The 58,108-nt window shown below is 37.7% G+C and overlaps 3 protein-coding genes, 1 non-coding gene and 1 pseudogene across 4 annotated transcripts; 4 read left to right on the top strand and 1 right to left on the bottom strand.

Annotated features, from left to right (window-relative positions):
- The first annotated feature begins 6,939 nt into the window (after nt 1–6,939).
- Nucleotides 6,940–13,025, top strand: LOC105613586 (olfactory receptor 4A47-like). The gene is made up of 2 exons (XM_042232622.1): nt 6,940–7,860; nt 13,014–13,025. Exons 1-2 carry the CDS (start codon nt 6,940–6,942, stop codon nt 13,023–13,025), a joined length of 933 nt encoding a protein of 310 aa, XP_042088556.1.
- A 9,055-nt stretch (nt 13,026–22,080) lies between these two features.
- Nucleotides 22,081–23,009, top strand: LOC105613587 (olfactory receptor 4A47-like; annotated as a pseudogene).
- A 5,019-nt stretch (nt 23,010–28,028) lies between these two features.
- On the bottom strand, nt 28,029–28,135 carry LOC114118602 (U6 spliceosomal RNA). The gene has a single exon (XR_003591841.1). It is a non-coding gene; the product is annotated as a U6 spliceosomal RNA (small nuclear RNA).
- A 10,371-nt stretch (nt 28,136–38,506) lies between these two features.
- Nucleotides 38,507–39,433, top strand: LOC101103756 (olfactory receptor 4C3D-like). The gene has a single exon (XM_015100821.3). It carries the CDS (start codon nt 38,507–38,509, stop codon nt 39,431–39,433), a length of 927 nt encoding a protein of 308 aa, XP_014956307.3.
- A 13,846-nt stretch (nt 39,434–53,279) lies between these two features.
- On the top strand, nt 53,280–54,197 carry LOC105613588 (olfactory receptor 4A47-like). The gene has a single exon (XM_015100865.3). It carries the CDS (start codon nt 53,280–53,282, stop codon nt 54,195–54,197), a length of 918 nt encoding a protein of 305 aa, XP_014956351.2.
- The last annotated feature ends 3,911 nt before the right edge of the window (nt 54,198–58,108 follow it).

Raw genomic sequence — 58,108 nt, forward strand, 5'->3', positions numbered from 1 at the left:
CACATAGAAATTCAACATCATTTCATAAAAAACTCTCAACAAATTGGAAATAGAAGGAATGCACATTGGCATAAAAAAGTCCATATATAACAGATTTATAGCTAACATCATCCCCAACGTAGAAAAGTTGAAATCTTCCCGATTAAAATCTAATAATAAAAAAATTAAAAGCTAAAAAAAAAACCTACAAAAAAAATCTAGAATAAGACAAGAGGGCACACTCTCACAAGTCTGTTTATAACATAGCACTGCCATAAAAATTCCTGTGAAAAATTTATATTTTTCTAAATATAGGTCTTGTCATCTCTGATGACAGGAGATAATTTTATTAATTTTTATTTAGTATTACTTTCTGGAACAGTGCTTTTAATGGCAGTCACTTCATACCTTTCAATCACAGCTTAAAGATAACCTTTTAAGGGTCTTCTCTGATTATATTATCCACAGTAGAATTCGCCCTCTTCTTTTCTGTCTCATTATTCCATTTCTTGGGCTTCCCTTGTAGCTCAGTTGGTAAAGAATCTGCCTGCAGTGCAGGAGACATGGGTTCGATCCCTGGGTTGGGAAGATCCCTTGGAGAAGGAAATGGCAACCCACTCCAGTATCCTTGCCTGGAAAATCTCACGGACAGAGGGGCCTGGAGGGCTGCAGTCCATGGGGTCTCAAAGAGTCGGGGACGACTGAGCAACTAACACCAACATTCTATTTCTTACCTTATAAGCCATGAATAAGACTATAACTACTTTATTAAATGTCTCCTTCTTTATTGTCTAACCTATTATAATATCCATGCAGGAAAAAAAAATTTATGTGACTTTCCCTCTGGTTTTATTAAGTGCTATGTCCTAGCTCATAGCACAGTTGCTGGCATAAAAGATATGCCCTAACTTTTTAAAACAACTAATAATTGGATAAATCATTAGTTTTTACATCTAAAACTGCCAGAAAGAAAAACACCAATACAGTATACTAATTTTTTTGGGCTCCAAAATCACTGCAGATGGTGATTGCAGCCATGAAATTAAAAGACACTTTCTCCTTGGAAGAAAAGTTATGACCAACCTAGATAGCATATTCAAAAGCAGAAACATTACTTTGCCGACTAAGGTCCATCTAGTTAAGGCTATGGTTTTTCCAGTGGTCATGTATGGATGTAAGAATTGGACTGTGAAGAAGGCTGAGCACTGAAGAATTGATGCTTTTGAAGTGTGGTGTTGAAGAAGACTCTTGAGAGTCCCTTGGACCGCAAGGAGATCCAACCAGTCCATTCTGAAGGAGATCAACCCTGGGATTTCTTTGGAAGGAATGATGCTAAAGCTGAAACTTCGGTACTTTGGCCACCTCATGCAAAGAGCTGACTCATTGGAAAAGACTCTGATGCTGGGAAGGATTGGGGGCAGGAGGAGAAGGGGACGACAGAGGATGAGATGTCTGGATGGCATCACAGACTCTATGGATGTGAGTCTGAGTGAACTCCGGGAGTTGGTGATGGACAGGGAGGCCTGGTGTGCTGCGATTCATGGGGTCGCAAAGAGTCGGACACGACTGAGCGACTGAACTGAACTGAACTGAACTGAATGCATATATATGGAATTTAGAAAGATGGCAATGATAACCCTGTATGCGAGACAGCAAAAGAGACACAGATGCATAGAACAGTCTTTTGGACTCTATGGGAGAGGGAGAGGATGGGATGATTTGGGAGAATGGCATTGAAACATGTATAATATCATATATGAAACAAACCGCCAGTCCAGGTTCGATGCAGGATACAGGATGCTTGGGGCTGGTGCCCTAGGATGACCCAGAGGGATGGTACGGGGAGGGAGGTGGGAGGGGGTTCAGGATGGGGAACATGTGTACACCTGTGGTGGATTCATGTTGAGGTATGGCAAAACCAATACAATGTTGTAAAAAGTAATTAACCTCCAATTAAATAAATAAATTTGTTAAAGAGATTGTCTTTAATTCATTGTATATTCTTGCCTCCTTTGTCAAAGATAAGGTGTCCATAGGTGCATGGATTTATCTCTGGGCTTTCCATTTTGTTCCATTGATCTATATTTCTGTCTTTGTGCCAGTACCATACTGTCTTGATGACTGTGGCTTTGTAGTAGAGCCTGAAGTCAGGCAGATTGATTCCTCCAGTTCCATTCTTCTCAAGATTGCTTTGGCTATTCGAGGTTTTTGTGTTTCCATACAAATTGTGAAATTATTTGTTCTAGCTCTGTGAAAAATACCATGGTAGCTTGATAGGAATTGCATTGAATCTTTAAATTGCTTTGGGTAGTATATTCATTTTCACTATAGTGATGCTTCTGATCCATGAACATGGTATATTTCTCCATCTATTAGTGTCCTCTTTGATTTCTTTCACTAGTGTTTTATAGTTTTCTATATATAGGTCTTTAGTTTCTTTAGGTAGATATATTCCTAAGTATTTTATTCTTTTCATTGCAATGGTGAATGGAATTGTTTCCTTAATTTCTCGTTCTATTTTCTCATTATTAGTGTATAGGAATGCAAAGAGTTTCTGTGTGTTGATTTTATATCCTGCAACTTTACTATATTCATTGATTAGCTCTAGGAATTTTCTGGTGGAGTCTTTAGGGTTTTCTATGTAGAGGATCATGTCATCTGCAAACAGTGAGAGTTTTACTTCTTCTTTTCCAATTTGGATTCCTTTCATTTCTTTTTCTGCTCTTATTGCTGTGGCCAAAACTTCCATATCTATGTTGAATAGTAATGGTGATAGTGGGCACCCTTGTCTTGTTTCTGACTTTAGGGGAAATGCTTTCAATTTTTCACCATCTAGGATAATGTTTGCTGTGCGTTTGTCATATATAGCTTTTAGTATGTTGAGGTACATTCCTTCTATTCCTGCTGGGAAAATTGGTCAACCACTTGTAAAAGAATGAAACTGGAACACTTTCTAACACCATACACAAAAATAAACTCAAAATGGATTAAAGATCTAAATTTAAGACCAGAAACTATAAAACTCCTAGAAGAGAACATAGGCAAAACACTCTCTGACATACATCACAGCAGGATCCTCTATGACCCACCTCTCAGAATATTGGAAATAAAAGCAAAAATAAACAAATGGGACCTAATTAAACTTAAAAACTTCTGCACAACTAAGGAAGCAAGGTGAAAAGACAGCCTTCTGAATGGGAGAAAATAATGGCAGACGAAGCAACTTACAAAGAATTAATCTCAGAAATATACAAGCAACTCCTGCAGCTCAATTCCAGAAAAATAAACTACCCAATCAAAAAATGGGCCAAAGAACTAAATAGACATTTCTCCAAAGGTGACATACAGATGGCTAAGAAACACGTGAAAAGATGCTCAACATCACTCATCATCAGAGAAATGCAAATCAAAACCACAATGAGGTACCATTTCACACCAGTCAAAATGGCTGTGATCCAAAAGTCTACAAGCAATAAATGCTGGAGAGGCTGTGGAGAAAAGGGAACCCTCTTACACTGTTGGTGGGAATGCAAACTAGTACAACCACTATGGAGAACAGTGTGGAGATTCCTTGAAAAACTGGAAATAGAACTGCCTTATGACCTAGTAATCCCACTGCTGGGCATACACACTGAGGAAATCAGAATTGAAAGAGACACATGTACTCCAATGTTCATCTCAGCACAGTTTATAATAGCCAAGACATGGAAACAACCTAGATGTCCATCAGCAGATGAATGGATAAGAAAGCTGTGGTACATATACACAATGGAGTATTACTTAGCCATTAAAAAGAATACATTTGAATCAGTTCTAATGTGGTGGATGAAACTGGAACCTATTATACAGAGTGAAGTAAGCCAGAAAGAAAAACACCAATACAGTATACTAATGCATATATATGGAATTTAGAAAGATGGTAATGATAACCCTGTATGCGAGACAGCAAAAGAGACACAAATGTATAGAGCAGTCTTTTGGACTCTGTGGGAGAGGGAGAGGGTGGGATGATTTGGGAGAATGGCATTGAAACATGTATTATATCATATATGAAACGAGTTGCCAGCCCAGGTTCAATGCATGATACTGGGTGCTTGGGGCTGGTGCACTGGGACGACCCAGAGGGATGGTATGGGGAGGGAGAAGGGAGGGGGGTTCAGGATGGGGAACAAGTGTATACCTGTGACTGATTCATGTCAATGTATGGCAAAACCAAGACAATATTGTAAAGTAATTAACCTCCAATTAAAATAAATAAATTTATTTAAAAAATAAATTTACATTAAAAATAAAATAAGACAAAATATTTGAAAAAAACAAAAAAACAAAACATTTAATTTTATTTTTAGTATAATTTTATTTATTTAAAGGGGATGACAGAGGATGAGATGGCTGGATGGCATCACCGACTTGATGAATGTGAGTCTGAGTGAACTCCGGGAGTTGGTGATGGACAGGGAGTCCTGGCATGCTGCAATTCATGGGGCTGCAAAAAGTTGGACACTACTGAGCGACTGAACTGAACTGCCTGAACTGAACCAAATTTTCAGGTGATTAAATCTAGTATTGAATAAAAGGAAAGATATTCTTTCCGTGACAGGGGAGAATATATTGATAAGTCCAGTAGATCAAAATGAGTGCGTCTGTATTTTATCTCATTGGCAGCAGCCTCATAACGATTCTAAAGCTACTTTTTTGCATGTTATACCTTTCTGATATTAATTATGTGATTTGCTCTAGTAATATCTTCACATATTTTTTGTTGTTGTTTAGTTCTTAGGTTATGTCCAATTCTTTTGCCACCCCGTGGACTGTAGCTTGCCAGGCTCCTTTGTCCATGAGATTTCCCAGGCAAGGATGCTGGAATGGTTTGCTGTTTCCTTCTCCAGGGGATCTTCCCAACCCAGGGCTGAAACCTGCATCCTATGCATTGGCAAGTGAATTCTTCACCACCGAGCCATCAGGAAAGCCCCTATAGATGTTCCTTAAAACCTTTGTAGAAAATCCCAGTGAATTAATTAAACAAGAATCAGCCTTGGCCACATTCCAAATTTCAATGATAATTGCAGCTGGAATGGATGAAATAGCCCACGATCTTCACCCCTAATAGAAAGAAGATGCTATTCGCTTAGTACCTGGCATAACAATTTCAGGAGGTCCATTCTTAGACTTCTGGCGTGATTTAAAAAGTATCACGGGGATGTCTTTCAAAATTTCAGTCAACGAGTCTGGTCATGTTAATGTGACAGAGTGTAAAGAACTAACAGTCAAATGCTATTTTTCTTTTTGAAGTTAGTAGGAAAGAAGTTACTTGTGAAAAATTTCCCTGCCAAATAACTAGTTAATTTCTTCTATGTATATTTAGGATTTGCTTCTCATTTTGATATATTTCCTAATGCAATAAACTTGTTTATCAGTGTGTGCACCATGGTATTCCTTTCAAGTAATCTACACTGCACATAAAAATGATCTGAATAATCAAAAGACTCCATGAAGCAAATGGACAGACAGTCAAATAAACTATATGCTCAAGTAATAAGGCAGCCTTTTGCCCTCTGTTGTCAAACTGGATGAAAAATAATTCCAAGTGTTTATGAGTAACTTCAAGTTATTCTTCAGGTTCTGCATAAGCGTCCAGAAGGTAAGACTGACATCAAATACTGGGAACCAGGCTCATAGTTGTGAGACTTTCTTTGTTATATAAGAGTAAATTACTTAGAGTAAATCAAACTTAGATTCAATTCTAGGTATATGACTTAAAAATGTGTACTTGAGAAAATGAATTAGATATTCTGAGCCTTAATGTCTTCACTTCTGAAACAAGAATTACAGCTCTTGCTACAGTAAATATCAAGTGAGTTGCATTAAACTATGAATATGTGATTGGAATATACTGTAGGAGTTTGGAGAAGTAGAGTGATGTTATCAGAATAAAATTAAAAAGGACAGTTTGGGCTGCTTCAGGAGAACTGGCTTTTGAGGCCAATATAAATGTGGAGAGACTTAGTAGGAGGCTATTATGATGGACCTAGAAAAAATTAAGTAGGGAATGATCAAATCTGTGATATATTTTGAAAGTAGAGTTAGTAGGATTTATTTAAATTTTATGAGAGTAATGAATGAGTAAAGAACACTAAAATTTTGTCTCTGAACAATAACATGGAAAATTATAGTATTTAATGAGATAAATAAGGAATGCCTCTTTAAAATTTTGTTTAGAAAATGCTCATGTTTATTGTGGAAAATTCAGAAGTTAGTTTTACAAATAGTAAACTGCTATTCAATTTGATATCAAAATTAGAGATGTTGCAAATCAACATTTGAAATTTAGGGGTTGGAGATGCAAAATTAGACTGCTGCAGTCTAACTTATTGGTCAGAAAAGGGAAATATGCACCTAAAGACCGAAGAAGTGTCAGTGAGGTTAGAGACAATTCAGGACAAGGATCTTCTACTCACACAGTCATTGATTACATGTATTACCTTAAGTGTGTCTCATATATTATACTTTGTTTCTATAAATGCTATACCTTTTCATGGCTTTCTCTTCCTATTTCTTTATACTTTCAATTATTTTATACACTCAGCTCAAGTACTGCTTCCTCTTGAAAGTCTTCTGTGATACTCATTTGATATATTCCTATATTATGACTCTTCAGCACTGTGTGAATTTAATGGAACTTAATACATGTGTCTGGAATTGCTTACTTTTTCATTCTGTGTCATATCACTGAGGTTAAAACAAACAAACAAACAAAAAACTATGCCTTATTCAATTAATCAAAATGTCTATGACACATTAGATACAAATGGATGTTCTATACATGTTCTTCCAATGAATGAATAAAAAATTATTCTTAAACATTTGAGCACCTTTTCCCCATTAAGTGTCCCCCCCCCCCGCCTTGTTTTTCATAGGTAAACTGCTTTAATATGTGAAGTCAGCTCCTGTACAGTTTAGATGGAATCAGGAAATAATGTAACCTACTTTGTCCTTCTGGGCCTTACACAGAATCCAAAGGCGCGGAATGTCCTTTCTGTTTTGTTCCTGTTCATCTACCTTTTGACTCTGGTGGGCAACCTTCTTATTATAGTGACTATAGCTGTCAGTGAGACCCTGAACTCACCGATGTACTTTTTTCTTGCTAGCTTATCATGTATGGATGTCACTTACTCCACTTCTATTACTCCCAGATTGATTTCAGAGTTGTTATTTGGGGAAAAAACCATATCCTTTGAATCTTGCATGACGCAGCTGTTTGCCGAGCACCTTTTTGCTGGATCAGGGGTCTTCCTTCTGCTGGTGATGGCATATGACCGCTATGTGGCCATCTGTAAGCCCTTGCATTACTTGGTTGTCATGAGGCAGAGGGTGTGTGTTGTACTGCTGGTGGTGTCCTGGGTTGGAGGTTTTCTTCACTCAGTAATTCAACTTAGCACTATTTATGGGCTCCCATTCTGCGGCCCCAATGTCATTGATCACTATACGTGCGACATGTATGCCTTATTGGAACTTGTCTGTACTGACACCTATGTCATTGGCATCTTAGTTGTGGCCAATGGAGGACTGATCTGCACTATAGTGTTTCTGCTCTTGCTCGTCTCCTATGGAATCATCCTGCACTCTCTGAAGAACCTGAATCAGGAAGGGAGGTGGAAAGCCCTCCAGACCTGTGGTTCACACATCACTGTGGTTGTCTGCTTCTTTGTTCCCTGTATTTTCATGTATGTAAGACCTGCTAGGACGTTTCCTGTTGACAAATTATTGAGCGTGTTTTTCACAGTCATAACCCCCATGCTGAACCCACTAATCTATAGTCTAAGAAATTCTGAGTTGACTAGTGCTGTGAAGAAGCTCTGGAGAAGGAACATCATCAGTTCAGTTCAGTCACTCAGTCGTGTCCGACTCTTTGTGACCCCATGAATCAGCACACCAGGCCCCCCTGTCCAACACCAACTCCCGGAGTTCACTCAGACTCACGTCCATCGAGTCAGTGATGCCATTCAGCCATCTCATCCTCTGTCGTCCCCTTCTCCTCCTGCCCCCAATCCCTCCCAGCATCAGAGTCTTTTCCAATGAGTCAACTCTTCGCATGAGGTGGCCAAAGTACTGGAGTTTCAGCTTTAGCATCATTCCTTCCAAAGAAATCCCAGGGCTGATCTCCTTCAGAATGCACTGGTTGGATCTCCTTGCAGTCCAAGGGACTCTCAAGAGTCTTCTCCAACACCACAGTTCAAAAGCGTCAGTTCTTCAGCACTCAGCTTTCTTCACAGTCCAACTCTCACATCCATACATGACCACTGGAAAAACCATAGCCTTGACTAGACGGACCTTAGTCGGCAAAGTAATGTCTCTGCTTTTGAATATGCTATCTAGGTTGGTCATAGCTTTCCTTCCAAGGAGTAAGCGTCTTTTAATTTCATATCTCATATTAAATAAGTGTATCATCTACCATGAAGGGAGTCATTTGACAACAGGTTCCATATCCTTAGAATGCAGAAGTCATTTTAAAATTCGATTCTGATTTAAATTTTTTTCTTTAAAAAGAAAAGATTCTCTGTCTTCAAAGAGTTTATGATCATTGCAATTAAAGATTACAATTATACAGCTGTGCTATTAATAACAGTTTCCTCCATACTAGAATGTAAGGTCCATAATTACTTCTTTATCATTGTACCTAGAAATGTGTAATGCCTAATAATAAATAATGATTAAGTGGGAAAAGCATTATATAGTAAAACTGATTTTTAGTCAATTTATGCAGTTAGCTTTTTTACTTTTTTTCAGAGACAAGATAATTTTTATTTAGTTTCTTGTAATTTACATAAACTTTAATTTTTACAATGTAAAATATTTAATTGTATATAAGTCCATTTGTTAGTATATTTCAGTTGCATTATACACACATGTTTTACTTTAATACTGTTAGTGTTCATAAGAAAATTGAAGTAAAATAGATAATAATAAACAACATAAATAAAACCAAATAATATGGGGTGAAGTGTCAAACAAATTTCTCCCTCTTCTCTCAATATTTTCCAATCTTCACTCTAAGAGGAAGAATCCAATTTTTATTTCTTAATTTTCATCTAATAAAAAACTTTGCAAATGCCAGTGTATTTGCCATATATATTTGCTTTTTCTATATATATCACATTTGCTCTTACTATGCCACATCTTAAAGATATTTCAATGCCAGCTCAAACATATCCCTTAACTTTTCTCATGTTTCACAATACTTCTTATAAATTTATATTAAAATTCATATGCCCATTCCTTTTCATGTGCTTTTAAACTTCTTTATGATAAGCAGCTTTCAAATAAATATATGTTTTCGAATATGTGCAAATATGATTACCTAGGCATAAAATTGTTGATTTGACATTTGAATCAATGACCAGGTAACATACACATTTAAAATGTTGATATTGATAGTTATTGACAAACTATTTTTCTGGAGGTTGTATAACAACTATGGTGTTGTCCACTGTCAGTGAGAATTCATTTGTCCATACTTTCAAGACCAGTACCTGATAAATATTTATAACAACTGATTAAAGTTATTTTTATACTTTGCTACCCTTTTTATATAATTTAGCTGGTCATCATTCAATACATTTAACTTGAGCTATATTTATATTTTGGAAGACATTTTATATGTATGTCTTTATTGCATTCAATTTTTGATTTTTATGAGATTATATATTTAAGAAATGATCTCTTTTACATTGTATATATATTTTCTGGTTATATGTTCTTAAATTTTTATCCTATGTAGAGTGCTTTTTGCATGTAATATTTTTATACTTTATACTCAGGTTTTCTGTATATTGCTTATGAAGAATTTTCTCATTTTACTTGTGACAATTCTTCAATTCTTTTTTAGTATTTCATTTTTAAAACATTTTTGATATCATATGGAAACGTTTGATTTGTCTTGAATTAATTTTGCTATTGGAGATAAATATGGGTTGAATTTTTCACTGTTTCTCCAAATTTTAGGTTTCTTTAAAATGGTCATGTAAATATACTTTTGCCATTGATTTAAAATCCTGACTATTGTATCCTGAAGTCCAATGTATTTGGATCTAATTCAAGACTCTATTCTTTTTTTTCCCCCAGTCTAGTTTCGATGCAGGATACAGGATGCTTGGGGCTGGTGCACTGGGATGACTATTCTTTTTCAAGGGTCTCTTTAGTCATGTGGAGATTGGCACATAATATAATTGCTATGATATATAACACATTTTGATAAGTAAAGAGACTAGCAGTCCCTCATTACTATTCTTTTTCAGAGGTATGTCTAGGCTTGTATATCTCTGTTCCAATTTATTACAAATAAAATAATAAATTGATATAAATAAGATAAATAATATAGTTTAAAATGCTGCTGCTGCTAAGTCACTTCATTCAGTTCTGTTCAGTTCAGTTCAGTCACTCAATTGTGTCTGACTCTTTGCATGGATTTCCATGGATTGCAGCACACCAGGCCTTCCTGTCCATCACCAATTCCCGGAGTTCACTCAGACTCACGTCCATCGAGTCAGTGATGCCATCCAGACATCTCATCCTCTGTCGTCCCCTTCTCCTCCTGCCCCCAATCCCTCCCAGCATCAGAGTCTTTTCCAATGAGTCAGCTCTTTGCATGAGGTGGCCAAAGTACTGAAGTTTCAGCCTTAGCATCATTCCTTCCAAAGAAATTCCAGGGCTGATCTTATTCAGAATGGACTTGTTGGATCTCCTTGTAGTCCAAAGGACTCTCAAGAGTCTTCTCCAACACCACACTTCAAAAGCATCAATTCTTCAGTGCTCAGCCTTCTTTACAGTCCAATTCTCACATCCATACATGACTACTGGAAAAACCATAGCCTTGACTAGACGGACCTTAGTCGGCAAAGTAGTGTCTCTGCTTTTGAATATGCTATCTAGGTTGGTCATAACTTTTCTTCCAAGGAGTAAGCGTCTTTTAATTTCATGGCTGCAGTCACCATCTGCAGTGATTTTGGAGCCCCCCAAAATAAAGTCTAACACTGTTTCCACTGTTTCCCCATCTATTTCCCATGAAGTGATGGGACTGGATGCCATGATCTTAGTTTTCTGGATGCTTTTTTAAGTCAACTTTTTCACTCTTCTCTTTCACTTTCATCAAGAGGCTTTTTAGTTCCTCTTCACTTTCTTCCATAAGGGTGGTGTCATCTGCTTATCTGAGGTTATTTATATTTCTCCCGCAATCTTGATTCCAGCTTGTGTTTCTTCCAGTCCAGCGTTTCTCATGATGTACTCTGCATATAAGTTAAATAAGCAGGGTGACAATATACAGCCTTGACGTACTCCTTTTCCTATTTGGCACCAGTCTGTTGTTCCATGTCCAGTTCTAACTCTTGCTTCCCGACCTGCATACAGATTTCTCAAGAGGCAAGTCAGGTGGTCTGGTATTCCCATCTCTTTCAGAATTTTCCACAGTTTATTGTGATCCACACAGCCAAAGGCTTTGGCATAGTCAATAAAGCAGAAATAGATGTTTTTCTGGAACTCTCTTGCTTTTTCCATGATCCAGCGGATGTTGGTAATTTGATCCCTGGTTCTTCTGCCTTTTCTAAAACCAGCCTGGACATCAGGAAGTTCACGGTTCATGTATTGCTGAAGCCTGGCTTGGAGAATTTTGAGCATTACTTTACTAGCATGTGAGATGAGTGCAATTGTGCGGTAGTTTGAGCATTCTTTGGCATTGCCTTTCTTTGGGATTGGAATGAAAACTGACCTTTTCCAGTCCTGTGGCCACTGCTGAGTTTTCCAAATTTGCTGGCATATTGAGTGCAGTACTTTCATAGCATCATCTTTCAGGATTTGAAACAGCTCAACTGGAATTCCATCATGTCCACTAGCTTTGTTCGTAGTGATGCTTTCTAAGGCCCACTTGACTTCACATTCCAGGATATCTGGCTCTAGATGAGTGATCACACCATCGTGATTATCCGGGTCATCAAGATCTTTTTTGTACAGTTCTTCTGTGTATTCTTGCCACCTCTTCTTAATATCTTCTGCTTCCGTTAGGTCCATAGCATTTCTATCCTTTATTGAGCCTATTTTGCATGAAATGTTCCCTTGGTATCTCTAATTTTCTTGAAGAGATCTCTAGTCTTTCCCATTTTGTTCTTTTCCTCTATTTCTTTGCATTGATTGCTGAGGAAGGCTTTCTTATCTCTCCTTGCTATTCTTTCGAACTCTGCATTCAGATGTTTATATTTTTCCTTTTCTCCTTTGCTTTTCACTTCTCTTCTTTTCACAGCTATTTGTAAGGCCTCCGCAGACAGCCATTTTGTTTCTTTGCATTTCTTTTCCATGGGGATGGTCTTGATTCCTCTCTCCTTTACAATGTCACGAACCTCATTCCATAGTTCATCAGGCACTCTATCTATCAGATCTAGGCCCTTAAATTTATTTCTCACTTCCACTGTATAATCATAAGGGATTTGATTTAGGTCATACCTGAATGATCTTGTGGTTTTACCTACTTTCTTCAATTTAAGCCTGAATTTGGCAATAAGGAGTTCATGATCTGAGCCACAGTCAGCTCCTGGTCTTGCTTTTGTTGACTGTATAGAGCTTCTCCATCTTTGGCTGCAAAGAATATAATCAATCTGATTTCAGTGTTGACCATCTGGTGATGTCCATGTGTAGAGTCTTCTCTTGTGTTGTTGGAAGAGGGTGTTTGCTATGACCAGTGCATTTTCTTGGCAAAACTCTGTTAGTCTTTGCCCTGCTTCATTCCGCATTCCAAGGCCAAATTTGCCTGTTACTCCAGGTGTTTCTTGACTTCCTACTTTTGCATTCCAGTCCCTTATAATGAAAAGGACATCTTTTCTCGGTGTTAGTTCTAAAAGGTCTTGTAGGTCTTCATAGAACCGTTCAATTTCAGGTTGATTATCTTTTGGTCATTATTTGAAATCATGATTACTATATCCTGAAATCCCCATATATTTGGACATAATTTGACGCTCTTTCGTTTCACTAATCTCTTTATTCATGTGCAGGTTGACACATAATTGCCATAATATGTGACATATTTTGATCTGTGAGGAGACTAGCAGTCTCTCATTTCTATTGTTTCTCACAAATATGCTTAGACTTACATATTTCTATTTCAAAATTATTAAAAATTAATGATAAATTTATGCAAATAAAATAAATGATATAGTTTAAAACTAAAACTAAAATTAAGTGAAAAGAAATTTAAAAGAGGCTAGTCACAAAACAATGTTCAGGCACTACTTTCAATAAGATTCACCTTCAGTTCAGTTCAGTTCAGTTCAGTCGCTCAGTCGTGTCTGACTCTTTGTGACCGCATGAATTGCAGCACTCCAGGCCTCCCTGTCCATCACCAACTCCCGAGTTCACTCAGACTCATGTCCATCGAGCCAGCACCTTAGGAAGGTGAAATTAGGAAGAGTTTGAAACACTGTTATTTAGGTGCCATAATACACATGTTTAGTCAAAAAGTCACCTCTTGTAAACTTGGGTAGAGTTCCTGTTTGTGTTTCTTGTAGATCGCTTTCTTATCCCTTATAGATCACTGTTGTTTTTCAGCTATGACACCTAAAATGCTGGCTGACACTGCTGTAAAAACAAAACAAAACAAAAACAAAAAACAAAAAAAATACCGCTTCTCTTTCAGTCAGTGCAGGACTCAAATCTTTGCTGAACATCTTTTGTCTCTGCTGAGATCGTTCTATCCATCATGATTACAATAAGCACTATGTGGCCATCTTCAAAACCCTGTGCTGTGAAACCATCATGAATGAAAGAGATGCGGCTCCCTCTTTCAAGTAACACGAGCTAGAGGGTTTGTCCTTGGAACCACCCAGATTCTCTTCATAGTGCAGCTGCCTGTCTGTGGTTCCAATGTCATGGACAGGTAATGTGTGACAAATTCTTTATTGAAACTTGTCTGCAGGGATGCTCACACACTTGGTCTCTGTTGCTACCAGCAGTGGGTCCATCTGCCTGTTGAATGTTTTCCCTTGAAGGTCTCCTGTGTGGTCCTCTTGACCTGTTGGAGGGAGAGGCGAAGTCCTCCCCACCTGTGTCTCTTACATCACTCTGGTCATCTTAGCCTTTGTGTTTGCTTATTTGTGTGTCTGTTCCCAAGTCCTGGCTACCTTTCAGATCGTGATAACTTCTTTCCTACATTTCTTAAGCTTGCACACTCAGTAATTTAGAGGTGAAATTGTTCTGAGGAATTTCTGGAATGAAAAAGTGAGTCTATAACAATATACAATGAGTTTTTCTTTAAAATGGAAAAGAGAAAATACAAGTTTATGATTGGGGACAACTGAACACCACTTATCAAAATTATGTTGGTTTTGAAATATAGGCCCTCAGAGGAAAGATCCAGGCTGAGCATTATTTACCATTATAAAGACTATTTAGATTTATGTATTGCTTAACTGTCAGTTGAACTTTAATTTCTATCAGAATTAGTATTCGGGAATTTCCTACAGTCCAGTGGTTGTGACTACCTGGTTTCATTGACAAGGGTCAGGCTTTCAGTCCCTGGTAAATGAACTAGGATCCCATAAGCCACATGGCACAACCAAAAACAACAAACAAACAAACAAAACAATGAATAAAATCTAGTTAACAATCAAAAAAGAGAGAAGCCATTAAGATACAGTTCTAGAGATTTTGTTCTTTTGAAATACAAACATATTTGTTTATCTCAAGTATTACAGTTTCTATTTAAGCCGTCACTCATCCATGTAGCATAAATTATTCTCTGTTCCTTGGAGGGTAAACTCTTTCCAATCAGTGTTTCATCAGTCACTTGGGCATCTCTGTTTGCAGCGTGGAACTGAAATACAATCTGTAGTGTGTATTCCCACTGCTTTGTAGGGAGGAAAGTTTCATGTCATAAAATCCCCTCTTTCCCCTGCAAAAGCAGGCAATTTGCACTAGTTTGGAGGGGCACAAAAATCCTTGAAATATGTTTGCTAACTTGCATCTAAAATCTGATTTTCAAACTCCAAAATAGTTTGGGTTTCGTTTCCTTCTTGCTCCCCGCCTTCTTCTTCTTTTTGTCTTTGTTTTGTGATGCATCCTGACTTAGAACAATGCCTAGCCTATCGTGAAAGTGTTAGCTCATGTGGGTACTTTGTTGAATTGATTACAAAGAGATTTAAAGTTGATAAATATACACTCCTGCTCATGCTCGGTCATGTCTGTCATGTCTGACTCTATGACCCCATTGACTGTAGCCCATCAGGCTCCTCTGTCCATAGGATTTTCCGGGCAAGAATATTGGAGTGAGTTGCCATGCCCTCCTCCAGGGGATCTTCTCAACTCAGTGATGGAACCCACATCTCCTGTGTCTTCTGCAGGTGGTTTCTTTACCACTGAGCCACCAGAGAGAAGCCCACAATACATCTGGTAGCTCAATCTGTAGAGAATCTGCCTACAGTGCAGGAGCCCCAGGTTCCATCCCTGAGTTGGGAAGATCCCCTGGAGAAGGAAATGGCAAACCACTCCAGTATTCTTGCCTGGAGAATCCCATGGACAGAGGAGCCTCTTGGGCTGCAGTCCATGGTATCCCAAGAGTTGGACACAACTTAGCAACTAAGTCACCACATGTTTGACATAGATCATAACAAGTCCTACTGGACAGCACGCGGAACCCTACTCAACTTTGCTGTAGACCTGAGACCAGCACATTGTTAAACACTCTAATATGGGCTTACCCAGTGGCTCTGTGGTAAAGAATCCACCTGCAATGCAACAGCTACAGGAGATGAGGGCTGGATCTCTGGATTGGGAACATCCCACGGAGGAGGGCACGGCATCCTCAATCCAATATCCTTATCAGGAAAATCCCATGGACAGAGGAGTCAGGTGGGCAACAGTCCACAGATTTACAAAGAGTGGGACATGACTGAAACCACGAGCATGCAACCATGCACGCTCCAAACTAAAATAAAAATTTAAAAACAACAATTTTACTTTAGTAGTTTTGTCACTGTATTGACATATTTACCTCTTAAATTACCCAGATGTATCTGAAGCCAGTGATATTTGCCTATACTTTGGGCTATCATGCTATATGCTATGTTCCTATCATAAATCAATTAATGAGGTCACCTTAGTTCATAAATTTACTTCTTAAATTATGGCTGAATATACATAATAAAATTCATATCTTTAATCATTTTAAAGTGGCATTAAGTTAGTTCTCATTGTTATGCAAATATTGCCACTGTCTATATCCAGAACTTTTCCAACTACTCAAACTGAATTCTAAAACCATTAAACAAAATTCTCCATTTTCCATCACTGACCTGTGGGCAACCACAGTTCTACTTTTGATCTATGATTTGATTATTAGGTGGCTCAGAGGTTAAAGTGTCTGCCTGCAATATGGGAGACCTGGATTTGATCCCTGGGTCTGGAATATCCCCTGGAGAAGGGAATGGCAACCGACTCCAGTACTCTTGCCTAGAGAATCCCATGGATGGAGGAGTCTGGTGGGCTATAGTCCATGGGGTCGCAAAGAGTTGGACACGACTGAGTGACTTCACTTTCACTTTCATGTGGAATCATACAAGATTTGTTTTTTGGTGACTGCCTTTTTTTTTCACTTAATGCCATATTATATCTTTTTTCCATAAAATACTCTCAGCAGTTGAAAATTATTTAGGACGTATACAAAAGTTTATTTCTAGACTCTTTTTACTCCATTAGTCTGTTGTCCATCTTGATCCCAATGCTAGTGTGTGATTACTGTAGCTTTATAGTATGTTTTAGAATCAGGAATTATGAGACCTCCAACTTTCTACCTTTTCAAAACTGTTTTGGCAATTTTGAAGTTCTTAATATTCCATATGAATTTTATCATGATTTTTTTACTTCTGCAAAAAACATTTTTGGAGTTTTGATAAGGAATGTCCTGAATCTTTAGATCACTTGAAGTAATGTTACCATCTAAATACTATTAAATATTATAGTTCATAAATGTTTTCCCACATATGTGTGTGTTCTATAAATACTTTGAGTAACATTTTGTGATTTTCAGTTTACAAGACTTTCGTCTCATTGGTTAAGTTTGCTCTTAATATTTTGTTCTTTTTGCTGCTTTGTAAGTGAAATTATTTTCTTAATTTCTCCTCGGTTTGATCACGATCATATAAAAACTAAACATCTTTTCATAAACAACTCTCAGCAAGTTGGAAATAGAAGGAATGTCCGTTTAGTCCAGTTCAGTTGCTCAGTCATGATGCGATGGACTGCAGTACGCCAGATTTCCCTGACCATCACCAATTCCCAGAGCTCACTCAAACTCACGTCCATTGAGTCGGTGATGCCATCCACCCATCTCATCCTCTGCCGTCTCCTTCTCCTCCTGACTTCAATCTTTCCCAGCATCAGGGTCTTCTCCAGTGAGTCAGTTCTTCACATCAGGTGGCCCAAATACTGTAGTTTCAGCTTCAACGTCAATCTTTCCAATGAATATTCAGGACTGATCTCCTTTAGGATGAACTGGTTGCATCTCTTTGCAGTCCAAGGGACTCTAAAGAGTCTTCTCCAACACCACAGTTCAAAAGCATCAATTCTTCAGCACTCATCTTTCTTTATAGTCCAACACTAACATCCATACATGACTACTGGAAAAATCATAGCCTTGACTAGACGGAATTTGTTGGCAAAGTAATGTCTCTGCTTTTTAATATGCTTTCTACGTTGGTCATAACTTTTCTTCCAAGGAGTAAGCATCTTTTAATTTCATGGCTGTGATCACTGTCTGCAATGATTTTGGAGCCCCCCAAAATAAAGTCTTCCACTGTTTCCCCATCTATTTGCCATGAAGTGATGGAATCAGATGCTTAGTTTCCTGAATGTTGAGCTTTAAGCCAACTTTTTCACTCTCCTCTTTCACTTTCATCAAGAGGCTCCTTAGTTCTTCCTCTCTTTCTGCCATAAAAGTGGTATCATCTGTGTATCTGAGGTTATTGATATTTCCCCTGGCAATCTTGATTATAGCTTGTGCTTCATCCAGCCCAACGTTTTTCATGATGTACTTTGCATATAAGTTAACTAAGCACAGTGACAATATACAGCCTTGATGTACTCCTTTCCCTTTTTGGAACTAGTATGTTGTTCCTTGTCCAATTCTAACTGCTGCTTCCTGACCTGCATACAGATTTCTCAAGAGGCAGGTCAGGTGCTCTTGTATTCCCATCTCTTTCAGAATTTTCCACAGTTTATTGTGAACCATGCAGTTAAAGGCTTTCGCATAGTCAGTGAGGCAGAAATAGATCTTTTTCTGGAGCTCTCTTGCTTTTTTGATGATCCAGCAGATGTTGGCAATTTGATCTCTGGTTTGTCTACCCTTTCAAATACCGGCTTGAACATCTGGAAGTTCACGGTTCACGTATTGCTGAAGCCTGGCTTGGAGAATTTGAGCATTACTTTACTAGCATGTGAGATGAGTGCAATTGTGCGGTAGTTTGAGCATTCTTTGGCATTGCCTTTCTTTGGGATTGGAATGAAAACTGACCTTTTCCAGTCCTGTGGCCACTGCTGAGTTTTCTAAATTTGCTGGCATATTGAGTGCAGCACTTTCACAGCACCATCTTTCAGGATTTGAAATAGCTCAACTGGAATTCCATCACCTCCACTAGCTTTGTTCGTAGTGATGCTTTCTAAGGCCCACTTGACTTCACATTCCAAGATATCTGGCTCTAGGTGAGTGATCACACCATCGTGATTATCTGGGTCATGAAGATCTTTTTTGTACAGTTCTTCTGTGTATTCTTGCCACCTCTTCTTAATATCTTCTGCTTCCGTTAGGTCCATACCATTTCTGTCCTTTATTGAGCCCATTTTGCATGAAATGTTCCCTTGGTGTCTCTAATTTTCTTGAAGAGATCTCTAGTCTTTCCCATTCTGTTGTTTTCCTCTATTTCTTTGCACCGATCACTGAGGAAGGCTTTCTTATCTCTGCTTGCTATTCTTTGGAACTCTGCACTCCAATGGGAATATCTTTCCTTTTCTCCTTTGCCTTTTGTTTCTCTTCTTTTCACAGCTATTCGTAAGGCCTCCTCAGAGAGCTATTTCGCTTTTTTGCATTTCTGTTTCTTGTGGATGATCTTGATCACTGTCTCCTGTACGATGCCACGAACAGGAATGTACCTCGGCATACCAAGTCCACATGTGAGAGAGCCATTGTTAACATCTTCCTCAACATTAACGCTTTAAAACTTCCACATTAAAATCTTGAAGAAGACAAATGGTCACGCTCTCACAAGTCCTTTGTAACATAGTACTGACATAAAAATTCCTGTGGAAATCTTAGATTTTCCTAAGTATAGCTTCTGTTTTCTGAAGTGAGATAATTTTGTTATTAATTTTTATTTAGTTTTGCTTTCTGTAACAGTTCTTCTGAAGGTAGCTATTTCCTTTCCTTTTTTAAATTTTTATTTTTTAATATAAATTTATTTATTTTAATGGAAGGTTAATTAAGCATCACTTTTTAAGAAAGACCGTCTCTGATTGCATTACCCACAGTAGAATTCTTCCTCTTATTTTCTATCCAGTACTCTATTTCTTATATTACAAACCATGAGTACAACTACAATTAATGTCTCTTTCTTTATTGTCTTACTTTATGAAAAAATAATAAAGGAATGTAGGAAAAAGACATTTTACATGATTTTAGCCCAGTTTTATTAATTGCTGTGTCCTCTCTTATTGTACAGTTGTTGACACTACAGAGGTGGCCTACTTTTTAAAAAAATTACTGATTGTTGAAATTATTAGCTTTATATCTACAATTTTAATACATTTAATTGTGTTTTTTGATATAATTTTTATATTTTTACCAAATTTTATGGTGATTAAACTGAGTATTAAACAAAAGTAAAGAAAATCTCGCTATTGCAGGTGGGGAAATACACAACAAGTAAGTTCACAGAAGCAGAATGACTGGGTTGATATTTTATTCTTGATTGGCAGTGGTCTGATAGAGATCTAAAATACTATTTTTTTCCCATGTTGCACTTTTCTGACATGAATTATGTGATTTGACCTATTAATATCTTTACATATAGATGTTCTTTAAAAACTTTGTGGAAAATCCCACTGAATTAATTAAGCAAGAATCAGTCTTGGACACATTCCAAATCTAAGATTCAATAATAATTGCAACTGGAAGGGATGGAATGTTTCATGATCATCATTCTTAAGTCGAAGTCAGGAGGTCCTTTCTTAGATTTAAAAAATACAGTCTGGCCATGTCAATGTGTCAGAGTGAGAAGGGCTAAACAATCAAATGCTATTTATCTTTTTAATGTCATTAGGAAAGAGGTTACTTATGGAAAAATTTCGCTGGGAAATGATTAGTTGCTACCTTCTATGTTTATATAGAATTTGTTGGCCATTCTGATAAATTTCCTACTGTGATAAACCTTTGTTTTTCTGTGTACATCATGGAATTCTTTTCAAACAATCTACACTGCATACAAAAATGACCCTCTGAATAATGAGAAGAATCCATTTAGAAAATGAACAGTTAAATGACATAATTTTATCCTCAAGTAATAGGCATCCTTTGCCCTCTACTGTCATACTGGATGAAAGAATTTCAGGGCTTACATTGAGTTAAAACTCATTCTTCAGATTGTGAACAAGCCTCCACAAGGGAAGACTAATGGAAAATACTGGGAGATAGCTTAACAATTGAGTGACTTTATTTATTATGAAAAAAATTAACTTACTTTGAAATAAATGAAACTTAGATTCAATTCTAGGTATAGCACTTAAAAAAGTATGACTTTGGGAAAATGAAATAGATGTTCTGAGCCTTAGCTTTTTCACTTAGGAAACAGGGATTGTAGTCTATGTTACTATAAATATTAAATGTGATACATTAAACTATGACTGCATGATTGGGACATACTGCAATATTTGAGCAGCAGAGTGATATCATCAGAATAAGACTGAAAAGGACAATTTGGACTGCTTCAGGACAACCAATTTTTGGAGGCCAGAATAAACATGGAGAGACTTGGTAGGAGGCTATCACAGTGGACCAGGAGTAATAATAATAATAAAAAAGTATAGCAGAAAAAAAGAGAAGGGATTGCAATTTGTGATATATTTTGAAAGTAGAGTCAATAGGATTTGTTTAATTTTTATGAGAGTGAAAAATAAGTGAAGAGAACTGAAATTTTTTATCTGAGCAATAACATGGAGAATTATACCATTTAGCAAGATAAATAGGTAATAATTCTTTAAGTTTTGTGTAGAAATGCCTACATTTATTGTGGAAAATAAAAAAGCTTGTTTTATAAATATTAGTTCAGTTCAGTTCAGTTGCTCAGTCGTGTCCGACTCTTTGCAGCCCCATGTACCTCAGCATGCTAGGCTTCCCTGTCCATCACCAACTCCCAGAGTTTACAAATATTAAGTTGCATTCAATTAGATGTCCACAATTAAGAGATATATAATTTGAAAATTAGGGGAAACACAGGGTCTGGAGGCACAAAATTAGACTGTTGGAGTATTTATTGGTCATGAAAAGGGAAATATTCACTTAAAGACCTGAGAAGTATCAGTGAGATCTGGGATAATTCAGGACAGAAACCTTTTCATGATTTGATCTACTTACACTGATTATGTAAATTACCTTAAGTGAGTCTCACTCTAATACTTTGTGACTTCACTGAAGTTCATTCCTGTCCTTTCTTTTTAATTAAATTAAAAAATTCAGCTAAAGCATTAATTCTTCTGGAAATTCTTCTCTGATTCTAATTTTGATTGATATATCCTTGTACTGTGACTCTTAACTTCTGTGACTATCCTTATAACTTAATACATGGGTCTGGAATGATCTGATCCCTAGCCATGTATTATATCATGAGGGCAAGCAACTCTACCTTATTCAACTTGGCAATTAAAATATCAATAATACATTGGATATGAAAAGATTCTCCACATACATTCTTTTAATTGAATTTATAACAAAGGATGAAAATTATAATTCATTTAAAAATTTCCCCTTGTTTTGTAGGCATACCGTTTCTAACATGTGAACACAGCACCTATACAGACTAGATGGAACCAAGGAACAATGTAACTTATTTCATCCTCTTGGGCCTCACACAGAATCCAAAGGAGCAGAAAGTCCTTTTTGTTATCTTCTTGTTCTTCTACATTTTGACTGTAGTGGGCAACCTGCTTATTGTTGTGACTGTAGCTGTCAGTAAGACACTGAACTCACCAATGTACTTTTTTCTTGCTAGTTTATCATTTATAGATCTAGTTTATTCCTCTTCTACTTCCCCCAGATTGATTTCAGATTTGTTCTCTGGGGAAAATACCATATCCTTCGAATCCTGTATGACCCAGCTGTTTACAGAGCACTTTTTTGGTGGATCTGAGATATGCCTTCTGCTGGTGATGGCCTATGACCGCTATGCGGCCATCTGCAAGCCCTTGCATTATCTGGCGATCATGAGGAAAAAGGTATGTGTTGTACTGCTGCTGGCGTCCTGGGTTGGAGGTTTTCTGCACTCCATTATTCAAGTTAGCACTGTTTGTGGGCTCCCATTTTGTGGTCCCAATATCATTGATCATTTTATGTGTGACATGTTCCCCTTATTGAAACTCGTCTGTACTGACACCTCTGTCACTGGCATTTTAGAGGTGGCCAGTGGGGGCTGATGTGCACTCTTTTGCTTCTGCTCTTGCTCGTCTCCTATGGAGTCATCCTGCACTCTCTGAAGAACCTGAGTCAGGAAGGGAGGCGGAAAGCCCTCCAGACCTGTGGTTCCCACATCGCTGTGGTTGTCTGCTTCTTTGTTCCCTGCATTTTCATGTATGCAAGACCTGCTAAGACCTTCCCCTTTGACAAATCATTGAGTGTGTTTTATATAGTCATAAGCCCCATGCTGAACCCACTGATTTACAGTCTAAGAAGTTCTGAGATCATGAATGCTATAAAGAAGCTCTGGATCAAAAAAGTGAGGTCAAGTAGCAAATAAGTGCATTATGCATTACAAAGACAGTAGTTTAACACTAGGAATTTACTTCAAATATCAAAGTCTATTGCATTGATGAAACTTTTCTCTGAAGAATTTATCAATTTTATTAAAGAATAAAATATTTCTTTATATTATTAATAGCAGTTTCCTTCCTTGAATGTAAACATTAATGTCTAGTTTATCACTGCAACTGGAAAGTTGAAATGCATTTAAAATAGAGTCAATAAGTCATATGTAATGAGTTGGTCAGAATTACAAAAATAATTAACTAATATGCATTACTTTTATTACTTTCTCATTTTTTGGAACCAGATTCTTACCTTTTATCCTCACTTTTTATTGTACTAATTAAAATATTTTATACTATATATTCTATCCTCTTCATTCACTTTTATTTGCTTACATATGAAAATTTAGTGTAACATTTTCCATTTTACAGGAAATTGAAAGTATGATGTATAATAGTAAATGTTAAAAAATAGAATCCCTACTGAAATAGAATCATGTAAAATGTACCTCCTGTCCAACCAATATCAAAATTTCCCAGTTTTTCCAGATGCAGTCACTATACTGTTTATAAGATTACTCAAATAATAATTTTTGCAAAACTAAGCATATTTTCATGTGTGTTTGCCTGTATGTCTCTGTGTATAAATTTTGCATTTTGCAACTCAGTTTTCTGAAGATCTTTCCATACAGTCTTCACAGATCTAACTCATTCTAATTTTCTCATACTGATCAGCTTCTTTAAAATAAATCTAAATTAAGAAAAAAAGATAAAAAAACTCTCTAAAATTTAGGTATCCAGTTTTCTTCAAGTTTGTTCCCTTTTTCTACAACAAATAATTCTGCAAAGAAGTCTTTTTAAAATTTTCTAAGCATGAGTTTCTAGAAGTGGAATTGTTAAGTGGTATAGTATTTAAAATATTGATATTCATAGTTATTGCAAAAATGCCAATATGAGCTTGAACAAACTTACTATTCTCCTCACTTTGGAAAATACATTAAACAATATGCTGAACCACTAGTGCTTGATAAACATTTATGGTATATGAAAATGTGATTAAACAAATTGTTTCATTTGTATAGTTTAATTTCTATTCAATAAACATAATTGAACTTGAGTATCATCCATGTTTAAATGGTTTGCAGTCCTTTTTCATGAACTGCCTATTAATGAATTTTTGTGTGCATTTGATTGCCAACACTTTTCCATACTGATTTTAATGATTGAATGACACACTAGTTACCCCTATTACCCTGTGTTTGGATTATTATTTTTCCTGCTTGTGATTTCTTTAAAAAAATTTTAAATACAGTGAAGAATATTTTTTGGCATGTACAAATATTTATACATTTACATAATTAATTCTATCAATATTTTTTACCTCTATATCTTGAATTTGTCTAACTCAGTGTTGTCAAAATATTCTTCACATTTTTCAACATTCAATTTTTTGTCTTTACATTTTATGCTTACATTTTCCTTTGATATAAGGAAATAAGTAGGGATTATATTTTAATTATTTTTCTAGATTGTCATTATTATAGATGTATAATTATTTTTCCCCATGGCTTTGATATCCTAACTTTGTATTCCAAAATATGGCAAGTGTTTGCATCAAATTCATTCCTCCACTAGCTTCCACTGGTGTCTTTATTCATGTGCCATTTAACACACAATGTAGTTGCGTACATTTGATTAGAATATACTTTACTAACTGAAAAGCCTGGGATTCCTTCATTGCTAATTTTTTTAAAGCTGTTAGTCTCTGAACTTCATTTTAAATTTTTTTTTAACTTTTTAAAATCCGAAGTATGCCTATTTTTGCATATTTGCATTTAAAAATTAGGTTTCAATAAGCTAGCCTGGTAAAAACTACATTGAGTTAGTATTTTGAGTAATATTTGCTTGAGAAAGCATTTGTATCTTCAGAGAATTGAGGATTCCTATCCACAAACTAAATGGTATCAGATCCATTGGAGAAAGGTTGGAATGAAGATTTATGCCACCTATTTGTGGTCATGTTGCATACATCTTATTCAAGAATATGTGAATTCAAAAATCTCTGGCTTTGAAAAATATTTGCATTTGGTAATTGGATGAAGGAACATGATTTTCCTGAGTTGAATTCTGGTTGTTCAGTTCAGACCTCTGTTCACCAGATCTAGATTTTTTTTTTAAAATCATTATCATTGTCACCTTAGTCTGCATGGGATGCCATAACAAAATACTATAGACTGCAGAGCTTAGACAACAGACATTTATTTTCCCATAGTTCTGCAGGCTGATATCCAAGGTCAGGGTGATTGCTAGGTTGGTTTCTGGTGAATCCTCTCTTCCTACCTTGCACTGGGCACCTTCTCACTCTGTCTCTCATGGCCTTTCTTCTGTGCACTTGGGCAAGACAAAGCTCTTTGTCCCTTCTACTTCTTATAAGGATGCCAGTTCTATCAGATTAGGACCCACCCTATGATCTCAAGGAGTATGAGCTATTTAGGTCCCCATTTCAAGGTTTCCAAGCCAGGGTACAAGATGTAGGAGTGAATAAACTTTTTAGATGACCTCAGTCTGACAATTTCTACAATCATGAGAGAGGTGGATACAGAAGTATTCAGCTGAATGGATAAATTCTTGACTCACTGAAATACTCTAATATAATAGAGTGAATATTGGTGCTTTTAAAAAAAATATTTATTTTGATTGGAGGCTAATAACTTTACAATATAGTAGTGGTTTTTGCCATACATTGACATGAGTCAGCCATGGGTTTACATGTGTTCCCCTTCCTGAAACCTCCTCCCACATCCCTCCCCATTCCTCAGGGTCATCCCAGTGCACCAGCCCTGAGCACCCTGTCTCAAGCATTGAACCTGGACTGGCGATCTGTTTCACATATGATAATATACATGTTCCAATGCTATTTTCTCAAACCTTCCCACTCTCACCTTCTCCCACAGACTCCAAAAGACTGTTCTATACATCTGTGTCTCTTTTAGTGTCTCACATATATGGTCATCATTACCATCTTTTAAAATTCCATATATATGTGTTAGTACACTGTATTGGTATTTTTCTTTCTGGCTTACTTCACTCGGTATATAAGGCTCCAGTTTCATCCACCTCATTAGAACTGATTCAAATATATTCTTTGTAATAGATGAGTAATATTCCATTGTGTATATGTACCACAGCTTTCTTATCCATTCATCTGCTGAAGGACATCTAGGTTGCTTCCATGTCCTGGCTATTATAAACAGTGCTGCGATGAACATTGGGGGTACACATGTCTCTTTCAATTCTGATTTCCTCAGTGTGTATGCCCAGCATTGAGATTGCTGGGTCATATGGCAGTTCTATTTCCAGTTTTTTAAGAAATCTCCACACTGTTCTCCATAGTGGCTGTACTAGTTTGCGTTCCCACCAAGAGTATAAGAGGGTTCCCTTTCTCCACACCCTCTCCAGCATTTATTGTTTGTAGATTTTTGGATTGCAGCCATTCTGACTGGCGTGAAATGGTACCTCATTGTGGTTTTGATTTGCATTTCTCTGATAATGAGTGATGTTGAGCATCTTTTCATGCATTTATTAGCCATCTGTGGTCATGTATGGATGTTAGAGTTGGAGTATAAAGAAAGCTAAGCGCTGAAGAACTGATGCTTTTGAACTGTGGTGTTGGAGAAGAGTCTTGCAAGTCCCTTGGACTGCAAGGAGATCCAACCAGTCTATCCTAAAGCAGATCAGTCCTGGGTGTTCATTGGAAGGGCTGATGTTGAAGCTGAAACTCCTATACTTTGACCACCTGATGTGAAGAGCTGACTCATTTGAAAAGACCCTGATACTGGGAAAGATTGAGGGCAGGAGGAGAAGGGTACAACAAGGGAGATGAGAAGGTTGGATAGCATCACTGACTCAATGGACATGGGTTTGGGTGGACTGCTGGAATTGGTGATGGACAGGGAGGCCTGGCATATTGCAGTTCATGGGGTCGCAAAGAGTTGGACACGACTGAGTGACTGAGCTAGCCATCTTCTTTGGAGAAATGTCTGTTTAGTTCTTTAGCCCATTTTTTGATTGGGTTGTTTATTTTTCTGGAATTGAGCTTCAGGAGTTGCTTGTATATTTTTGAGATTAATTCTTTGTCAGTTGCTTCATTTGCCATTATTTTCTCCCATTCTGAAGGCTGTCTTTTCACTTTGCTTATAGTTTCCTTCGTTGTGCAAAAGCTTTTAAGTTTAACTAGGTCCCAAAGTGTCAGACTTTATTTTTTGGGGGGTTCCAAAATCACTGCAGATGGTGATTGAGGTCATGAAATTAAAAGACGCTTACTCCTTGGAAGGAAAGTTATGACCAACCTAGATAGCATATTAAAAAGCAGAGATATTACTTTGCCAACAAAGGTCCATCTAGTCAAGGCTATGGTTTTTCCAGTAGTCATGTATGGATGAGAGAGTTGGACTGTGAAGAAAGCTGAGCACTGAAGAATTGCTGCTTTTGTACTGTGGTGTTGGAGAAGACTCTTTAGAGTCCCTTGGACTGCAAGGAGATCCAACCAGTCCATCCTAAAGGAGACCAGTCCTGATTGTTAATTGAAGGACTGATGCTGAAGCTGAAACTCCAATACTTTGCCCACCTCATGTGAAGACTTGACTCATTGGAAAAGACTCTGATGATGGGAGGGACTGGGGACAGGAGGAGAAGGGGACGACAGAGGATGAGATGGTTGGATGGCATCACTGACTCCAAGGACATGAGTTTGAGTGAACTCCGGGAGTTGGTGATGGACAGGGAGGCCTGGTGTGCTGAGATTCATGGGGTCTCAAAGAGTCGGACACGACTGAGCGACTGAACTGAAGTGAACTGAGGTCCCATTTGTTTATTTTTACTTTATTTCCGTTACTCTGGGAGGTGGGTCATAGAGGATCCTGCTGTGATTTATGTTGGATAGTGTTTTGCCTATGTTTTCCTCTAGGAGTTTTATAGTTTCTGGTCTTATGTTTAGATCCTTAATCCATTTAAAAAATATGTAATGCTTCATGAATTTGTGTGTCATCCTTGTGCAGGGGCCATACTAATCTTCTCTGTATCATTCCAATTTTAGTATATGTGCTGCCGAAGTGAGCACTATGCTTTAAAATAGTGAATCAAATAGTGATTTTTTTTTTCAGATATCACAATAGTGTCTGAAACACTGTAGTAATTTAAACAGTATGGTACTGGCTCATGGATATGTATACTGATTGAACAAAAGAGAAAGCTAAGAAATACAATAGTAAATATACTTTTGTATCTGGAAATAATGCTGTTCCAGGGTATTGGAATACAGAATTGTTATTCAATATATGTACTGGGAAAATTTCTTTATCCTTTTTTTGTTTTAAGAAAATCATGATTTAAAAAAAATTTAGTTTATTTTTTGTCTGTGCCACAAGGCACATGTGATTTTAGTTCCTCACCCAGGGGTCGAACCTGCATCCCTGCATTGGAAGCACAGAGTCTTAACCACTAGACTGCTAAGGAAGTCCCTATTTATCCTTATGATAGAACAGTGTATTTTCATGTCACACTATACTTTAAAAAGTATAGTCTATGTGGGTTATATATGTAAATGTGAAATAAATAACTTTAAAATGTTTAAAGATAATTATCTTTATAAACTTGAGGCAGGGAAAGACTTTGAGAAGTACATGCAGAGAACTTTCATCTTGAATCTAGTTTCATATTCCTACATGATAGAACAAGTGGTTAATCCTTGATCCCAACCATGTTCACTGCAGTATCCAGGTGTGAGCTCCCGCTATTTTCATAATTTGGAAGTGTGTAATACTGTGAATTTTGGACACTTTTGTTGACCATGATGGCTACTCCATTTCTTCTAAGGGATTCCTGCCCACAGTAGTAGATACAATGGTCATTTGAATTCACCCAACCAGTCCATTTTATTTCGCTGATTCCTAGAATGTCGATGTTCACTATTGCCATCTTCTATTTGACCACTTGCATCACTGACTCGATGGAGGTGAATTTGAGTGAACTCCAAGAGTTGGTTGCTGGGAGCCACCACGGGAGATGCCACCCATGACAAGGTCATGTGGAAGAGAACTGTTAAGCAAGGCTTCAGGACTCGAGGGGCTCCCTAGGCTTTCTGGGGCATCTACCCCAAAACCAGAGTCTGTCTGCCTTATTGTAGTATGCCTGTCACCAACGCTTCTGACATTAACAGGGGGCTATCCTTGACCACCTTTCTCTGGAGAAAATCAACTTAGAGCTATAGCTAACAAGTCTCCTGGACATGAGAGGAATATTTCAAATCATACCCCCTCTGTTAGCATTCTAGCTTGCTTGGCAGGTACATCCAGACTCTTGCAGCTATGCATATGATTATTTACAGCCTCCCAATTGTGAGAGGCACAGAAAGCCTACAACATAGAGCCTTTCAAAGAGTTAAAAGTTATTAGAGTAGTGCTGGTGTAGGATTTCATTATAGGGCCAATGCTTGTTGCTAAGTTCCCATATCTCTTATCCACTGTGCACTGGGAGTGCATTAGTTAACATAGTTGGAGTGTAAGAAAAACAAGTGTAGCCTTGAAATTAACCACATCAGACTTTTGAGCTAATTGATTCTTTCTTGTAACTCACTTCACCTTTACTCTGTGAAATGTAACTCTGTTTGGCAATTTCTAAGGCTGACATAGATTAGAAATATAAAGAAAAAACACTTTGAGGGAAAATAAGTTTTCTGGTTGAGCAGTCTTTATCAAAAAAGGGTCATAAAATGTTTCACAGGCCTCCAAGGCCAGAAGATAATGTACACAACATTATTTGTGGGAAAGGTTTGCAGAAAAAATCCTGGTTTCGATAAGGGCAAAACTGCTGAAATGTTTGGGCTGACTCTGTATGACCTTGCATTTTTCATTTCCCTCTATGTACAAGTAAAGGTATAAAAGACCCTTTTGAATTAAAGTGAATGAATGGAATTGTTTCCTTAATTTCTTTTTCTGTTTTCTCATTATTAGTGTATAGCATGCAAGGGATTTCTGTGTGTTGATTTTATATACTGTAACTTTACTATATTCATTGATTAGCTCTAGTAATTTTCTGGTGGAGTCTTTAGGGTTTTCTATGCAGAGGATCATGTCATCTGCAAACAGTGAGAGTTTTACTTCTTCTTTTCCAATTTGGATTCCTTTTATTTCTTTTTCTGCTCTGATTGCTGTGGCCAAAACTTCCAGAACTATGTTGAATAGTAGCAGTGAAAGTGGGCACCCTTGTCTTGTTCCTGACTTTAGGGGAAACACTTTCAATTTTTCACCATTGAGGATAATGTTTGCTTTGGGCTTGTCATATACAGCTTTTATTATGTTGAGGTATGTTCCTTCTATTCCTGCTTTCTGGAGAGTTTTAAATCATAAATGGATGTTGAATTTTGTCAAAGGCCTTCTCTGCATCTATTGAGATAATCATATGGCTTTTATTTTTCAATTTGTTAATGTGGTGAATTACATTGATTGATTTGTGGATATTGAAGAATCCTTGCATCCTGGGATAAAGCCCACTTGGTCATGGTGTATGATCTTTTTAATGTGTTGTTGGATTCTGATTGCTAGAATTTTGTTGAGGATTTTTGCATCTATGTTCATCAGTGATATTGGCCTGTAGTTTTCTTTTTTTGTGGCATCTTTGTCAGGTTTTGGTATTAGGGTGATGGTGGCCTCATAGAATGAGTTTGGAAGTTTACCTTCCTCTGCAATTTTCTGGAAGAGTTTGAGGAGGATAGGTGTTAGCTCTTCTCGAAATTTTTGGTAGAATTCAGCTGTGAAGACATTCACCATTGCAACAAAAAGAATAAAATACTTAGGAATATATCTACCTAAAGAAACAAAAAGACCTATGTATAGAAAACTATAAAACACTGATGAAAGAAATCAAAGAGGACACTAATAGATGGAGAAATATACCATGTTCATGGATCGGAAGAATCAATATAGTGAAAATGAGTATACTACCTAAAGCAATCTACAAATTCAATGCAATCCCTATCAAGCTACCAGCGATATTTTTCACAGAACTAGAACAAATAATTTCAAGATTTGTATGGAAATACAAAAAACCTCGAATAGCCAAAGCAATCTTGAGAAAGAAGAATGGAACTGGAGGAATCAACTTGCCTGACTTCAGGCTCTACTACAAAGCCACAGTCATCAAGACAGTATGGTACTGGCACAAAGACAGAAATACAGATCAATGGAACAAAATAGAAAGCCCAGAGATAAATCCACACACATATGGACACCTTATCTTCAACAAAGGAGGCAAGAATATACAATGGATTAAAGACAATCTCTTTAAGAAGTGGTGCTGGGAAAACTGGTCGGCCACTTGTAAAAGAATGAAACTAGATCACTTTCTAACACCACACACAAAAATAAACTCAAAATGGATTAAAGAGCTAAATGTAAGACCAGAAACTATAAAACTCCTAGAGGAGAACATAGGCAAAACACTCTCCAACATAAATCACAGCAGGATCCTCTATGATCCACCCCCCAGAATACTGGAAAAAAAAAGCAAAAATAAAACAAATGGGATCTAATTAAAATTAAAATCTTCTGCACAACAAAGGAAACTATAAGCAAGGTGAAAAGACAGCTTTTGGAATGGGAGAAAATAATAGCAAATGAAGCAACTGACAAACAACTATCTCAAAAATATACAAGCAACTCCTGCAGCTCAATTTCAGAAAAATAAACGACCCAATCAAAAAATGGGCCAAAGAACTAAATAGACATTTCTCCAAAGAAGACATATGGATGGCTAACAAACACATGAAAAGATGCTCAACATCACTCATCATCAGAGAAATGCAAATCAAGACCACAATGAGGTACCACTTCACACCAGTCAGAATGGCTGTGATCCAAAAGTCTACAAGCAATAAATGCTGGAGAGGGTGTGGAGAAAAGGGAACCCTCTTCCACTGTTGGTGGGAATGCAAACTAGTACAGCCACTATGGAGAACAGTGCGGAGATTCCTTAAAAAACTGGAAATAGAACTGCCATATGACCCAGCAATCTCAATGCTGGGCATACACACTGAGGAAACCATAATAGAAAGAGACACGTGTTCCCCAATGTTCATCGCAGCACTGTTTATAATAGCCAGGAGACTGAAACAACCTAGATGTCCATCAGCAGATGAATGGATAAGAAAGCTGTGGTACATATACACAATGGAGTATTACTCAGCCATTAAAAAGAATACATTTGAATCAGTTCTAATGAGGTGGATGAAACTGGAGCCTTATATACAGAGTGAAGTAAGCCAGAAAGAAAAACACCAATACAGTATACTAACATATATATATGGAATTTAGAAAGATGGTGATGATGACCCTGTATGCAAGACAGCAAAAGAGACACAGATTTGTAAAGCGGACTTTTGGTCTCTGAGGGAGAGGGAGAGGGTGGGATGATTTGGGAGAATGGCATTGAAACATGTATACTATCATGTAAGAAATGAATCGCCAGTCTATGTCCGATGCAGGATACAGGATGCTTGGGGCTGGTGCACGGGGATGACCCAGAAAGATGTTATGGGGAGGGAGGTGGGAGGGGGTTCATATTTGGGAACGCATGTACACCTGTGGTGTATTCATGTCAATTTATGGCAAAACCAATACAGTATTGTAAAGAAAATAAAGTTAAAATAAAAATTAAAAAATAAATTTAAAAAAAAATGAAAAAAAATTTGCCAAATTAAAAAAGAAAAGAAATCAATGGACACTATGTCATAACAATATTTAGCACATATTATTGTCATGAAAATGTGATGGAGAGGAAGGACATTAGCTTCAGGATCATGAGACATTAGTTTTCTTTCAGACTATGCCATCATCTTCTATAACCTTAAACAGCTTTCCCTGTTTTTACAAGTACTTTACTTAGTTATGGAGGAGGAAATGGCAACCCACTCCAGTACTCGTGCCTGGAAAATTCAATGGATGGAGGAGCCTGGTACAGTCCATGGGGTCGCAAAGAGTCGGACATGACTGAGTGACTTCACTTTTCACTTAGGTAAATTGAAAGGTGTTTCCAAGTTCTGTAATTCTACCCAGAAAAAAATATTTTTGCCATAAATTTTATTTATTTTACTTCTACTTCAATTAGAAGTAAAACTGGAGAAGTTATGAGATGACAGTTCACCTCTCCGAAACATTTCCATTCCTGGTAAAAACACATTGGAGATGTCGTTGTCCTTCTGTGATGAAAGATTCCTCGGATTGGACTAAACATGATCTCTGTTCCTGAGGGATTTGTTATTTTGAGGATGTATTTCTCTACCTATTTAAATGCATGAAGCTCCCCATTAGAATACTTTAGCAGGTACCTTGTTTTTGTAAAATTAGTCCTGACAACAAAAATCAAACCATCCTTCAAGTAATTTCTGATCAACTCTAATAAGATCCATATATAATTTCTCTTGCATTCCTTCTGGTTTACCCTTCAGTTTTCAGAATCTTTAGTTGCTGTCTCTCTGGAATTTTAAGTCACTATGTCCTTGAACTTGTATTCTGAAAACAGACTTTCCTGGTATAGCTCCAGGAGCTCCTCTTTTGAAGAACATTTTTATGGAAACCTTCTATGATTTGGACCTGATCGCACTCTCTTTCCTTTTTATGCTGTTCCCGGGCTTGGGGAGTTGAGTAGACAGGCATAGGGGTTCTAAATCAATATATCTACCCAGCACTGTAGCTAATTAAGTAGAGACTGGATGACCACTTAACAGACAATTCCGAATGGGTTTCAATCTTTTATGAGGTTGGGAATGATGGCTTTGTTACTGCATGCTATTTCTCTGATCTGATTTTCATTCCAAATATAAAGTCAAGATCATGACATTTTCACGATGACACTTTAGGAAAATCCGTACCCCTAATAAGTGATTAGATAGTTTCAAATTCTCATTCAAACTGTCTTTGGCATCTGGCACCACAGATGTTATTAGTGTACCCTAATACTGGAGTGTCCAGTGAACATAAGTTTGATCAAGTGGTTTCACTTTTCTTAAACTCTTTTCTTTCATGATACATGCTGCTCACAGTGATCACATTCTCTGGAGCCAATTGATTTTTCCTAAACAACCAGTTAGTTACTCAGTCATGTCGGACTCTGTAACTCCATGAATGGTAGCCTGCCAGGCTTCTCTATTGATAGGATTCTCCAGGCAAGAGTACTGGAGTGGGTAGCCATTTCCCTCTCCAGGGGATCCCCCAGACCCAGGGATTAAACCCAGGTCTCTCACATTCCAAGAAAATTCTTTACCATTTGAGCCACCAAGAAAGTGAAAGTATTAGTCGCTCAGTAGTATCCCACTCTTTGCGACCCCATGGACTGTAGCCTGCCAGTTTCCTCTGTCCATGGGATTTCCGAGGCAAGAATACTAAAGTGAGTGGCCATTCTCTTCTCCAGGGGATCTTCCCAATCCAGGGATCAATGAGGTCTTCCTCATTGTAGGCAGATTCTTAACTGTCTGAGCCGCCTGGGGAACCCCTGTAATTGAGCATTAGGTACAAAGTGTTTTTCTTCTTAGTAATGCAAGCATATTCAAACATGCTGAATGAGTGTTGATCTATACAGAAATATTTCTGAGTTGAATTTATTTATTTATAAAATGTTTTCAAATATTAAATCAGTATTTATTTATTTACATAGACAATTGTAACGGGCCTTACAGTAGGTGGCAGTGTAAATGCGTCCTGTCACTTCAGTTGTAAACAGTAATTTAGATAAGGATCTTGGTCCAAGGTTTGGTCTCCTGGCTTCTTATTTCTCCTTGGTAAATGACATTCTTCTTTCCTGTCTTTGTATTTTCCTGTTATAAATTGTGGATATTATTGCCCATTTTTTGTGGTGGTGGTTTAGTTGCTAAGTTGTGTCTGACTCTTGCGATCCCATGGACTATAGCCTGCCAGGCTCTTCTGTCCATGGGATTCTCCAGGCAAGAATACTGGAGTGGGTTGCCATTTCCTACTCCAAGGGATCTTCCCAACCCAGGGGTTGAACCCTGGTCTCCTGCATTGCAGGCACATATTTTTACCAACTGAGCTATGAGGGAAGCCATTTTTTTGTATGCCATATAAATATTGTACAATTAATTTAAATGACTGAAATAAATGCATTTCAACATCTCTCTGTATAATTGAAGAATAGAATTATCTTTAACATTATCATGTTAATCTAATTCCAGAATTGACACAGGAAAGAATTCAAAGAACGGTATACTTTACCTGATGCAAAGTGACAATACTGCAGTAGGATTTATAATTATAAATGATGTATATCTGAAAGCAATATTTTAAAATTATGATCAGCATGAACAGTAGATCAATTAAAATAATTATTATGATAAAATTTTAAAATCAGTTACCCACGTAGATGTTTAATTTGTATAATACTAAATATTGAGACCTCATAATAAACCCATATGTTATCAGATATCTAAATTCATAAGAACTCAACTATTTTCTTGCTCTTGCCATAGTGCTTTGTCTTCTTGTAGACACAAGAGGCATTCAGAATTAAAGATGAGTTCTATGAAAGTTCTCCTGTGCTCTTCAGTTAACTTATGTGAAATAATTGAGTACTTGGCAAGGTCTGCTAATGACAGTCGAATACCCCTGGGGTCCTATTACGCACAGCTAGGAACCTACAGATTTTCCTACAAACAATATATATGGTCATACTTTTAAGGCTCATCCAAAGATATCATTTATAAATCAACAAAGATACTTATTGTAGCTGAGCTACTTGACATTTAAAAACCCTACAGCTTCACTTTTTCTTGGTGAACTAAGAGCTTCCTGAGGCCCTGGCTATGGATCCATGTCACACATAGCTGAGCACAGGTGAGATTTTTTTTTTTTTTTTCCAGGAAATTGTACAATCACAGATTCTTGGGTTTAAATTGACCTTATAAATCATGTAATCACTGCTTATCTTCACCTGACATTGAAATCTCATTCAGCATACAAAATTTTAAGAAAGATAGACACATATATAATATCATTTTAGAAATAAAAAAGTTTGTTTATTTCTTATGGATATATATTTAAATGTAGTTTGAGTTATACACGTTAGGATTAAAATAGAATAATTATAAAATTCAAATTTGCATCCAGATTTTCTCCACTTTATATTACAAATTGAGAATCTTCTAGTGATACTGCACAATTTTTAAAATCTACACAGTAATCAAAGTAATGCCCTCCATTTAATCATCCATTTCTCCAATTTTGAACATTCCATGTTGTTTCTAAGTTTCTGCAGCTCTTAATATTTGTGTTGAACATAATTATAAATTATTTTTGTCCTTTAAAAGTATTTTTTTGTCAGGGTTTATTCCTAGAGTGAATATCGTGGAGCCAAAGAAAAATGGAAAAGTGATTTATTTTTTTCATATTCATTTCAAAAACATTTTTAAGCAGGTCTAACTCTTATTTTCTGTATACTGTATCCTTTTTTGTTCTCTTGGGGGAACCCACCTGAAAATAATAAAATCCAATGGAGCTGCTGTACATTTGTACATAAATAGTTTTCCTCTGGATAATTGAAAAATAAGAGATTATATCCATTTATCTTTGAAAAGAAAGACATATGTTTTGCAGAATACATTTTACGTTTATCTTTTCTCTTCTCTTTTCTTTGGAAAATGTATGTTCCCCCAATTTTTCATTCTGTTATTAATGGTAATGTGGTAACCTAGGACCAGGAAGATGAATGCTATGGGAAGGTGGGAGAAGACACAGTACTATATGTAGCAGAAACATAAAGGAGTGTGAATTCCATTCTTACTGTGGATGGACGCCTTGCCTCTCTTTGGTAATGAAATTTCAGGCATCAAAGGCATTTAACTAGGACACTCTTCATGACATTGTGTAAACAAACATACAGTAACACACACAATAAGTAATCAATAAATGTTTGTTGAATGAGTAAGCCTGTGATAGGTACTTAAGTAAAAGATTTCATATGCGTTTGTGTTAGTCTGTGTATACATGTTATATGTGTAGCACGTTAACTTTCTATCTTACCTATCAACCTATTTCTTTTCATTCTTCACATCAAATTTTTACCTTCAGAACTTTGAAAATAAGGATATCCTCTGCATGAAAGATCTTTGTGTACTTAACACCTACACGAGTTGTTTATCCACATTTACAGAAAGAAGCTGTAAATTTACTGAACATAACTGTCAAATTGAATGCGGAACATAATTTTGAAGACTAAAGAATAACAAGAAACAAACACCATAATTACACAGAAGGTAAAGTAACCCAGTAACTTACCCTTTCCTAGAGATAACTGGACATATTCATATTTATTCCACACAATTAATAGTGTGTGAGGAACTATTAAACTGGAGTGCAACTTCTTTCCAAATATTTATTTATGGTTCTCATGAAGTAGAGACTAATGATAAACAGAGCAGGGGGTAAAGAACACTTGAATTTATCATAGGTATATGGTCAGGGGAAGCAGTTATACTTTACTCAGGGCAAAAGGCAATTCACTAAGTATTTACTCATCACCTAATGGGATTCAGGGGCTTCCCAGGTAGTGCAGTGGTAAGGAATCTATCTTCCAATGCAGAGATGCAGGAGATACAGGTTCAATCTCTGGGTCGGGAAGATCCCTTGGAGTAGGAAATGGTAACCCCGCTCTAGTATTCTAGCCTGGAAAATTCCATGGACAGAGGAGACAGGTGGGCAGGCTATAGTCCATAGGCTCAAAAAGAGTGGGACACGACTGAGCACGCATGCAATAGGATTCAGGCACTGCAGACATCATGTCAGGCCCTAGAGGTAAATGAGAAAGCAATGGAACAGTTTATGTGTTCTGGTTGATATCAGCTGGAGTGTATCACCAATGACTAATATACATTTTCCTAAATTCCCTTATAACAGATACTTATTGATGGTGCCTTTACTTCCTCTTTAGAGCAGAGAATTCAAATGCAAATCCTCATGGAAGCGGGAAAAATTCTTAATTCTTTGAAACAATTGTAAACTTAAAAAGTTACATCTGATAATTATAATTTGTAACCTCACAGACAGAGGAAAACTCAGAAGCGTGGGACATTCTGAAGTTTTGCAGAGTCACATGAGTGAGAACCAGAATGAGAATCCAAATGTCATTTAGACAGCCCAGTATTTATTCAGCAAATTACACATAAAATGTTGCTGCAGAGGTGTTTCACAGGGGACAGGTGCTAAGTGTCTGAAGAAATGGAAAGTATCATGGAGAAAATAAAGACTTGAAACAAGTACTGGGCAGAAGTGCTGAAGAAATGCTCCACGGTTACAGTGAATAGATTGGTTTTTTTTTTTTTTTAATATTTTTTCTAAGAAGTTTAGAACACAATCCTTTCATGATTAATAGGTATCATTCTTTATTCCTTTGTAGATAATTGAGGCTCCAGGAACGTGCTACTTTCTAAATGGATTTCTTCAGGCTTCCCAACAATGTGACTGAATTTGTTCTCCTGGGACTCACACAGAACCCACACTTGCAGAAAGTACTCTTCGTTGTCTTTCTGTTCATTTTCCTGTTCACGGTTCTGGCCAATCTTTTCATCGTCACCACCGTCTCCCTGAGCCCCACGCTTTCAGCTCCCATGTACTTCTTTCTCACCCATTTGTCCTTGTTGGATGCCTCCTTGACCTCCGTCAGCACCCCTAAAATGACTTTTGACCTTCTGTACCAGAGGAGAACCATCTCCTGGGGAGGCTGCCTGACTCAGATCTTTATGGAGCACTTTCTGGGAGCATCAGAGGTCATCGTCCTCACTGTCATGGCCTATGATCGCTATGTGGCCATCTGCAAGCCTCTGCACTACACGACCATCATGCAACAGGGGCTCTGCCAGCTCCTGGTGGTGGTGGCCTGGATCGGGGGGATCCTGCATGCCACCGTGCAAATTCTTTTCACAGGAGACTTGACCTTTTGTGGTCCCAATGTCATTGATCACTTCATGTGTGATTTCTTCTCACTGTTGGAAATTTCCTGCAGCGACACCTACAGGCTGGGGATGGTGGTGGCAGCCAACACTGGGGGCATGGCCTTGCTCATTTTTTTTCTGCTTCTCATTTCCTACGTAGTCATCCTGAGCTCCCTGAAATCCCATAGCTCTGAAGGACGACGCAAAGCCCTCTCTACATGTGGCTCCCACTTTACAGCAGTGGTGCTCTTTTTTGGACCATGTATATTCACTTACGCACGTCCTGTGGCCACTTACCCTGCTGACAAGTTGGTGACAGTGTTTTATGGAATCCTCACTCCCTTGTTAAATCCTATCATTTACACAGTGAGAAACACAGAAGTGAAAAATGCCATGAGGAGTTTATTAAAGAAGAGAGTGACTTAGGCTGTTCACGATGCCAAGAGAATAATGATTTATATACATAGGGAAGATTAGTTGTGTTGTAAGTTGTGGAAGACAATGAAGAATTTTTTCCATGACTGGCAAAAATATAAGGCCCAGAAATTAACATTTGTTGATTATTTAATATTGAGTACACATATTTTAGGCATTTTGGTAAGCTTCAATATATTTTCCTGAGATTTCCATGTTTGTGTTATTAGATTCAGAATAAACAATGGAAAAAACTATACACCTTTGGTTTTATGATTGTAGAGTAAGTTTTTCTCCATAATCCTAGCCATTTATCAAATTCTTCATATATGTTAATTGGGTTAAATTGGCTTGTCCATAGGACTTTGATCTCAGAACGTCTTCCATTTTTGCTTCAAATGTTGTAAAGCAAATAAGGGATAGAAATTCTTAGGTAGACATGTGGAGAAGGGACAATCGAGGAAAGGAATAGCAGCTGGAATTTTTTCTGTACGATGAACTAATCAAAAGGAAAAAATAACTCACTCTTTTGTGTGTGTTAGTCCCTCAGTTGAGTCCAACTCTCTGACACCCCATGGAATTTAGCCTGCCAGGCTTCTCTGTCCATGGAATTTTCCAGGCAAGAATACTGGGGTTGGTTGCCATTTCCTCCTCCAAAGTATCTTCCTGACCCAGGGACTGAATTCGTGTCTCCTGTGTCTCCTACATTGCAGGCAGATTCTTTTACCTCTGAGCCACTGGGGAGGACCAAATAATTCACTATGTCTAATTATTTTCTTAACAAAAAAATATTCAGAAAATTTGAAGGTATTCTTAATTTGCTCTGTTTTGTTAAACACCTTTATGACTCACACTTTTTTGTGTGTGTATAAAGGAAATATTTTCATTTTCCATACCAAGACTTCAGGAACCATTTGAAACAAGGTACACATCTTTTTATAAATCTCAACAAAAACAGCATATGGGTAGGTTCCAAAGCTATTGTTCTATGCAGGTCAGATACATAGATTTACATTACATGAACGCTTTATTATCTATTAGGCACAAAGAGAAGCAAATAGAGGTTTACTAACTAATTTACTGGACTCAAATCACATGTATTTCCCCCTAAAGTATGTCAGGAATATTGCACTGGAATGCAGTTTCCTGTCAACAATTTCACCTACAAAATACCAATCCAGGTCTTTAAAGCTCAGTCTTACTTTCTTTCAAATGAAACAGAGTTGCCTGCTTTATGTTTAGGGCTATAGATGAGAACATGATCTGCAGTCTTAATGACTGACTCTGTCCTTCGAGTAGATGGTGTTAGTATGCTTCAGCTTTGTCTTAGAGGTAACAACATATTTCTGCAGTGTAGGTTTATTCCCTTTTTGAAGGTTTGTTATGCCACTTCACTTTTACAAAGACCAACATGAATATAGTAATGGTAACCTCCAAAGAAAAAGAATCTGAACAAGTATATATACATATGTACACCCTGATAGCTCAGCTGGTACAGAATTCCCCTGATGCAGGTGACACCAGCTCCATCCCAGGGCTGGGAAGATCCCCTGGAGAAGGGATAGGCTGCCGACTGCAGTATTCATGGGCTTCCCTGGTGGCTCAGATGCTAAAGCATCTGCCTGCAATAGAGGAGACCTGAGTTTGATTCCTAGATCAGGAAGATCCCCTGCAGAAGGGGAATGACTACCCCCTCCAGCACTTTTACCTGGAGGATCCCATGGACAGAGGAGCCTGGCAGGCTATGATCCAGGGAATCTCAAAGATTTGGACACCACTGAGTGAGTAAACCTTCAGTTTCATTTTTCTTCAAGGGTGGGATAAGTCTTGAGTAAATGCGGTTTCTACTCTAAGAGCAATGAGAGCATTTAAAGAGGAAAAAACTAAGGCCGATGATTATGTCTTAGGGGCTATACCAGAGGCTCAGTGGAGGAGTAAGATTAATGCAGCACAAATTATAAATTGTCAACAGGAAAATTTGGGAAGGTATGAGACCTGAAGAAGGAAATGCAAGCAGTCTGGCATTCACAGCAGATGCAATTTTACTAGATTGTGAGTAAATTTAAAGCTCTTTAGGTCTTCCTTTACACATCCTCAAAAATCTGTCCTGAGGATAAACTGCCGTGTGACTTTTTTTTTATTCATTAAAAATACATATTTAGGGAATAAGTGTGTTTCTCCTAAAAATCAGTGAGACATAATGTTTGGATCTGTTGCATAAACATATTTGGTTTAATCTGGAATATCATTTGGTGAAAATGTTAGATGTTAGTGAGGGAAGTGAGCTAACTACTGTTGAAGATAAACTATGAGGCACACATCTTGACAGGTTTTTTATATACATTATTATTGTAGGAACAAGTATTGGTAAATGGATTTCTATCCATTTTATACAAGACAAAAGTGACTCAGTAAAGTTAAGTAAGAATATGAAGTCTTTCAGAGTCTGCTTCCTCTACTCATCCCACTTCATGATGGGAAAATATCACTTTCCTATTTTCTCACTCCTTGTTGGGAAAATATCAAAACACAGGTCTGATCACTGGACACATTGTGAAGACTGTCTTTGACACATTCTTCTATTTTTTTTGGAGGATGGATTTCTTTCCTTCATCTCTCTGTTGATCTCAATTTCCCAGGTTTCTCACACGCTCCTGATTCCATTTGTGTCAAGGAAAATCTTTTTGGCAGATGTATTATCCTTCATGGGCATCATGAGAAGTGGGATATAATAGGCTCACGAAATGAAATTCCAGGCTGAATTTCAAAGGAAGGGACACTTGGGTAAAAGAGATGTTTAGAGGAGACACAACCTGGAGCAGCCAATGTCTGCTGAACTGAAGCTGCCGGCAGCACGGTGGTGGGACGTGGCCCCTGGGGAGACTTTCCGGACAGCGTACCTGGTGTTTCCCGCAGCCTCTTCTTCCAGGAGCCAGCACTGAGAGGCTGCGGCCCTGGCTGGCGACCTGATGGGCGGAACAGCGCTGCCCTGCTGTGTCTGTGTGGCGCTGGGAGTAGGTCTCTTGGCCGGCACCACATCCTGCCTCCAGAGTCTCGAGTCTTCTCCCTGAGTGTGGCCTTCCGCGCCCTGTCCCCGAGTCCGCAGTGTCTGTCCTTCTGGGCCCCCCGGATGGGAACCTGCCGTCCACAGTCGCAAGTGCTCTCTTGCTCCTCTAGTTGGTTCCGGTTCCGGTTCCCCTGTGCTTTTCACTTCCCCTTCTTCACCGGGCCTTCAATCTGCTAACCTCTTTCCAAGTCAGCTTCTGTCCAGAGACCTCTCCTGGGGTCTCAGCTCCCTCCTCGCCAGCCTGTGCCTGTCTCTCCCTGACTGTGACCTATGCATCTATACCCTGGCCCTCGAGTTCCCCGCTGTCCTAACTGCGTGTGATACGCTTTCACTGAAAGGTTCTGTGTCACCCCAATTTCCCTATGATCAATCTCCCAATCTAACTTCTTGTCCTTCTTCAGTAACATGACTCTCATTTATCCAGTGTGAGATCTCAAAGAAGCTTAAGTACAGTGATTTGCCTTTATGTATGTAATATACTCTTACTAATTATACCGCTGCTGTGAATTAAATTGGGCTTCCCAGGTGGTGCAGTGGAAAAGAATCCACTTGCTAATACAGGAGATGCAAGAGAGACTGTTCCATCCCTGGGTCAGAAAGATCCCTGGGAAAAGGAAACGGCAACCCACTCCAGTATTCTTGCCTGAGAAATCTCACGGACAGAGGAACCTGGCGGGCTACAGTCCATGGGGTCACAAAGAGTCAGACCCAACTGAGTGCCTGAGCACAATCATTGAAGAAATTGATATTCTGTTTGGCATGGGTAGAACCTTGAAGAACTATATAGGTGCTATTTCTATAGAGTTTTTCCCTTTGTTATGCCACAGAGTTAGCATTTACATTGATTTTGTATTTTGAAGCATTATTGGATTTGTTTAGTAGTTCTAATAGGTTTGGTGCAATTATTTGCATTTTCTATCCGTAAGATTGTCTCCTCTGTACTCTGTTAAATGTGGCTACTTGCCCTTAGTAACATGCCTGTGAGGTTTATGCATGTCAATGTGTTCATCAATAAGTTATTCATGTTATTGCTGAGTAGTATTTTGATTTATGGATGTACCACAGTTTATTTTTTCTCAGTTAAGAGATATTCTGGATGTTTCTAGCTTTTTGAATTTATAATTAAAGTTGTCCTAAATATTCAGAACTGGACATTGAACAACAGACTGTTTCCAAATGCAAAAAGGAGTACGTCAAGGCTGTATATTGTCACCCTGCTTATTTAACTTATATGCAGAGTATGCCATGAGAAATGCTGGGCTGGATGAAGCACAAGCTGGAATCAAGGTTGCCAGGAGAAATATCAATAACCTCAGACATGCAGATGACACCACCCTTATGGCAGAAAGTGAGGAAGAACTAAAGAGCCTCTTGATGAAAGTGAAAGAGGAGAGTGAAAAAGTTGGCTTAAAGCTCAACATTCAGAAAACTAAGATCATGGCATCTGGTCCCATCACTTCATGACAAATAGATGGAGAAATGATGGAAACAGTGGCTGACTTAATTTTTCTGGGCTCCAAAATCACTGCAGATGGTTTTGCAGCCATGAAATTAAAAGACACTTACTCCTTGGAAGGAAAGTTATGACCAACCTAGACAGCATATTAAAAAGCAGAGACATTAGTTTGCCAAAAAAGGTCTGTCTAGTCAAGCCTATGGTTTTTCCAGTAGTCATGTGTGGATGTGAGAGTTGGACTATAAAGAAAGCTGAGCGCCAAAGAATTGATGCTTTTGAACTGTGCTGTTGGAGAAGACTCTTGAGAGTCCCTTGGACTGCAAGGAGATCCAACCAGTCCATCCTAAAGGAGATCAGTCCTGGGTGTTCATTGGAAGGACTGATGTTGAAGCTGAAGCTCCAATACTTCATATGAAGAGTTGACTCATTTGAAAAGACCCTGATGCTGGGAAAGATTCGGGGCAGGAGGAGAAGGGGATGACAGAGGATGAGATGGCTGGATGGCATCACCGACACAATGGACATGGGTTTGTGTGGATTCCGGGAGTTGGTGATGGATAGGGAGGCCTGGCGTGCTGCAGTTCATAGGGTCCCAAAGAGTCGGACATGACTGAGCGACTGAACTGAACTGAACTCAACTGATATTGCATTTAAAAGTATTTCCTCTTGTTTTGTAGGTTAACTGCTTCTAATATGTGAACTCAGCTCCTGTTCAGACTAGATGGAACTGAAGAACAGTATTTCTTAGTCCTATTGGGCCTCACTCTTTCTTTTTATATTTTGACAATGGTGGGCCACCTGCACATTATCATGACTAAAACTCTTAGTAAGACCTTGAACTCATAGACATAATGCATGGGGCTGTGGGTGTGTGTTTTACTGCTGGTAGTGTCCTGGGTTGGAGGTTTTCTGCACTCAGTAATGCAACTTGACACTATTTATGGGTTCCCATTCTGTGGCTCCAAAGTCACTGATCACTTCATGTGTAGCATGAACACTTATTGAAACTCATATGTACTAACACCTATATTATTGGCCTCTTGAGTGAGTGAAGTCGCTCAGTCGTGTCCTACTCTTTGTGAGCCGGTGAACTGTAGCCTATCAGGCTTCTCTGTCCATGGGATTCTCCAGGCAAGAATACTGGAGTGGGTTACCATTTCCTTCTCCAGGGGATCTTCCCGACCCAGGGACTGAACCCGGGTCTCCCGCATTGGAGGCAGATGCTTTACCCTCTGAGCCACCAGGGATGCCCTATTGGCCTCTTAGTGCTGGCCAGTGGAGGACTGATCTGCACTATTGTGTTTCTGCCCTTATTGATCGCCATGGAGTCATCCTGCACTCTCTGAAGAAGCTGAGTCAGGAGGGAGGCAGAAAGCCCTTCACATCTGTGGTTCCCACATCATTGTGATTGTCTGCTTTGTTCTTGTATTTTTATATATGGAAGACCTACTAAGACCTTCCCCATTAAAAAATAATTGAATGTATCTTATACAGTCATAACTCTCATACTGAACTCATTAATCTACATTAAAAATCTACTCAAAAATCTACATAAAAAATTCTGAATGACTAATGCTATAAATAAGCTCTGGAGAGGGAAAAAAGAGCAGACCAAGTTTTAAATTAGTGCATTACGCATTATGAAGTTGGTAAATTAGCATTAAGGCCAATCTTCTTAGAATGTAAAAGTCTTCATAAATTTGATACATACTTTCCATTTCTTTAACAGACTAATGCCAATTATAATTAAATTATATGTTCATGCTATTTATTAATAGCAATCCCCTGATGGCATATAAACTGACTAATATCTAGTTTATCACTGAGTCTTGAAAGGTAGCATACATTTAAACTAGGAAGTCAATAAATAACATGCCACAAATTAGTCAATGAAATTTTTATAGAGTTACTAATTTTAAATTAATTTGTGTTTTCTTTTATTTTTTCTTATTCTTGTTTTTGTTGTTAGATTCTTATTTTTTATCTTCTTTCTATTTATTGTACTAGTTACAATATATTGTGTGTATAGAGTGTTTTTTCCTCAGTTTCATTTGTATTCATATAAAATTTTAGCATAATATTTATTTTAAGTTTTTAAATAAGAAAAATTCTATTCTAATAATGGAATTCATGCAAAATGAAATCATGTAGAATAAAACTTATCCGCATCGTAACCCAGATTCTTCCAGTCCTTTCAGGTGCAGTCACTATATTCTCTTTCTCAGATTGTTCGAGTTATAATCTGCAAACACAAGCATATTTTCATTTATGTGTTTGTGTCTCTGCTTCAGTGTATACATTTTTCACTTTACTGCACAGCCTCCTGGAGGTCTGTGCATGCCAGTTTACTTTAGATCCTAACTCAGGCTAGTGAGTTCCCACTACTTAGCTCTTTCATGCAGCTACACTAAAACTGATGCATCTGGTCATTTTCATGTTTTCTTCAGTTTTTTTCAATGTTTAATAATTCTGTGATGAAGTTTTTAAATTTTGTCTGTATGAGTTCCAAGAAGTGGAATTGTTGAGTCAATTATTTTATGTATTTAAATTTTGATGTTTATATTTATTGTCAGAATGTCATCTGTTTGGGTATCCTTAACATGTTTCAAGGCATTTATATTCCTTTTCCATGAACTGCTTATAAATTACTTCATATATTTTCTTTGATTGCTGATCTTTTCCATTTGTTTTGGATAGTGTGGCCACTTTAACAATATTTTTCTTTATTCCTCCAATTCATGAACATTGGGCATCCTTCTTTATTCCTTTAATTTCTTTCATTGATGTCATATATTTTTCAGTTTACCAGACTTTCACTTCCATTATTTACTTTATTCCTATGTATGTTATTCTTATTGATACTATTTTAAATGGGATTAGTTTCTTAGTTTTCTTTTTATATATTTTATTGTTAAATATGTAAATACAACTCATTTTGGCAGGTTGATTTTCTACCCTGAAAATTTATTGGATTTATTTATTAAATCCAGCAATTTTGGTTCAGTCGTCTGTATTTTCTGTATAAAGATTATGCCTATTCTGTACAGTTTTAAATATTAATTTTTCTCATAGTACTATGTATTTGAGATGTTTGTTCATTTTATTGCTAATTAGCATTCCATTTTGTGGATGTATCACAGTCCTTTTAAGCTTTTCTTGATTAAGAGATATTTTGTCTGTTTCCAGCTATTTTAACTTATGATTAAAACTACTGTAAATATGCATGTAAACTTTTTATGAAACAGGCAAACAGGTTCAGAAAAAATAGGAAATAATTATTTTTGAGGTACTAGATATAAGAATTAAGTGGCAGTAATCACAGAGAGATGGAAATTTAGTTGAGTTCCAAATGTTTCCCTGTTTATTACTTTAAAAATGTTTCATGTTGTGGTACAGGGAAGGATACATCAAAAAAAAAATCCCAATAGACTTTCTGAGTTGAAGATATGAAGTTCAGGGTCTGAGGACACCAAGGCAGCTAAATTTATGAGAGTAAAATACTGCAGAGGATACAACTATAGTTCTGGAGTCTTGAGGGGGTTGTGGGAGAGAGAGAGAGAGATTATTCATTACTCAAGTTTCATCAGAGTACTGATCTGTGCTTGCATTTGAGGAAAATACCTGAGGCTGGAGGGAGATTTACCCAGATGGATTACAAAGAGGGCTTGGAGCTCACATTGGGCCAGGAATAGTGTTTATTCTCACCAGTTGGGAAACCTCATTGTTCACAGGGACAGTGCTGTTGGTTGAATACTCAGAAAGATTTTATATCAGTAGTGGGACATGATTACTCTTAGACTGAGCACTTCTCAGGATGTAACTCAAAAACCATATTAACAAGTTAAAAAAAAATCCCCAAAGAAAGCATCCAAAGGAATCAAAATAAGAATTATGTTCAGGATTTTGTGTATTTACTAATGTGAGAAATTGATCTAATTATTTTCCTTGTGATGCCCTTGTTAAGGGTTATTCTGGGGGCCTAAAATGCATTAGGAGGCATGTTCATTTTCTCCCTTCTGTGAAAGTGTTTATGTAGGATTGGTACCATTTATGGATTAGCTGTTATAGAACTGAATGATGAATGCCACATGAGAATGACATTTTGAAGGGGAAAGTAATTCTAAGCATTGATTTATTTCGATGATAGATTATTCCAGCTCTTAGTTATTTTGCTCTGTGTGATTGCAGAGTTGTCTTTTTCATAGCAGTGCTTCATTTTCTTTTCTTGGCAAGTATACTTCTGTGCTGTCTAGGTTGGTCATAACTTTCCTTCCAAGGAGTAAGCATCTTTTAATTTGATGGCTGCAGTCACCATCTGCAGTAATTTTGGAGCCCCCCCCCAGATAAAGTCTGACACTGTTTCTACTGTTTCCCCATCTATTTCCCATGAGGTGATGGGACCAGATGCCATGATCTTAGTTTTCTGAATGTTGAGCTTGAGTCTAGTCAAGGCTATGGTTTTTCCAGTGGTCATGTATGGATGTGAGAGTTGGACTCTGAAGAAAGCTGAGTGCCAAAGAATTGATGCTTTTGAAGTGTGGTGTTGGAGAAGACTCTTGAGAGTCCCTTGGACTTCAAGGAGATCCAACGAGTCCATTCTAAAGGAGATCAGTCCTGGGTGTTCTTTGGAAGGAATGATGCTAAAGCTGAAACTCCAGTACTTTGGCTACCTCATGGGAAGAGTTGACTCATTGGAAAAAACTCTGATGCTGCGAGGGATTGGGGGCAGGAGGAGAAGGGGATGACAGAGGATGAGATGGCTGGATGGCATCTCCGACTCGGTGGATGTGAGTCTGGGTGAACTCCAGGAGTTGGTGATGGACAGGGAGGCCTGGCATACTGCAATTCATGTGGTCGCAAAGAGTCGGACATGACTGAGCGACTGAACTGAACTGAACTGAACTAATACTTCTGTGAATTCATTTATAATATCATTGTATCATCTTTTTTAAAAATTTAAATTTTATGATTGTATCATCTTTTTAAGATCTCGAAAATTGAGAGTGATGGCTCTTTCTTCAATATTTGTTTAAAATCTACCTTTTTAACCATTTTATTTATTTTTTTAAAATTTCATTTATATCACTGCATCCCGTCTTAGTTCCGCCTGCAGGATGTCCGTTGTCTCACGCAGGGTCATTCTTTGCTGCTGCTAAGTCGCTTCAGTCGTGTCCGATTCTGTGCGACCCCATAGATGGCAGCCCACCAGGCTCGCCTGTCCCTGGGATTCTCCAGGCAAGAACACTGGAGTGGGCTGCCATTTCCTTCTCCAATGAGGATCATTCTTTGCAGCGTGTCAACTCTCTGAGCTCACAGGCTCAGAAGTTGTGGCGGGAACTTACTTGCTCCAAATCCACTCCAGGATTCTTGCCTGGAAAATCCCAGGGATAGAGGTGCCCTGTGGGCTACAGTCCACGGTGTTGCAAAGAGTTGCACATGACTGAGTGACTTGGACACACACCCATGTGGGTCTACGTTCCCCAGCTAGGGCTTGAACCCAAATCCCCTGCACTGTGGGGATTCCTTGGTGACCCAGAGAGTAACGAATCTGCCTGCAGTGCGGGAGACCTGGGTTTCATCCCTGGGTGGGGAAGATTCCCTGGAGGAGGGCATGGCAACCCACTCCAATCTTCTTGCCTGGAGAATCCCGTGGACAGAGGGGTCTGGCAGACTATACTCCATGGGGTCGCCAAAAGTCGGACATGACTGAATGAATAAGCACACAGCCCCTGCATGGTAAGGTGGATTATTAACTATTGGACCATCGGGGAATTTCCCCTCTCTTCAATCTTGATTCCGATAAATTTTTTTCTTTCGTTTTTTCTTAGTACATTTCTCTAGAAATGTATGATAAAGAATGTCTTTATGATCTTATACAAAGATTTCTTAACTAGAACAAAACAAAACAAAAACGAAGAAACGCTAACATTAAAATAGATTGTTGAAACTGGAAAAAAAAAAATAAAGTTCAAAGACCTAACTATTGGATTTTTGGTCTTCCCAACCCAGGGATGGAACCCGGGTCTCCAGCATTGTATTCAGATGCTTTACCATCTGAGCCACATGTGTGAGTGCTCAGTTACCGGTTTTAAATAGATTTATTATTTTTAATGAATTATTCTTTAAATGATGTCTGTGTTCTCAGTACTGTTTCAAACTACAATGCTCTCTAGGTTTATTTTAATTTTTGTTTTCTAGTATCTTGAGACAAAAGCTGAGTTCATTTCTTATAATATTTATTGTTTTCTAATATTTGCATGTAAAGAAAACTACATTTCTTTCTAAGCACTCATTTAGTTGCATCCAGTTCATATATATATAGCATATTATCCTTTATGTGTGTGTGTCTGTGTGTGTGTATATATATATATATATATATATATATATAATTTTTATTTTAGATATGCATGTTCAGTCGTGTTTGACTCTTTGTGACCCAATGGACTCATGGACTGCAGCCCACCAGCCCCTCTGTCCATGAGACTTCCCAGGCAGCAATACTGGAGCAGGTTGTTTTCTTTTAGTCCAAGGAATCTTCCTGACCCAGGGATCAAACCAGCGTCTCTTGCAACTCTTGTACTGGGAGGCAAATTCTTTACCACTAACACTACCTGGGAAGTCTCGCTTTTTAGATACCTTTAATATAGATTATTTTATATAATGTGTATCATTATCTTTCTGTAGAAAATGTCTGAAAACTTACACAGGTAATTTTAGGCTTGTATTGCTTAATTTGTAAATGAAAAATATTATATTTTTCTTTTATTTATAAGTATATATTTACATATATGCTATATACATATATGATGTAAATACATGCTATATGATTGAAAACTTTAAAAATGTACAGCAACGTCTGTCACAGCTTAGGGTCTTTTCTACTTTGGCAAAGGCCCCATGAGCACTTGGAGATAAATGGAATAATCCCATAAATGTCTTCTTTCACCATTTTAATACTAAAACAGATTCTATCAATTTGTCTGTCTGAAATCATATGACAACTTTTATCTCTATTTGAAATAAACCTTAAATAACTTATTCTGAAGTTAACATTAATAATATTTGGAAATAAATTCAGATGTTATCTTCAAAGATAAAGCTTAAACTTAAAACTATTTGCCAATTTTTATGGTTTGATTTAAGCTAGAAAGTTTTTACATATTTCATTTCCGTCCAGATTTAATTTTCCCTTTTGGTGATATGGTCTCAATTTACACTTTATGAATTTTCCCCCAGAGGACAGGATTCTATAAGTCCTGTTCCACATGATGATTGTTCTGGTACCATCTCTGGAGATAAAGACTCTACCCTCAAAATTATGATTAAAGTTCCAATGAATTTAATTAGACAAAAATCACCCTTGGAGATGTGCCTGCTGGATGCCTCACCTGTATGTACTGTGGTTAAATACGGACCACGTGTTGAGAGCACTTTGCCTTTACCCGAGGAGCGTTTGTTTGCAGCAGCAATCACATGACAGACTTCTACTAGAACTGAAACGATGGACTCAGAACATAATGAAGGGTATGTGTGAAACTTCCCATCCTTCAAGAAGCCCCAAATTCAACAATGCTGTTTGAAGACAGGACAATATAAGTGAGAATCAAAATGTTGCAAAGTCCATTTCACTTTCACTGGGACAGACACAAGCAGCAGATTTATTTTTTTCACTTTAAACAATCCTTACCTAATCTGCAGTTTTCTCTCTCTCTCTTTCTCTGAATTAAAATGGTGATTTAACATTTGTTTGTTATCAGGACAAATTCTGACGGTAGTAAACATTTTGAGTTTCTTTTCAAAATCAAGATTCAGAGTGCCTTAGGTAACAGGACATTCATATTCATTTTGAAAATTCCAATAATTGAAAAGTATTTTTTTTCCTGAATGTCTGAGATGAATTACACGTCCTGCAAGACTGACTCAGAATCCAGTGATGCTGCATGTACTTTGCTCATTATTTTGCCAGAGACGGCGTCAGTGCATGAAGGACTAGAGAGACGGCACCAGAACTCAGAACATGGATTGAGTAACTTTCATCTCCTGCAGGTAACCCAGGAAGTGTATTCAGACACAAAATTCTTAACGAGGCTTTCTGTTTTATGAGAGCACATTGGTGGAGTGAGAATTCAATCCTTTAAGAGTTTTCCTTTGTGATTTTCATAATCAGCCATGTTAGGATTCCTTCATGATTATTAAGTATGTAAAATTGATCCTATTAAGCAATACACCTTTTTGGTAATTTCATGTTCTAATGATCTGAAATAAATTTACGTTCCAGAAAGTACTCTTAGAAATTAATTTCAAGGTTAATGACTTGACAATATTTTCATTTCAGATATTTATAAATCTGACCCTACTTTCAATTTTTATGTTCTCTAAACATGGCATGTTAATCTGCTAAAGTTAATTGATGAGGTAGCATCCATATATTTTGACTGATTGACTTCCAAGAACTCAAGCAAATACTGTACTAAGCAAGCTGTGACTTCAAGTCTTACTTTTCTGTTCACAGATGAGCTTCAGCATCCTATCATATGTTTGTTGGTCATTAGAGGCATTTTTCCTCTAACTTTTTGTTGATATTTTAATTTATTTCATATTTTTGTCTTTTGTTAGTTAACTCTTACAGATCTTTACTTTTGATAATAACTCTGTGCACATCATCTCACATGTGTATCTTCAGACTTTTTTGTCCAGTGGTGTTTTGTTATACTTTCCTAAGTCCTTAAAATATTTGAAATTGTCAGATATATTTATTTGAGATTAACTGATTGGTTAAGAAGTTTCTTCCAACCCTAGAAGGAGGAAAGTCACCTCTTTCATGAAATGGACATTAAATCTTGGTTTACTTTAAAAAAATTTTTTTTTTATTTTTTTGCTTTACAATACTGTATTGGTTTTGCTGTACATTGACATGAATCCACCACAGGTATACATGAGTTCCCAACCCTGAACCCCCCTCCCACCACCCTCCCCATCTTGCTTTACTTCTTTTTAAAACTTTAATCAGCTTTTATTTTTGTTTGAGATATTAGCTATATATACAATTTAAAGTTTCTAGATAGAAAATTAGTTGCAGGACTTCACTTACTTAATATTCTTTTCCCACATTTTTTTTTTAAAATTCACCTGCTTATCTATTAGTTTGTGGTCAAGGAAGATGATTTAATCAGCCGTCTATTATAATATTGGAAAGTACCCAAACATAATAAACCACAAGGACTGTTTGTTGAATAAGAAACAAATTATTGCAAGATTTTAGGAAGTCACTTTTGCTAATTGTATTTATAGATAATGCTGTCCTGGACTTTGGAATAAGACATACAGAAGAACCTATGGAACAAAGGCAAAATGTAACTGAGTTTGTCCTCTTGGGGCTCACTCAGAGTGTCCAGGGGCAGAGAATTTTATTTGTCGTGTTCTTGCTCATCTACACGGTGACCATGGTGGGCAACCTACTCATTGTCCTGACGGTGGTACTCAGCCCAACACTGGATGCTCCTATGTACTTCTTTCTTGGCTACTTGTCATTTATGGATGCTTTTTATTCTACTTCAGTCACCCCGAATACAATTATAGACTTACTGTATGAGAAGAAAACCATTTCATTTCAAGCTTGCATGACCCAGCTGTTTACAGAGCATCTGTTTGGTGGTGCTGAGATTTTTCTCCTGGTTGTCATGACCTATGACCGCTACCTGGCCATCTGCAGACCCTTGCATTATTTGACAATCATGAATCAGAGAGTGTGTGTTCTGATGCTGCTATTGGCTTGGGTTGGTGGGTTTTTACATGCTCTACTTCATATAATTTTTTTTTACAACCTTCCATTCTGTGGCCCTAATGTCATTGACCACTTTGGGTGTGACACGTATCCTTTGTTAAAGCTGGCCTGCACTGACACCCACATTACTGCCGTCACAGTAGTTGCCAACGATGGGGCCATCTGTGTGACCATCTTCACACTCTTACTCATCTCCTATGGGGTCATCCTGCGCTCCTTGAAGAATCTCAGTCGGGAAGGGAAGCATAAAGCCTTGTCCACCTGTGGCTCCTACATCACTGTGGTGGTCCTCTTCTTTGTGCCCTGTATTTTTACGTATGTGAGACCGCCTGTTACCTTACCCATTGATAAATACTTTGCTGTGTTTTACACCATTGTCACCCCTATGCTGAACCCTCTAATCTATACTCTGAGAAATGGAGAGATGCAAAATGCCATGAAAAAGCTCTGGATCAGGAAAAAACAATGAAGCAGCTGCAAAATATATTACTTATTTTCAACAAACAATTGCTCTTTCAATGAGCAAGGAAAGTCATGTTTTGTTTTGTTTTGTTTTTTACTGTAATAAATGTCTCCTCAGTTTAAATAACTTGGGTATGATGGAAAAGGTTCATCATTTGAATACTTCCAGTCTACTTCTGCTTTATTGACTATGCCAAAGTGTTTGACTGTGTGGATCACAATAAACTGTGGAAAATTCTGAAAGAGATGAGAATACAGACCACCTGACCTGCTTCTTGAGAAACACGTATGCAGGTCAGGAAGCAACAGTTAGAACTGGACATGGAACAACAGACTGGTTCCAAATAGGAAAAGGAGTACATTAAGGCTGTATATTGTCACCTTGCTTATTTAACTTAAATGCAGAGTACATCATGGGAAACACTGGGATGGAAGAAGCACAAGCTGGAATCAAGATTGCCAGGAGAAATATCAATAACCTCAGATATGCAGATGACACCACCCTTATGGCAGAAAGTGAAGAAGAATTGAAGAGCCTCTTGATGAAAGTGAAAGAGGAGAGTGAAAAAGTTGGCTTAAAGCTCAACATTCAGAAAACTAAGATCATGGCATCTGGTCCCATCACTTCATGACAAATAGATGGGGAAATAGTGGAAACAGTGGCTGACATTATTTTGGGGGGCTCCAAAATCACTGCAGATGGTGACTGCAGCCATGAAATTAAAAGACGCTTACTTCTTAGAGGGAAAGTTATGACCAACCTAGACAGCATATTCAAAAGCAGAGGTATTACTTTGCCAACAAAGATCTATCTAGTCAAGGCTATGGTTTTTCCAGCGGTCATGTATGGATGTGAGAGTTGGACTATAAAGAAAGCTGAGGGCTGAAGAATTGATGCTTTTGAAGTGTGGTGTTGGAGTAGACTCTTGAGAGTCCCTTGGACTGCAAGGAGATCCAACCAGTCCATCCTAAAGGAGATCAGTCCTGGGTGTTCATTGGAAGGACTGATGTTGAAGCTGAAACTCCAATCCTTTCGCCACCTGAGGCGAAGAGCTGACTCATTTGAAAAGACTCTGATGCTGGGAAAGATTGAGGGCAGGAGGAAAAGGGGATGACAGAGGATGAGATGGCTGGATGGCATCACCAACTCGATGGACATGGGTTTGGGTATACTCCAGGTTTGGTGATGGACAGGGAGGCCTGGCGCTCTGTGGTTCATGGAGTCGCAAAGAGTCGGACACAACTGAGCGACTGAACTGAACTGAATGATCAAAATAAGCTTATAAAATTTTCATATTTTCCTAATGCAAAGTATATATTTAGTTTGAAATACATTTTTATGATTTCCACAATTTGGAGGAAAATATATATGGTTTGGTGGTATAAAATATCTCTACTGAAGCGATAGATTTGTGTTTTATATGATGAGTTATGCTGCAGCTAATACTGCAAATTTTTTTTAATTAGGGAAAGGTTTTCTCATGTTTTTCTCTTCAGAAATATATTATTCTTCAGAATAGAGCTCATTATAGATTTCAGGAAAAATAATATAAAAAATATGTTAAAAACTTGGTTTATTCCTCTATACACAAAGACATTCCATATTAATATTTGAAGTAGATTTCTGATTTCTCTCTCTGTGAGATTCTTTATATACATTATTTTATTTCTATTGTTTAGCACGTTAATGTTGAAGAAGAACATTTCAGTCATAATATTATTGAGGAGGTTATGTTTGTAAAAATAATCTGAAAGACTAAAGTTTTATACAGAAAAATAAACAAACCTTACTCAATATTCCAACTGGGTAATCATGTCATTGCCTCATTTTTGTCAGCTTTGTTTGAGTTATGCTTTCATAAAGGTGGCTCATTCCACTTTCCAGATACTTTAGAATACCTGGTGAAACCCTGGATACATTTTCAGTATCCTGGTCACCTTTTTTGCTTACATAACCTTCTGCAGAGACCCAGGAACATGGGTCTCTCTTATATGTAAATTTAGCACAATCCATCATCCCTGCACTTTAAATATTCAGTTTGGAACTTGACACTAACTATTTGGGGTTATATCATTGTTAAGAAAGATTCTGACAATATATACCATTATTATCTCTCATTAATATAATAGAGATTGCTAGGTATTACTATAATAGAGATTGCTGATATTAATATAATAGAGATTGCCAGGATATATTGTTTCATTTGACAGAAACAGCGTTCATAAAATCCTCCTCTGAATCAGGCTTGAAACAAAATACTATCTGCCTCTAACACGGTCAGCGCATGTGGTCAAAGAAGATTATCATTTTGCCTCTCTTGTTTACTCTGGTTCATGAGGCGCTAAGGCTATGGGGTGATGAGTGCTTTTTACTAGTAAATCACACGGTGTGAGAAGTCTCATATCCTGATTTTAATCCCTATTACCTGAAAATTTCTCATATTATCTCAGTGAAAGTGCTAGTCACTCAGTCGTGTCCAACTCTTTGCGACCCTGTGGACTGGGGTCCATGTGTAGCTCATGAGGTTACTCTGTCCATGGAACTCTCCAGGCAAGAATATTGGAGTGGGTTGCCATTTCCTTCTTCAGGGGAACTTCCTGACCCAGGGACCAAACCCGTGTCTCCTGAATTACACACAGATTCTTTACCATCTGAGCCATCAGGGAAGCCCTTTATTATCTCAAAGTCTTCTCAAATAAAATACTAATCACCAAATAATAACAAGCATTTGGGTTTATCAGAACTTATGTAATTTATTTCTCCACTTTGGGATGTTGCTACAGGCTGAAAGTTTACTTTCCTCTTCAAAATCATAAGTTAAACCCTTTTTAGTGTGATGGTATTGGGAAGGGGGCCCTTTGGGTAATGCTGCTGCTGCTGCTGCTAAGTCGCTTCAGTTGTCCGACTCTGTGCAACCCCATACACGTGGACCCACTGTCTCTGGGATTCTCCAGGCAAGAACACTGGAGTGGGTTGCCATTTCCTTCTCCAATGCATGAAAGTGAAAAGCGAAACTGAAAAGCAAAAGTGAAGTCGCTCAGTCGTGCCCAACTCTTAGCGACCCCATGGACTGCAGCCCACCAGGCTCCTCCGTCCATGAGTAGGTCATAAAAGTTTCACCCTGATGAGTGGAATTGATGCCCTTATAAAGAAACATCAGAGAGTTCCCTTAACTCTTTGGCGTGGGAGGACACAGGAAAAAGAAAAGAAAATGCTGTATGTGAACTAGGGACAGGACCTCACCAGATATGGAATCTGTCAGCGCCTTAGCCTTGGACTTCCTAGCCTCCAAACCACTGAAAAATAAATACATATTGCTTAATCTTCTAGTCTATGCTAGTGCTGAGTCGCTTCAGTCGTGTCCGACTCTGTGCGACCCCATGGACTGCAGCCCACCAGACTCCGCCTTCCCTGGGATTCTCCAGGCAAGAACACGGGAGTGGGTGGCCATTTCCTTCTCCAATGCATGAAAGTGAAAAGTGAAAGTGAAGTCGCTCAGTTGTGTCCAATTCCTAGCGACCCCATGGACTGCAGCCCACCAGGCTCCTCTGTCCATGGGATTTGCCAGGCAAGAGCACTGGAGTGGGGTGCCATTGATGTTCCATAAAAGCAGGCCATATGCAAAGTATACCAAGACATATGTTTAGTTAATTTTAAAACTTGTGTAGTTATTTCAAGTAATAAGATAAAAATATTTGCTAACTCTCTATGTTCCTTCGTCTATGAGCTTCCTGAAGTCAGGGACATTGTTCTAACTGTCTTTGTATTTTCTATTTTTTGCACAGTGTATGGGACATAGAATCTACGCTATAGTTTTGTCAATTATCAGAATTATTGATCTATTGGAGTGAGAATATCTACTGAAAGGTTATGATGAACTCTTTTTACATTAAATATACTCACAAATATTACTATTC

Source organism: Ovis aries, chromosome 15 (genome assembly GCF_016772045.2).
Source record: "Ovis aries strain OAR_USU_Benz2616 breed Rambouillet chromosome 15, ARS-UI_Ramb_v3.0, whole genome shotgun sequence".
Lineage (NCBI taxonomy): Eukaryota > Metazoa > Chordata > Mammalia > Artiodactyla > Bovidae > Ovis > Ovis aries.

Coding starts and splice junctions, on each gene's coding strand:
- LOC105613586 (XM_042232622.1), top strand. CDS start 6,940: ATGGAATCAGGAAATAATGTAACCTACTTTGTCCTTCTGGGCCTTACA.
- LOC101103756 (XM_015100821.3), top strand. CDS start 38,507: ATGGATTTCTTCAGGCTTCCCAACAATGTGACTGAATTTGTTCTCCTG.
- LOC105613588 (XM_015100865.3), top strand. CDS start 53,280: ATGGAACAAAGGCAAAATGTAACTGAGTTTGTCCTCTTGGGGCTCACT.